This window comes from Eptesicus fuscus, chromosome 5 (assembly GCF_027574615.1).
Source record: "Eptesicus fuscus isolate TK198812 chromosome 5, DD_ASM_mEF_20220401, whole genome shotgun sequence".
Classification (NCBI taxonomy): Eukaryota; Metazoa; Chordata; class Mammalia; order Chiroptera; family Vespertilionidae; genus Eptesicus; species Eptesicus fuscus.
This window is the reverse complement of record NC_072477.1, coordinates 89,573,801-89,645,889: the sequence shown is the minus strand read 5'-3', so window position 1 is coordinate 89,645,889 and position 72,089 is coordinate 89,573,801. Positions and strand designations below refer to the sequence as shown.

At 39.6% G+C, this 72,089-nt stretch overlaps 1 protein-coding gene across 7 annotated transcripts; it reads left to right on the top strand.

The window, feature by feature from the left end:
* The first annotated feature begins 28,956 nt into the window (after window positions 1-28,956).
* MBIP (MAP3K12 binding inhibitory protein 1) lies at window positions 28,957-51,438 on the top strand. 7 transcript variants are annotated; one of them, XM_008150441.3, is made up of 9 exons: window positions 28,957-29,159; window positions 32,387-32,506; window positions 34,239-34,463; window positions 34,553-34,649; window positions 37,119-37,184; window positions 37,415-37,567; window positions 42,378-42,475; window positions 47,903-47,941; window positions 50,630-51,438. In XM_008150441.3, the coding sequence occupies exons 1-9, from the start codon at window positions 29,031-29,033 to the stop codon at window positions 50,732-50,734; spliced, it is 1,032 nt and encodes a 343-aa protein (XP_008148663.2). In that variant the 5' UTR covers window positions 28,957-29,030; the 3' UTR covers window positions 50,735-51,438. The 7 variants fall into 7 exon arrangements, with proteins under 7 accessions (XP_008148663.2, XP_008148662.2, XP_054572531.1 ...); XM_008150440.3 differs by having other exon boundaries at window positions 50,627-51,438; XM_054716556.1 differs by having other exon boundaries at window positions 37,415-37,563; window positions 50,627-50,664.
* The last annotated feature ends 20,651 nt before the right edge of the window (window positions 51,439-72,089 follow it).

The following is a 72,089-nucleotide window of genomic DNA, read 5'->3' as shown; positions in this document are numbered from 1 at the left end:
TAAGAGACTATATTAAGTTCTGAAATGTATTACTAAGTTAGAAGGTAGACACTTAACTGAAAGTATTCTAAAGTAGGGATGTCTCAGCTTTCTGTGAGGGTTAGATGTAGGATTAATATCTTTAAGTTCTTTAATTAAATTCTTTAAGCTCAATTATGATAGCTACAGCACTGTACTTGGAAAGCAGTTAAAGCCCAATAATATCTCCAAGCTCACTTACTACCCCTAATATTCTATTACATCAAAATATGCATTATTTTGCTATCAATGCAAAGCATAGAAATTAGTGGCTTCAATCTTTCTCTGGTTCTTATGAGTCTTCGTGGATTAGCCTGGGGGAGAATGAAGAGGCTTGGAATAATTATTACATAAATCATGGTAAGAATTGATGTACCAAAAGATCTCTAAACCACAGTGAAGGCCAATTGAAACTGGATGGCTTACATTAGAGGCAGTCCAAGACTAATGGCCTTTCACTCTTTATTTAAAGTCACAATATTAAAGGCATGGCACTAATTAATGCATAATACCTAATATTTCAATGTACATCAGCACTCTTAACATACATAATGTTTAATATATACCAGAGCTCTTCCCACATAAAGGTCTCAGTAATGGCCCCAGCGCCACGGATACTCCCACTGTGCTCCAGGCACTGCATGTTTACAGCTCGCTGTGCATAAATCCTGTTTTACTGAAATCTCATGACCACAGAAGCCACATGTTTTCTAATCAGAAAACAGCTGATCAATTTCCATGTTAGACAGATAGATCTTATTTTATTCACAATTTAGGATTTTAAACTAAACTCTTGACTTTTACTTTAAAGTCTTTCTACAATTAAAATCTCACTTAGATGGAAAGCCATAAAGAATTCATACTAAAAGATATTTTTATTCTCTATGAAAGTGTCTTAAAAATCTGTAGCTTTAATTAAAAATTGCATGTGTCCTTAGATCCAGCATTTCCACTACCAGGAATATGCAAATTATCATGAACTTAGAACAATATCTAGGTACAAGACTGTTCATTACAGTGTGGTTTATAGCAGAAAAAAAAAGTAAATAAGCTAAATGCACAATCGCAGTAAATTTAAAAATAAAGTATGGCATATCCATGCACTAGAATAGTATGTAGTCAGTAAAAATTATGTTGCGGAAGAATATGTAATAATGTAAAAAGATATTAATAAGATTTATTGTAAAAGATAAAAAGTTACAAAATAGTATAATCCTATTTTTAAAAATGTACATATCTATAATAATAAAGCATAATATGCTAATTAGACCAGACGTCCTTCCAGACATCTTTCTGGACAACCTTCCAGACAAAGCTGTGGCAGCGGGGGCTGAGGCAGAGATGGCCACCGTGGCGGGTGGGGGCCGAGGCAGCTGCCACAGTGTTGGGGGCCCATCCCCTTGCACAAATTTCGTGCATCAGGCCTCTAGTACAATACATATATATAAACGAAGAAAGGATGGAGAATAAACAGTATACGTAGCAAAATATTAATAATGTTGTCTAGTTAGGTAATAGAATTATGGATTTCTTTTTGTATCTTATATGTGTTTCTTAAACTTTTTTATAATAAAAAATATTTTATTTATGTAAGAAAAATAAGGCATAAAACTTATCCACAATTGAGGTTTTAGGTATTAAAAACACTTGAACATTATTGAGGACTCAATTGCCATTTGCAGATTATCTGTGCCCCCTTGGAGTGATTTCTCTGACTTTTCACAGAATTTCACAATCATGTCCTAAACTTTATCAAAATTCATAGACATGTCTGATCTAAATGAAAATGAACAAACATCTTCAAAAGAGCTATGAGGGACATTGCTTTTGTGAGCAGATGGCCAGCACAGTGAGGACAGACATGGTCCTCTTTCTGATCTAAGATTTCATTGCCTTAATAGTGCTTTGCTCCTACCAGTGCTCAAATGTCGATTAAATCAATGTTGAATGAATGTTAATCACCTTGAAGTCCTACCTAATTGCTGACAGCACCCTACAGGGTTTGCTGTGAGATACACATAAACTGTAACCTGCTAAAATGAGACCCCAAAACTGATTTGGGAATCATAATGAAGGACACTGCCTTTGCTTGGTTAGCTCTGAATTATACTTAAAATAAACAGTGCGGATCCCAGAGAGGAATGTGTGTAAAGAGGTCACATTTGCCATATCTCGGTTGGTATTTTGTGATGAGATTTTAATAGATTCTCTGTTTTGACCTCATCAGCTATGACCCACTGTGATGTCAATAGGTTGGCTAAACTGCAAATCTCCTGGAAGAATGGAGCAGTGTGGAATGACTATCGTGATTTTAAAGTGGCATGCCTTTTGCCTCGCCCATTGTCCAAATGTATTTCAACTGCAGACATATTTCCTAAATCCAACTTATTTTTATTTGTTATCCAACAGGAGTCCTCATCTCCAGGCAAGCTTTTGCCCTATCACTTTAGTAATTCGAATCACCCACACAAGTTCAAGGGAAGTACGGTGAGCAAAACAAGCCCTTGTCCAAGTCCAGTGCATTTTGTTCACCTAGTTTACTGCCTTACCATCTGCCTTTCACTTCTGGGGGACTTGCAATAGAGCAGGAGCCAAAGGAAATGCAGATACCCCACTACTATCTACTTAACTTTCACTAAGTGAGTTGGTGCAGTGCTCAGGCGCCTCCTCAAAACCAGCCCGTCATCTGAGAGCATTCACATAAGACTCTCTGCATTATATTCCGACCTCTGCAACGTTAGTATTAACTACTGACATCTGCCAAGTCTGACTGGTAAGTGCTTTACAGTATCAATTCATCCCAAGCAAAAAGCATTTCTGAGTGCTGCAGTGCTCTTGTTAATGCCAATAAGAAGTATCAAGGCTCATATGACACCTAGCAGAAATTAGTACCCACATTCAAAGAAAAGTCTTTGTTATTTCCCAGAGTATTATGTGGACTTTATTGAGATGACTGCATCTGACACCTGCTGTAATATAAAATGCAGCTATAATTAGCCAACTGATGCTCACTGCAGTTTAGGTCGAATCCCTTCTGTGGGAATTATGCTTTAAAATATTCAGGATTCCAAGTGGCTCTCATTACATTTAATTTTAACTTAGAATTAGGTGGTCTAGAAAAAAATTTAGGATTGTAATAGCCCCCTGCTGAATGCCACACAGCAACATGAAAACCCATAGGGTTTTTCCCCCTCTAAATTAAAAAAAAAAAATGAGAACAGCAGACTACACTAGAGCCTTCAATTGAAGTCTGGCTTTGCTTAATTGTACTTTTTGCACTCATCAGTCTCTCCTCTTCAGAGCAAGCTACAAAAATTGCCTGAATAGCCTAAGAAAAGTTTCCCACAGTCACTGGCCACAGAAAAACACTATTGTCCTTCCTCACAGTTTGATGGACAACATTTCTATAAATGGGTAGCCAGGCTGTCAATGGTACCCTTGCTGAAAAGGCAAAAGAAGAGAACAGATTCTGCCAATATCTGACAAAGCATGTTAACACATAATCAGGCATTCACTGGCCAGGCAGCTGCCCCTGGGACCTTCATCACACAGGTGCCTTTAAGCCATTTCCTATTCACAGATAAAGGAAACAGGCAGGAGATACCTGGGAAAGGAGCAGTCTATTATGGCTTGCCAAATGTCCATCTTCTGGGCTGTGTGTATAAAAGTAGAAAGAAGAAAAAGGAAAGTAGTTTCAACTGAAAAATTATAAAACAGCAGACCATTGACAAAACCTATCATTTAATCTGTGGTGTTTTTTCCTTTCCCTTTCTCTTTATTTTTTTTTTGGGGGGGTGGAGGGTGGGAGTTGTTTTTCTGTTTGTTTGTATGACATAGCAGCACTCATGTCTAATAACAAAGGTCTTTTTTCTCAGTGGCTTGTCAAATGTATTTGCCCCAAAGCCGATTCACACGCTGATGCTGAAATACTTACCTGGTCCAACTAAGTCACAAAACATTTATATTGTCACCATAAGTGATTTTTTACGCACACACTCACACACATACTCCATTTCAAGATCTGTGATCAGTAATACTTAAGTGGTAAATGATGCTCCAGTAAAGCAGAAGCTCTGGACCATCTCTTAAGGAACCACCTACATAAATACTCCAGGAGGATGATTACCATTGTTCATTTCTTCACAATTGCTTAGACTAAGATCATTAGTTCCACATTGTGCTGATCTACTCAGTTGAAAGAAATATCAGACCTCAAGACTCCATTAAGTCAATGGCCCCATTAGCACCTACATAGGACATTTTTAAATTAAAAATTAAAATTTATTAAGACATTTTCAAATTAAAATTTCATGATTACTACTTTGAGGGTGTTAAGTATGGATTTCTATTTAATTTTTTCATTTTCATTTTATTTACTACCATATTTTAAGATCTCTTCTACTCAAAGTATGGAGCAGATATAAGGAAAAAACCTTGAGAAGTGATTAAATCCCCCAGGAACTTAGATTGGCTAAATATGGTCCTTGTGATATGATTTGAAGACTGACGAACTAATGACCATAACTTTTCCTCTACAAGACCAGGTACTGTAAAAATACTGATAACAACAAAATCAACAGTGTAGAAGCCAAATGCCATGAGGTAAAGTGCTACTTTTTCAACTATCTTCTTGAGGGCTACTCATTTTGTATAGTTTCCTCATCTGTAAAGCATGACTGCATTTTTCACCACAAACGGTTTTGGGGAGCAGTCGCTGCTGAAAGTTTCCGCCCTTGGGTGGGAAGTCAGAACATCTGCTAAGTGGACCAAAACCAATCAAGGATCATGAACACTTTAGAAACATTAAACTGCATTCTCTGACTTAAATTTTACTTTATTTTTTATTACTTCTTTTTGTTTATTTCCTGAATAAAAAAATAAAATTTGAGGTTGATGTTAGTTAATAAATCTTTAGTAAATTAGAATCTATTAATTTTATAATCCTTACAAATATAAAGACATAATAATTTCCTTATATTTGGTTCAATTCAATAATATTTAGCAATTCCTTATATATAATCATTGCCATTATTGCCACCATCCCTATTATATGCTAAATAGTTTATATATGTTTTATCATTTAATCTTCAGAACTCTCTGAGATGGATACAATTATTATCACCATTTTACAGATGAGGAAACTGAGGTGCTGGAAGACAGAGTAGTTTAACCTTCTTTATTCCTCTACTAAATTACAGAGCTTGGATTTGAAACCAGATGTGTTGCCTTCTAAAAACCATGCTTTTCCTATGAAACCATGGTTCATGTTTTAACTAATACTGGTAGAGCAAAATAAATTTTACTTGCTCATGATTTGAAAATATAATATGCTCTTTTGTTAGGTAGCATATGTACATATTTATATTTTATTTGTGTGTGTTTTATCATTGTAACCTAAGTTAAGTCAACCTCTTATCTCTAGGTAAAATAACCAAGACTTTTTGGGTGGTGGAATCAGAGTTTTCTTTTTCATTACTATTTCTAGGGGAAAAGCTTTCACAGTGACCAAATTCATACTTGAAAAATTTAACCAAAGACTTCTTTTACTTCAAAGGCATGGTCTACCTTCCCAACCAGATTGAAACTCCTTAAGGTCTAAGAGGAACCCCATCTTCAGCTTTCTTAAGATTTTTTTTTGTGTGTGTGGTAAAAAATAACCTCTTAGGTTTTTCTCACTTAAGTGTATCCTCAAAATTCTTACAACTTAAAACATTCTTTTATTCTGGCTTTGGTTGAATTCACAGTTTCTCATTGTTGTCCATCAGATCAAACATAAATGTTTTAGCCTTATGTTCTAATTCATAGAAAACCAATCCTAATCTGCCTCTTCGACCTCTAATCTCACCCTTTACTCCAGCTGAGCAAATCTCATCTCTGCTTCTTCCTTGCTCGTTCCCATTTCTAAACTCTTAGTGATGTATTTCTTACTAAAAATATACTCTTTCATTTTTTCTATCAATTTAAACCTAATCTATATATATATAAGCCCGACCATTATGACCAAACGACTGGAGTGACCTGTTGATCAGTTGCTATGATGCACACTGACCACCATTGGGCAGACGCTCAATGCAGGAGCTGCCCCCTGGTGGTCAGTGCACTCCCACAGCCAACCTCCCGCGGCTGGCCCGTAGCTTTGGCATCAGCATCCTTTCCTTCTGTGCCCCGCTTGTTGCCTCCTCTCCCAACCCCACTGGGGCCTTTGGGCCCCAGGCTAAGATGGGGAACAGGGGGTGTGTAGAGGCAGATTTGGCCCCTTTCCTAGGGGGCCCAAGGGCCGGCTCCCTCCTCGGGGCCAATGGCCAACCTCCCATGCCCCATTTCTCCCCCATGGCCAGCAGGCCCCAATCGGCCTGCACTTCCTCCCCCCATTCCTCCCCCCGACTGACAGGCCCGATCAGTCCAGCCCTGATCAGCCCTGATCGCTGGCCAGGCCTAAGGGACCCTACCCGTGCACAATTTCTTGCACCAGGCCTCTAGTATTTCTAGTGGTATACCTTCTTCAAGGAAATTCTCTTAACTCACTCCACTCAACACTTTTCCCTCACTTAATTCTATCTGTCCTTATTACTTTATTATGTGGTCTATCACTATTCACTTGAATGATATGATAATCTGCATCACCTGCCAGTTGTTTCATGGAGCCCAGATCTATGTTTGCTACAAAACTATAGTCTCCATTGAGGCAAAAGAAGACCATAAATCTATAAGCAAATGAGTGAACAATAATACAGTTTATCCTAAATGTTCCATTTAATATCCTTTCACATTCAGTCTTTGAATAAAGTTTTCTATTGATGTCCTTCTAGTACTATAACTAGAAAAGGACTCCACACTCAAATTTGGCGTGAACAGAGAATGAATTAAAAGAGTTGCCATCTCCAATCTTTACTAGGTGGCTGTGGGACTCATTAGAGCACTAAATTTTCTGGCTCTTCTCCTTCTGAGCAAATGAGGGAATTACTGTTCTAGACCCCATTTGAAATTAGCATGCCCATATGATTTGCTTTAGTCAATTAACCTTTTGCACTCGGATGTCGAGTGTGACTCGACACGGTTAGCATTAGAATAAAGGAATCGAGAAAAAAAACAAGCGAGTGCAAAGGGTTAATGTTATCAGAAGTGACAAACAGCACTTCTAGGGAGAAGCTTTAATACTTTTGCCATTTTACTTTTTCCTTTCTGCAGTAATTGTGGAAGAATGGAGGTGGAGCCCCTTCCTCAGTCAGGGTTCTTAAAGGAAAATAATGTGCAGCAGAGTCCCCAGCCAACTCATGAGGGACATGTAATAGGAGCAAGAAAAAAACTCATTGGGGGATCCAAGATGGCAGCGGACAGGTTGGCAGTGAGGAGGACAGGGTGAGTGAGGGAGGGAGTGAAAGGGGAGTGCGTGGACATGTGGGGCATGTATGTATGTGTGAGTGAGGAACAGTTATATTCACAGGACTTTTGGGGGCTGGCAGACCAGGCTTCCCTAGCCGGGCAGCCTCTACTACCAGTGAAATCTCTCCCGGGGCTGCCAGCTCTGCCACAGAAACCACGCCATCTTGAAGGGGAGAGCGGCCGTGACTGGGAGCCCAGCCTCACCTCCACCCAGGGAGACCTTGGACAACACCCGGACCCTACAGCCACATAGGCCAGGGACCAGCTGCCTTGGCTGTGAATCCACGAACTCCCAGACTCCAGCCTCCCCGGCTGTGGGCTCCTAAAAAGTTTGTCCAGGGGAGACAAGGTGGCAGCCTAATGGCAGATGGGTCCTGTGCCTTCTCACAGAGCAGATAGAAGAAACAACCGAATCAAATAACATCCACCTGGAATTGATAAATTAAACACAGAGAAACGATGGATCACTGGGAACTTCAACACAGTGCTGACTCCGAATGAACTTCACTACTTCACTTTTTTATTTTTTTACCTTTTACTTAAGAAACTAAAAATATTTTTCTCCTTTATTTTTTTCTTTATTATTATTATTATTATTTCAATCTTTTATTTTTTATTTTTTTTTATTTTGGGGGGATTAGTGTTCCACATTCTATTTTTATTTTTTTATCATTATTTTACTCTCATTTTTTCCTTTATGCCAACCCTTTCTTCCTCACTTCTCCCTTTATCATCCTGTTTCTCTTCTCCTATTCCTGCTTTAGTTTTTTTTCTCTCCTTTCTTTTTACTCCTTGTTAAAAATTGATCTTCTTTATCTGCTTTATTGATGCATTACTATTATAGTAGTCTCTGTTGGCTTACTCATATATCTAATTTCCTCTCCCCTGCCCCAAGCCCATGCACCCTTCTCTCTTCTCTTTCTTCGCTAGCCAGTTTCTTTTCTTTTCTTTCTTTCTTATTGTTGTTTCTTTGATTGTTTGTTAGTTTGCTTTGTTGTTTTTGTTGTTATATTTTATGCTTTTGTTTTTTCTCTCCTCACTTGTTCTCTTCTTCTACTAATAGCTTAATTAGTTTCACTCACCAAACTCAGGCCTATTTGCTCTCTATTCTCCTTTTCCAAAGTAGATAAATATATAGATAGCTAGATTAAAGAAAGATTTTATGTAAAGATTTTGTAGCTAGATTTTATATATATAAATTTTATTATATATTGATATATATTAATTATCATTTCAATTATTATTACATATTATTTTTTTAATTGTATTTTGTTTTTTTTTTTTTTCTTATACACTCATTGTCTTTCTACCTCCTCTATACTGAATTGTGACCCACTTACCAATTTATTCAATTGTAATTTATTTATTCAAAAGCATCAACAGTAGGCTAGAAGAAGCTGAGGACTGCATCAGTGAGCTAGAAGAAAAGGTAGGAAAAAACACCCAAGCAGAGCAGCAACTGAAAAAAAAAACACAAAACTTAAACAACAGGAGGAGAGCCTAAGGGAGCTTTAGGACAACATGAAACAAAACAACATCCGCATAATAGGGGTACCAGAAGGAGAGGAAACTGAGCAAGGAATAGAAAACCTGTTTGAAGAAATAAAGACAGAAAACTTCTCTGATATTGGGAAGAAAAAACTCACACAAGTCCAAGAAGTTCACAGAGACCCAAACAAGATGAACCCAAAAAGATCGACACCAAGACACATCATAATTAAATTGGCAAACACCAACGACAAAGTAAGATCTTAAAGGCGTCCAGAGAGAGACAGAAAGTTACCTATAAGGGACCTCCCATTAGACTAGCAACTGATTTCTTAACAGAAACACATCAGGCCAGAAGGGAATGGAATGAAAAATACAATGTGAAGCAAAGTAAGGAACTGAACCCAAGAATAATATACCCAGCAAGGCTATCATTCAAAATGGAAGGTGAAATCAGGAGCTTCACAGACAAAAAAAAGGGTTAAGGGAGTTTATTACCACCAAACCAGTTAAAGGGTCTGCTGTAAAAAATAAAACTAGGAAGGGAAGAAGGAAAACAGGCATAAAGAATAAATATGGCAACAAACAAATACCTATCAATAATAACCTTAAATGTAAATGTATTAAATGCTCCAATAAAAAGACATAGGGTAGCTGAATGGATAAGAAAACATGAAACATATAGCAGCTGTCTACAAGAGATACATCTCAGAACAAAGGACTCACACAGACTGATGGTGAAGGGATGGAAAAATACTTTTCAGGCTAATGGAAATGATAAAAAGCTGGGGTAGCAATACTTATATGTGACAAATTAGACTTCAAAGTGAAGGCCATAACAAGAAATAAGGAAGGCCACTTCATAATACTAAAGGGAGCAATTTAGCAAGAGGATATAACTCTGGTAAACATATATGCACCCAACAGGAGCACCCAAATACATAAAAAAAACTTCTGGAAGATATCAAGGGAGAGATCGACAGCAATACAGTCATAGTAGGGGACTTTAATACCCCACTGACACCACAGGATAAATCCTCTAAACAAAAAATCAGCAAAGAAACATCAATCCTAAATGACTCACTAGATCAGATGGAATTAATTGACATCTTCAGAACATTTCACCTCAAAGCCACAGAATATACATTCTTCTCAAGTGAACATGGGTGATTTTCAAAGATAGACCACATATTGGGACACAGGTAAAGTCTCTTCAAATTCAAGAAGATAGAAATCATATCAAGCATCTTTTCATATCACAATGGCATAAAATTAGAAATCAACTACAATAAAAACAATGAAAAAAATCAAACACTTGGAGGCTAAATAGCATGCTATTAAACAATGATTGGGTTAATGAAAAGATCACAGAAGAAATAAAAAGCATCATGGCAACAAACGACAATGAAAACACAACAATCCAAAATCTATGGGACACAGGGAAAGCAGTCTTGAGAGGGAAGTTCATAGCTATTCAGGCCTACTTCAAAAAACAAGAAAAAATGGTAATAAATTATCTAACTTTACAACTCAAATAATTAGAAATAGAGCAACAAGAAAAGTCCAGAGTAAGCAGAAGGAAGGAAATAATAAAGATCAGGGTGGAAATTAATGACATAGAGAAAAAACAACAACAACAATATAAAAGATCAATAAAACCAAGAGCTGGTTAATTGAAAGGATAAACAAGAATGATGAACCTCTAGCCAAGCTCACAAAGAAACAAAAAGAGAGGACCCAAATAAACAAAATCAGAAATTAAAGAGATGAAGTAACAACTGACCCCACAGAAATACAAAGGATAATGAAAAAATACTATGAAAAACTCTATCCCAACAAACTGGACAACCTAGATGAAATGGACATATTCTTAGAAAAATATAAGCTTCCAAAACTCAATCAGGAAGAATAAAAAAACCTGAAAAGGCTGATAACTACCGAAGAAATTGAAGCAGTAATCAAAAATCTTCCAGCAAACAAAAGCCCTGGCCCAGACGTCTTTACAGGGGAGTTCTACCAAGCATTCAAGAAGAACTAAAACCTATCCTCCTCAGACTATTTCAAAAAATTCAAGATTAAGGTACACATCCAAGCTTTTTCTATGAAGCCAGCATTACCCTAATTCCAAAACCAGATAAAGACACCAAAGAGAAAGAGAACTACCGGCCAATATCCTTGATGAACATAGATGCTAAATTCCTCAACAAAATTCTAGCAAATTGGATCCAGCATTACATTAGAAAGATCATACACCATGATCAAGTGGGATTTATTCTGGGGATGCAAGGACGGTACAATATCTGCAAATCAATAAATGTGATACATCAAAGAAACAAATTGAGAGACAAAAATCACATAATCATATCAATCAATGCAGAAAAAGCATTTGACAAAATCCAACACCCTTTCTTGATAAAAACCCTCAGCAAAGTGGGAATAGAGGGATCATACCTCAACATAATAAAAGCCTTATATGACAAACCTACAGCCAACATCATACTCAATGGGCAAAAACTAAATCTATTTCCCCTAAGAACAGGAACAAGACAGAGATGCCCACTTTCACCACTCCTGTTCGACATAGTACTGGAAGTGTTAGCCATAGCGATCAGACAAAAAGAAGAAATAAAAGACATTCAAATTGGAAAAGAAGAAGTAAATCTGTTCTTATTCACAGATGACATGATACTGTACATAGAAAACCCCAAGGACTCCATAAAAAAACTACTAGACTTAATAAATGAACTCAGCAATGTAGCAGGATACAAAATTAACTCCCAGAAATCTATGGCTTTTTAAGAGAGTTAGAAACATCGATGAGAGAGAAACATTAATCAGCTACCTCCTGCACACCTCCTACCGGGGATGTGCCTGCAACCAAGGCACATGCCCTAGACCTGAATCGAACCTGGGACCTTTTAGTCTGCAGGCCGACGCTCTATCCACTGAGCCACACCGGTCAGGGCTCTATGGCTTTTTTTATACACCAATAATGAACTCACAGAAAGAGAAACTAAAAAAAAAACACACAAAAAAACAAAACCACAACCCCATTTGCCATTGCACCGAAAAAATTAAGATACCTAGGAATAAACTTAACTAAGGAGGTAAAAGACCTGTACTCGGAAAACTACAAGACATTGAAAAAAGAGATAGAGGAAGACATAAACAAATGGGAGAACAGAATAACATACTGTATTCATGGATTGGTAGAATCAACATTATTAAAATGTCCATACTACCCAAAGAAATTTATAAATTCAATGCAATCCCCATTAAAATACCAATGGCATATTTCACAGATCTAGAACAAACTCCAAAAATTCATCTGGAATAAAAAATCACCCCAAATAGACACTGCAATCCTGAGAAAGAAGAATGGATCACAATACCAGATATCAAGTTATATTACAAAGCCACGGTTCTCAAAACTGGCTGGTACTGGCACAAGAACAGACATATAGACCAAAGGAATAGAACAGAGAACCCAAAAGTCAACCCAATCCATTATGCTCAATTAATATTTGACAACGGAAGCAAGAGCATACAATGGAGTCAAGACAGTCTCTTCAATAAATGGTGCTGGGAAATTTGGTCAGATACATGCAAAAAAATGAAACTAGATCACCAACTTACACCACAGACAAAAACAAACTCAAACTGGTTAAAGGACTTAAATGTAAGATGGAAACCATAAAAATCTTAGAAGACTCCATAGGCAGTAAAATACCAGACATGTGTTGTAGCAATATCTTTACCAATATAGCTCCTAGGGCAATGGAAACTAAGGAGAAAATAAACAAATGGGACTACATCAAAATAAAAAGCTTCTGCACAGCAAAAGCAAAAAAACAAACAAACAAAAAAAAAAACCATCAACAAAACAACAAGAAAGCCCACTGCAGGGGAGAACATATTTACCAATGCTATTTCAGATAAGGGTTTAATCTCCAAAATTTACAGGGAACTCATACAATTTAACAAAAGGAAGATAAATGATCCAATCAAAACATGGGCAAAGGACTTAAATAGACCCTTTTCGGAAGAGGACATACAGAAGGTCGAGAGACATATGAAAACATGCTCAAAGTCACTAATCATCTGAGAAATGCAAATCAAAACAATAATGTGGTACCATCTCACATCTCTCATCAACAAATCAACAAATGACAAGTGTTGGAGAGAATGTGGAGAAAAAGGAACCCTCCTGCATTGCTGGTGGGAATGCAGACTGGTGCAGCCACTGTGAAAAACAGTATGGAGTTTCCTCAAAAAGTTAAAAATGTAACTCCCATTTGACCCAGTAATGTCACTTCTAGGAATATATCCCAAGAAACTAGAAACACCAATCAGAAAGGATATGTGCACCCCTATGTTCATAGCAGCACTGTTTAAAATAGCTAAGGTTTGGAAACAGCCTAAGTGCCCATCAGCAGATGAGTGGATTTAAAAACTGTGGTATATCTACACAATGGAATACTACCCTGCTATAAAAAAGAAGGAACTTTTACCATTTCCAACAGCATGAATGAAACTGGAGAGCATTTTGCTAAGTGAAATAAGCCAATTGGAGAAAGATAAATATCACATGATCTCACTCATATGTGGGTTATAATGATCAACATAAACTGATGCACAAAAATAGATCCAGAGACAAGGGGCCGGGGGGGCACGTTTAGAGATCAACCAAAGGACTTGTATGCATGCCTATTAGCATAACCAATGGACGCAGACACTGGGGCCGTGGGGGCTTGCCCTTGGGTGTGGGAGTGGTGGGGGGGGTCAATCATGGAAAAAGGAGACATATGTAATACTTTAAACAATAATATCCTATCTAATAAAAGAGTAACATGCAAATTGACCGTACCTCAGCTACACCCACAAGCCACGCCCACCAGCCAATCAGGAGCGAATATGCAAATAAACCCAACCAAGATGGCTGCAGCCACAGAAAGCAGGAGGGAGGCTTGGGTTTCCCTGGCAATGGAGGAAGCCAAGCTTTCCGCCTGCCCTTGCCGGCCCAGGCCTCCACTCAATGCTACAAAGTTTCAATGATAGAAGATAAAAAAATCCCAACAAAATGGTGGCAGCCACAGAGCTGGAGAGAGCAGGAGGCTTGAGTTGCCCCCGGCAATGGGGGAAGCTAAGCTTTCCATCTGCCCTGGCTGGCCCAGGCCTCCACTCGAGGCTACAAAGTTTCAATTATAGAAGATAAATAAATCCCAACAAAAATGGCTACAGGCACAGAGCGAGCAGGAGGCTTGGCTCCACTCAAGGCTACAAAGTTTCAATTATAGAAGATAAATAAATCCCAGATACCAGGACCTCCGCTTGGGTCACCGGGGTGTGTGGCCGGCCTGCAAACCACCACAGGCTACTCACCAGGCCACCTCATGCCCGAAGGGAACACCCACCCTGATCTGGGACACCCTTCAGGGCAAACCAGCTGGCCCCCACCCATGCACCAGGCCTCTATCCTATCTAATACAAGAGTAATATGCAGATTGACTTTCACTCCAACACACAAGATGGCTGCCCCCATGTGGACACAAGATGGCCACCACAAGATGGCCAGTAGGGGAGGGCAGTTGGGAGGGACCAGGCCTGCAAGGGAGGGCAGTTGGGGGCTATCAAGCCTGTAGGGGAGGGCAGTTAGGGGTGACCAGGCCGGCAGAGGAGGGAAGTTGGGGATGACCGGGCCTGCAGGGAAGGGCAGTTGGGGGGGACCCAGGCTGGGGGGCTGAGGATGGGTCTGGCTGCACTGTGCACCTGCCACCTCCCCAGCTGGGCTAAAAGGACTGGGACTCCAGCGGGGCTGAGGGGATTGGGCTTGGCCATCTTTGTGATGGCATGATGGTCAATTTGCATATTCCCTCTTTATTAGATAGGATCATTTGTGTCCTTGTAGATACAGCTGCAAATTTGGCATCATTTTGTTGTTGGTATTGTCCAGGGTATCAAAATAAAAAAATCACAGATCTGACTTTACTAACCTAATTAAGAGTTGCTTTTACCTAGTTATGTCATAAATACACATTATTTTAAATTGTATTTATTGCTTTATTTAGTTGTGGTGTAAATATGCATCTTAAAATTATATTTGTTCAAAAATAATATATATCTAAAGTTTCAAATGTGAACCCACTGAATATGCTTATTTTTACTTTTATTCTTTTTTTATAATCCAACTAGAGGCCCAGTGCATGAATTCTGCACAGATGGGGTCCTAAGGGGTGTTGGGGCAGCCTCTGTGGGGAGGGCTGGGACGCAATTGGCCCTCTGGGCAGGCAGTTGGGTGCCCTTGCTGGCCCGGGATCCAGATCCGTCTGCTGACATTCGTGCTGGTTGTCGGGAGCCACCTGGAGGCCGCTTTTATATTGTTTCTTCCTTGTGGAGTGTCTAGGGAGGGGAAGCAGCTGCCATGCCCGAGGCTGACTTCCAGGAGGGATTGTGCCAGTGGCTGTTGGGATCATGCCAGCTGTGCTGGTCCATTGGTGCCTGGCCCATTCTCTGGAGATTGGACCTGCAGGACTACTGAGGGAGGGAGTGGCCGCCGGCAGGCTGGTGGGCCGCCGGGATGGATCTCAGCTGAGCGGCACTCCCACTGTGGGAGTGCACTGACCACCAGGGGGCAGCTTCTACGTTGAGCGTCTGCCCCCTGGTGGTCAGTGCGCATCATAGCGACTGGTCGTTCTGATCATTCTGGTCGTCCCAGTCATTTGGTCACTTAGGCTTTTATATATATAGATGTGCTGATAGATACATTCCCTGTGACTACATTCTTCACCACATATAAGTAGTATATAGCTATGAATTATGAAATGATTAAAAAGCATAATGAAAGAACAGCACAACTGTTTTTTTATTTCTCACTCTTGAGGACTCATTGCAATATTTCCTGCCTCAAATTAAGTTTGAGGGCTTCTGAGAAGTATTCTTAGAATTCCAATCTTTTGGAAAGAATAATGATTCAATTAGAGTTTTATAATCAGGATGAATATTTTACAATAATGAGCTTATACGGTAAGATTTGCACTTACATTGCACTTAGATGTAGTATTTCATTTTAGCAAATTCCAAGAACCATTCATGACTTTATTATTGTACCTGATCTTTACAAGTTCTTTATCCAAGAACCTCTTCATTCTCAATTGAAATGGAGATGCCGTTTGATAAGTACAATGATAACCTGCACCATCTGAAAAACATGACAAGAGGAAGAATATCAGAACCATTTGAAAGTAAACCAGAAATCCCCATTTGTAATCTTAAGTAATCCACCTTAGAATTGATTCAGAAACCAGTCTTTCACAGGTGACCTGCAATTCCCTTGAAGTTTCACTGGAGAAATTGAGACTTTAGTAGCACATATGATATTAAGGCATTAGTATCCTTCCACAATAGAGGGAGGAACTAAGGTTATAGTTCTAATAATATGCTGCTAGCTAAAGATGGAAGCTAGCCAAGTTGCTGATAACTTCATTCATTCTAGAGGTAAGATACACTAGAAATAGCATTTCAAATGAATTATTCATTAGCGTGATTATAGGAAAAAAATATTTTGTAAGAAGATAACTTTAACCTTTTTTTGCCATTCTCACTTAAGGTATTCAATTTATCAACAATGTTAACTTGACCAATATTTATTGAACTGGACTGTGTTACGAGAGTGAAACCCATGGCACTGAATAGTAGTAGAAGGCAGGTTAGGCTGTATCTCACAGGAGCAGCACAGAATATGCTGGCTCTCCCAAGGAAGCTTTCAGTTGCCAGGCCAGAGAAGGCTTGGTGGCAGAGGTGAGTCTTACGCTGACTCTTAACAAATAGGTGAGATTTCAGTTGGTATAGATGAGAGTAATAAAACAGACAAAATGAATGCAAGGGGGCAATATGGGGGCGAGAAAATGAATATATTGTAGCAACTTCAGATCACTTATGCAAAAGGGAAGTATAAAAATAGGATGTTTTGAGTCAGCAGAGTCAGACATTTAGTTGTTGATGGTGGTGATAGTTTTTTTGGTGGGAGAGGGTGGATTTAAGTATAGTGAAGTTGGCCTCCTTTGATAGTCAAATCAAGTTGCACAGAGGAAAGCAGAAAGGAATGGTATGAAGAATTTAGCCTTGGTAATAAAAAAAACATCCTCCTTAGGGTTAGGAACCATTCCTTCTTCACTAAGAAAGAACATCTAAGGTTACAATAGCTATTGTGTGCTTCCTTACTTCCCCCTCCTCAACCTAAAGTATCTCAGCCTCTAGACCTATCTTTTCATGAATACATACATTCATTTCAGCATTTATTGAGCACCTACTATGTGCCAGGACCTGTGCTAGATGTGGTGTATACAAAGATCCATCAGCTATATCACTTTTGACATACCACTGCGCAAGCATGGTGCCTGGAACATGATTGATGCTCAATAAAAGTTTGCTGCTTTAAGGTAGAGATGAGGAAAAAATGAGAAAGCATTTTTAGCTACCTGTGAATTTCTCAGTAAAGTGGGATTGTTATTATCTGGTGAGAATGGGAAGGGTATGTAGTGAATTAGATGTGTGAGCAGAGAGACCTGAGTACCTGCTAAGGAAAGTGTGCTAAGGAATAAATGGGAGATCAATATCAAGATTGCAAAGCAGCAATGACAACCCTGGAGCAGGGTAGATTGATCTTGCAGTAGGCCATAGTACACACAGTGGTATGACTTTCTCCAAGAACACAATTTTAACAGAATTCTCAAGAGTGCAAGAAAAGGATCAGGGAAACACATAGGGGTAGACTGGCGATTGAAGGTGAGAACCGGCATGGCAGAAAGATGGGGTTTAATAAATGCAAAGTGGAGTTTCTCATTTTGCAAACAGCAAACCCTCTCTCCCCCAAATAACTGGGTGCTACATGACATTTACCCCATATTCTTAACCTATAAAAAATGGATTACTAAATTCCTGTCCTATTCTAACACCGCATTCCAACATGACTACTGAAATAGTTTTATCATTAATAAACCTGTTTTAGAATTGTTTGTATTAGAATGTCCACAGAAGGGTCCACTTATGATAAACTCCTGTCCTAAACTTTCATAAAACTACATAAAGGTAAAACGTAAGATGGTTATAAGTTAACATTAAATAAATAATAGTTACTTCTCCATTGTGCAATTCTGGAAATCCCATACTATAAACCCTATAAATTCTGTTTTTAAATAAATGGGAGACCCTTTCAGAGGACGACATTACATATATTCAAATTAAAGAACAGCCTCTTCTGATTTTGCCATCATCATGCTCATTTATGCTGTTTGTCTATTCAGAATTGACTTATCACATGTTTTTGCATATTTAAAACGACTATAAGAAAATATGGCAAAATGACATTAGTTTATTCAAGAATATGACTGAATACATCACAATGCTAAAACTCTATGACAGAGTTAGTAGCATTTATCTTAAATCAATTTTCTAACACCTAGATTTTCCTCACTTTAGATAGGTTCCTAGTCTTAAATGGGAAGAAGCTGACTACTCTGGTTATTCTCAGTTCCTCTACATAGTAGTCAGGAAAGTACCATTGAAGAGAGTAAGAACTGAAAAGCTCTTCAAGCGTATGGACTATCCTTTCCTTTGGGAACTCTAAATTTCTCTGGATAGGACTGATTTTACACCAGACACTCAGATACTCCTGTGACTAGACTCCATACAACCCAAGGATGGGTCTGTATCTGACTTATTTACATCAGGATTTCCATTGGTACCAAAGTGTCAGACACATATTGGTGTTGAGGAGGAAGGAAGCCAGGATGTCCAGAAGTAGTTACCTTCCATTGTAAGTAACGATTGTAGCATTCTCTTAGGCAGTATCTTGAAAGGGACAGGCCCTGGAAAAAACATCTGCACTTTAACAACTGTCTTAATAATAGCACATGTTATTAAACACCAAAGAACTTTTGGAACGACTCACATTAAAAAAATTTACAAAATTGCATTCAAATTATAGGTAATCTACATATGAAATCACTTGCAGTTAATGTGTTGCTTTAATAGGCATACATTTGTTCAGGTAAATTTTGGTATTTTCTCTGGCTTTGATTTAACTAACTCACATTTTAGAGAAAGTTGTTGTAAAACTGTATGTTAAATTTCAATAATTCTCTCTCTCTCTCTCTCTCTCTCTCTCTCTCTCTCTCTCTCTCTCTCTCTCTCTTAGGTAGATGCTGCTGCTGCCTGGGTATAAGGATAGGAGGTAAAAACAGATTAAAGGGTTTTGTTTATTGTAATAGTTCAAAGCAATAACAAAACAGATAATATAGTTTATTATCTTCAAAACACTTTCCAAGTGTTTGGGGACCCAATCTGTATTGACAAAAATAAATTAGATGAAATTGGCCTTAAAAAAAAAAAAAAAAGAGCTCTCCATATGAGAGTTCAAAAGATGAACTATATTACCCTTCAGTGATTGATAATAACAATAATTTACCTAACTACTTTGGTTTATAGTTTACAACATGCTTTCATATACTCTATCAATTGATTTGAACAATTTGTAAGTTAAGTCATGCAGCTAATACTAACTCATTGATTTTTTTTTTCTATTTCCTTGATCATTCAAGTAATTCACAGTCATTGTAGAAAAATTAAAATACAGGAAAATATACAGAACAAGATCACTCTAAACCAATCATAGATAATATTTTGGTAAATTTCCTTTCAGTCTTTTTTCTATAAAACTATTTCAGTATTTAACTTAACACTCTACAAGTGGTTCTCAACCTTTCTAATGCCGCGACCCTTTAATACAGTTCCTCATGTTGTGGTGACTCCCCAACCATAAAATTATTTTCGTTGCTACTTCATAACTGTAATTTTGCGACCCACAGGTTGAGAACCGCTAACAGGGTCGTCTAAGACCATCGGAAAACACAGATATTTACATCATGATTCATAACAGTAGCAAAATTACAGATCTTTGTTTTAAGATGTTTAGAGAAGTGGATTTGTAGCCTCTCTTTTAAATGGTGTTAAATCAAAATCAGGAAGTGAACTTTTCAGAACAGTAGAAAATGAGAGGTAGAGCCATTGTCAGGAACACCTGGGAACAGTCTGTGCTTTGCCCAACACCCTCTCCCTACCCTTATGAAACTGTAGCCATGCTGGTATGAAAATGTAGCCCTACTTGATTAGCAGGAATTTGGCTTTCTGAATTCTGGAGGATGTTACCTGTGGAGAGTGTCACAACCATTGCATGACCCATAAGGTAATCAAAAGTCCAAATAAACCTAGTAAAAGCAGTGATAGGCCTCTAGTTCTGACCAAGATAACTTACAGGGTCTAGATTTGTCCTCCCACTGGCAGGGGAGCGGGGGGAGCTGGGGAACGGGGATAAAGACAGCGAGAAGGAAAAAAACAAAAAAAGCAACTTTTGTTTCCAGGCATTGGACACAGGAAGCATAGGACTGTGATCCCTGAGAGAAAAGTAACAAATACACTGAGCCCTACAATTGCAGCACTTTATGGCCTACAGACAGTTTCCAGTCTGCAGTTCAAAAAGGTAGAAGGCAAATAAAGTCTGTTGAGGAGATGGTGATCACAGTTTGGGGAGGCAAAGCAGCTATAGTGTGTGGCATAGAGTATTGGGGAAAAGGGAGCTCTGCAGAGGAAGAACGTTCTGGAGATCTGCAGAGGGGCCCGCTTGAGTCTTTGGCTGAGCGTCGATCTGGATACATGTGAGAGGAAACTACCCAGGACCAGAAAGCAATAGGCAGAACAATTCCCAGTGCTCACACAGGGATGAAAATAGTTTGTGTTCTTACCAACAAGAGTGGAAAGCTCTTGCGATGCAAGGGGCGTTGATCAGAATACTCAGAATGGGTATTACCTCGGTTAGTTGTGGGTCTAAATGAGCCCTGGCCTAAGGCTGCTCGGGACATGCCAAGACAAAGCTTAAAAACAAGCCTCAAAAGCATTCAACTGATTACACATAACTTAACTGCATGCCAAAATAAAAACTTATTTAAATGAATACTTCACCCAGAAACCAATAGTGTAAAATTTATAATATCTGGCAATCCCCCAAATTAGAAAAATATGACTCATAACCATAAGAAAAATAATTCAGTAGAAACAGACTCAGAAATAAAATGGTGTAACTAACAGATAAGTTATTAAAATAGCTAACATAAATATACTCTTATGTTAAAAAAAATGAGGACCCATGTCCATGATGAGGACAGATATAGAAGATATAAATAAGATTCAAATGGAACCTTTAGTACATTACTAATATTGAAGTTCTCTAGGTGTCTTGGATCTGTGCTTTGAAGCTCTCATTATTTTTGAAAATTTCTCCTTCATCATCTCTTTGAATGTTTCTTCTGCCCCAATCTCTCTATTCTCCTTTAGGGATTCCAATTACATGTGTGTTAGACATTTGATGTTGTTCTATAGCTCCTGTATGCTCTATCTGCAGTCTTTTTAAAAAATATATATTTTATTGATTTTTTACAGAGAGGAAGGGAGAGGGATAGAGAGTTAGAAACATCGATGAGAGAGAAACACCGATCAGCTGCCTCCTGCACACCCCCTACTGGGGATGTGCCCGCAACCAAGGTACATGCCCTTGACTGGAATCGAACCTGGGACCCTTGAGTCTGTAGGCCAATGCTCTATCCACTGAGCCAAAACGGTCAGGGCAATCTGCAGTTTTAAGGCACTGGCCAAATTAGCTTCATCATGCCCCACTTAAGACACCACTGCCAGCTGAGCACCACCCTCTTCTCTGAGGGACTCCACAGAGATGTCCCTCTCAGCTCCCAAATTTTAATAATTCCAAATTCTTCCCTTAGTGCCCTCAGCCCTAGAGGGGTTAGCTGCTTCCTGAATTTGCTGACTCTGTGATATATTATTGTTCCTTGCTATCATTCAGTTAACAACTTACCTAATTAACAATTTTTATTTTTTTCTGTTAAAATAACAGTTACGGTTTCTGTCTCTTCATTAAATCTTGATTGATTAAAAATTTGGTACAGAGTCCCAATAAACAAATCCTTAAAGATGGAATTCTGAGATTGGTTTAATTGTCCTTGGACTCAATTATAGTACTGAGCTCTTTGTTAATAGAACATATAATGCTGTGATCTGTTGCATGACATGGCAACACAATTAGTCAATATTGCTTCAACCTACTTAATCATGGAAATTTTTGTGGGAAGAAGCTTTTTATAGGACTAGTATTTAGCAGAACAAACTGGAAAATGCTGGCTTAGCCACACTTCTCTGTTCAATATAATCTCCCTAAACACATAAATCATATTCAAATTACTGCTCATGTTGTACCAACATTAATTTTTTCTCATCATTTGAGCTTCAATCCTTGTTTTACCAGTGTTTAGATATTTTCCTTGACACAGAATCCAAACACCTCACAAAAGGAAATAATTGGTTGTATTGCTTTATACATCCCTCCAACATGATAATTGTCACATCCCATCTAATAAAAGAGTGATATGCAAATTGACCATCACTCCAACACACAAGACGGCCACCCCCATGTGGTCAAAGATGGCTGCCCCCATGTGGACACAAGATGGCTGCCACAAGATGGCCTGCAGGGGAGGGCAGTTGTGGGTGATCAGGCCAGCAGGGGAGGGCAATTGGGAGGGACCAGGCCTGCAGGGGAAGGCAGTTGGGGGGGACCAGGCCTGCAGGGGAGGGCAGTTGGGGAGGACCAGGCCTGCAGGGGAGGGCAGTTGGGGGGGACCAGGCCTGCAGGGGAGGGCAGTTGGGGAGGACCAGGCCTGAAGGGGAGGGCAGTTGGGGCCAACCAGGCCTGCAGGGTTAGACAGTTGGGGGGGACCCAGGCCTGCAGGGGAGGGCAGTTGGGGGGGAACAGGCCTGCAGGGGAAGACAGTTGGGGGGACCAGGCCTGCAGGGGAGGGCAGTTAGGGGCAATCAGGCTGGCAGGCAGAAGTGGTTAGGGGCAATCAGGCAGCCAGGCAGGTGAGCGGTTGGGAGCCAGCAGTCCTGGATTGTGAAAGGGATGTCTGACTGCCTGTTTAGGTGGGATCAGGCCTAAACAGGCAGTTGGACATCTCTCGAGGGGTCCCAGATTGGAGAGGGTGCAGGTTGGCCTGAGGAACACACCTCCCCCCATGCACAAATTTTGTGCACCAGGCCTCTAGTTATATCATAACTAGTGTCCCGGTGCATGGATTCATGCATGTTGAAAGGAAATTAATTAAAGAAAGATTCGTGTGGTAATTACGTTACTGCAAAAAATTACATGTCTAAATAGTATTTATAATATAATATTATAAAATTAAAATACAAAATATTTTAATATTGCTATTCACCCTTTCTCTATAATAGAAGCATCAGAGATGAAAGAAAATTAGTAAAATGTATATGAAAATAATATATAAATTAATTAATAAATGAACAATAACAACATGATATAATAACAACAAAAACATAATATAAAAACAACATTGATAAAAACAATGATTGATAAATTGATTAAACTTATTCTAATATATCCCTGTATACCACATTAAGAGTAAAAACACTTTCAGAGTGTTTGACTAATTTCCCTTGTGAGGAAGTATTTACAACTTTAACATCACATGTTCTTCAAACTCGAGAGAAAGCAACATGTAACTGACCATGTTTGAAAATGGGTTCAGGTAGGATTATTCATACCCTGTCTAGAATTTGTTCTTGTGATTTATTAATAGTCATTGCAAATGCTGGCATCACTGGAAACTGTTTTCAAATTAATTTAAATGAGAGGCCAGTTTATTTAAATGTGCGAGTCAACATTTATTTTTAAATTGCCAGTGCACATCATATGTACCGGCCGGTCAGTCGGTTGGACAGTCGGTCACTTAGCCATATATATATATATATATACTAGAGGCCCGGTGCACGAAATTCGTGCACGGAGGGGGGGTTGTCCCTCAGCCCAGCCTGTACCCTCTCCAATCTGGGACCCCTCGAGGGATGTCCGACTGCCAGGGATTGGGCCTAAACAGGCAGTCGGACATCCCTCTCACAATCCAGGACTGCTGGCTCCCAACTGCTTGCCTGCCTGCCTTCCTGATTGCCCCTAACTGCTTCTGCCTGCCAGCCTGATCACCCCCTAACCATTCCGCTGCCAGCCTGTTTGCCCCCAACTTCCCTCTTCTGCCGGCCTGGTCACTCCTAACTGCCCTCTCCTTCAGGGTTGATCACCTCTCAACTGCCCTCCCTTGCAGGCCTGGTCCCTCTCAACTGCCCTCCCTTGCAGGCCGGGTGCCTCCCAACTGCCCTCTCCTGCTGGCCATCTGTGGTGGCCATCTTGTGTCCACATGGGGGCAGGATCTTTGACCACATGGGGGCAGCTATATTGTGTGTTGCAGTGATGATCAATCTGCATATTACTCTTTTATTAGATAGGATAGAGGCCTGGTACAGGGGTGGGGGCCAGCTGGTTTGCCCTGAAGGGCATCCCGGATCAGGTGGGGGTTCCCTTGGGGTGTGGGGCGGCCTGAGCGAGGGGCCTGTGGTAGTTTTCAGGCCGGCCACGCCCCCTGGCAACCCAAGCAGAGGCCCTGGTATCTGGAATTTATTTTCCTTCTATAATTGAAACTTTGTAGCCTGGAGCAGGGCCAAGCCTGGGGCTCCCTCCGAGGCCCCCGTAGCCATTTGTGTTGGGGTTATAATTGAAACTTTGTTGCCTTAAGTGGGTGAGCCCGGTCAGGGTGTGCGGAAAGCTTTGCTTCCCCTGTTGCCAGCGGCAACCCTGGCCTGCTCTCTCAAGCTCCATTCTGCCGCCATTTGTTTGAATTTGTTTACCTTCTATAATTGAAACTTTGTAGCTTGAGTGGAGGCTTAGGCCTGGCAAGGGCAGGTGGAAAGCTTGGCTTCCTCTGTTACCTAGGAAACCTTGCTCTCTGTGGCTGTAGCCATCTTGGTTTGGGTTAATTTGCATACTTGCTCTGATTGGATGGTGGGCGTGGCTTGCGGGCGTGGCTTGTGGGTGTGTCGGAGGTATGGTCAATTTGCATATTTGTCTATTATTAGATAGGATATTGTTTGTTTACATATATGCCTAGCTCACTAGAATTGGAGCTCTCTGAGATTCTTTGTCCAATTCATCTTTGTACCTCCAATGCTGATCAGACTGGCATAGAGTAAGTATAACTAATTTGTATGCATATCATTCATTATAATCGTTACTAGTGGCCCTGTGCAGGGGGTTCCCTCAGCCCAGCCTGCACCTTCTCCAATCGGGGACCCCTTGGGGGATGTCCAACTGCCAGTTTAGGCCCGATCCCACAGAGAGCATTAACACAAATAGCTAATGAATAGTGAGATATTTAGATTTGCTGCATAGAGGTCCACAGGGATCGGGCCTAAACCAGCAGTTGGACATGCCTCTCACAATCTGGGACCACTGGCTCCTAACCACTCACCTGCCTGCCTGCCTGATCGCCCCTAACCTCTCTGCCTGCCTGCCTGATTGCCCCTAACTGCCTCTGCCTCAGCCCGCACCACCATGGCTTTGTCTAGAAGGAAGTCGGATATCCAGAAGATGGCAGGTCGACCCAGTCTAATTAACATATTACCCTTCTATTAGTATAGATGGAAGCCAGCTATATTTATTCACTAAGAAAAATGTGACCAGTTTTAATTTGGTATTCCAGAAGAGGAAAAACAGACATGCTTTATTATTTATAGCATCCTTACTATGTATTACAATTTCCCCTCAAGAGTAGAAACATGTTGTTGTTTTTTCTGTTTTACAAATCTGTTCACCTTAGATAGGCAAATAAGTTTAGCTCAACAAGCATATACTGAGAAATTACTCTGCCAGAAATTGCTAAGCCTTAAGTATACAAACATGATACATATAAATGTCCATAGTTAATGGGGAGACAGATTTGTAATCAAATAAATTTCAGTATCAATGTGATAAGTACAATAATGAAAGTATATATGAGTTGTAGAAGTAGTTTAGCAGAAAAGATAAAATCTTTATGAGAAGGAATATGAAGAAAGACTTCCGAGGAATAGGAGTTTTCCAAGCAGACAAAAGGCAAGGATATAAGTTTAAAAACATTCAGGCAAAAAATAGTAAATCTTTGAAGTAAAAACAGTTTCAGGAGTATTAAGCACCAGATGGTTTATGGTAGAAAATGAGGCTGGAAATTTAGGCAAAGGCTAAATCATGAGAAGAGCCTTAGTTGCCATTCTAAGGAACTTGGACTTACCCAACAGGTGACAAGGAGCCAGAGAAGGCAAATAACATTTATTTTTTGTTTTCTGCATTAGGAAAAATTTGTACTACCATAAATTGAACAAAAATCTTTTGAGCACATTTAATATCTCAGACATTATGCTAGACACTGGAGTGTCTAGTAGAGTTGTACTTTTAAAAAAAATCTTCACCCAAAGATATGTTTTTATTGATTTTAGAGAGAGAAGGAGAGGGAGAGTAAGAGAGAGAAACATCGATGTGAGAGAGAAACATTGATTGGTTGCCTCTTGCACGTGCCCCAACCAGGGCAACCTGGGTATGTGTCCTGACCAGGAATCAAACCCACAACTTTCAGTGTATCTGACCACACTCCAACCAGCTTAGCCACACTGGCTAGAGCTATAAGTTGTGCTTTTAAATCTCTTCATAAAGGACATTTTTATTGATAAGGTAGATAGCCTACATTTCAACTATTGTTTCTATCCTCTCAATAGCAAAAATTTGCAGGATAGTATTTCTAACTCTTGCAAATGCCAAGATCAATGAACACTTTGAATCACTTCTGCCAAGCAGATTTTTCAGTAACTCACTTTATAAACTGTAGTCTTCTAAAAAGGCAAATTATTTCCTTTCTAAATTTTACAGCTTTCATTATGTTTTTGCTATATATTACTATCTATATTACTATATTCAATGAAATCTACATCTTTTCAGTCTACAAACTCTTGTTTAAAATAAATAGAAGAAAATTTATTTTTTTCCAAACTGGAGTTAACAGGCATCAGGAAGGAGTCAGTAGTCCCTAGAAAGAAGAACTGTTGCATAAAAGAGTTAAATTCCAAGTATTATCTATGTTAAGTATTATTAATGCTAAGATATAAGTGGAAGCACAGAATTACTTTGTGCATCTGTTAGCAAGATGTGTCCTAAGGTATCAGAAAGCCTAAGAGAGCTAGTAAGGGTGTTATGCTTAGCGTAAAACTGGAGGTAATTAAGCATGTGTGGTATGATTTGATAGATTATTTTGGGGATCTGGGAATGCTCAAAAATATTTCCACATAAATTAATGGTAATTGCATCTTGGCTTTGCGCTATTTCGGCTTATGAAAGGTTTGATAAGAAAGCTCTACTGTTGGATATTGGGGAGACCTGTATATAAATCAAATTTCTGTCAATTAATTCTATATTAGGAGTTCAAGGAAACAAGAAAAATTTGAAATTTCAAAAAGAGTGATGGCACATGAAGAAATAAGCAGTACCTGATTTATTAAAGATTGTATTCTTGTATTATACAAAACATGTTCCAAATGTGTTTCATACCAGTATCCTAAATATTTTGGGGAAAACACACACACACACAAAAAGCCCCCACAAACCATCTTCATATCTAGATTAAAATGAATGACCTGAACTGGTTGTTAATTTGTTATATAATAAAAACGTCTAATTAACCCATTACAATTATTTTCTTCTTAACAAGAGAGCCACAGGCAAAGAAAATATGCTAACGTCCCAAAGAATCATGCCTTTCCGTTAGATAGGGGGACGAGTGGCTTGAATGAGAAGGTTGCTCAATATGGGATTATATATTGTGAAATCTTTTTCTGGATATCTCTAGATGTAGGCTGGATTGTAAATTGTATAGCTTGCTGTGAACAAGGGAACAGAAAAGATTTCTCAAGACCCTGTCAAGCCTGGCAATCTTTAGAAATGAAAGACTAATTAAGAGGCTCCCTAGGGACAGGTCAAAGGAATTTTTTTTATCCCTACTGCCCTTATCCCAGTTCCTTGATGCCTTATTCCTCCCCTTTCATTCAGCCTACTTTAAAATAAGAATACGCATTGTGCAAGTTTCACCTTTGCTTCCTCTACTGTAATTCATTAGACTATTAGAATTAAGAATTTAAAATTCTTCCTCCCTTATCTCTAAACTGTTATTTTTAAGTGTTTTTTTTTTAATAGAGCTTAACACTAAAAATTCTTCTAAAACTTGTGGGTTTTTTTCAATTGGACACCATTTAAAAATATTAGACTTTGACTATGAGATTACAAAGTCCTTCAAATATCTTTTAATAAAGCTATCTGATAAATAACACTTCTGTCAAATTTCAATTCGGATTTATATCTTCCTTTTAATTTCCAAGAATGTGCTGCAATGCAATGCTTGCGTTAAATTCCTGTTCGAATTATACTGACAGTGTTTCATTTCTTTTAAACAGTTTTAGGGTGAACGTCCCTACTGCATCCTCAGGGAACAGCAACTGATCCATGTTTTGAAACTTGACATAATTATTTCGCATACCGTTCCCTTGATAGTAAATGAGGCATACTAGAGCATTTTGTTGTTTCTACCCTCCTTTCCCTCGAATGAAAACTTGGTGACGTTCATTTGCGTAAATTTTAAACAACCACGTAGAGATGAAAACATTCTATCCAACTGGGGCGATTCTACTTTCCAACCTTTAGGAATATGTGTGGGCACCTGCATACCTGAGCGGCGACCTTTCCCCCAGACCACTCCACAGTGACATGTCAAAATGTCAACTTTTAACCTGGGACTAAAAATCTACCATTTAATCATAAGTGTCCTCTTATCAGCACTCATAAGCAACATCAGGGCCCTAGGGGGTCCAGAGACTTCCCCGCGCCAACCCCAAGCGGACCACACCTGCCGGCACCACCGCAGCCCCGCGGCCCGCCTCCGGCAGGTGGGCCGTTACCCACTCCCAGGCCGCGGCGTGGGTGATTCCGCACCTGATTGGTGCACGTGCTTGTCAGTCACAGACAAGGCCTGGGTCTTCAAAGCCCCGCTCTTCCCAAGACGCTGTGTTTTTACGTCATCGCCAGGCGACGAAAGCCGAAGAGAGGAGGGGTGGGGCGGTGAGCGCTCTTCTGCGGTTCGGGGGGCCTGCGAGGTGTCATGGCTGCTGCCGCTGAGCACAGACGCCCGGGCGTCGGTGACAGGAGCCTGGAGCCGAGCTGCAGCCCCAGCCTCTCCCAGGAGGTGCTCTTCGAAGTCTTCCGCTCCCTGCACACCCTGGCTGGGCAAGTGAGTGATGGCGGCCTGTGGGAGTCGGGGCTCGGAAACCGTCGGCCCCGCCTTTTGCTGCTAGCGGAGGCGGGGAGGGGCGCGGGGGCGGTGAAGTTGGGGGACCGCGGAGGCCTGCGGGGACCCGGCCGGAGTAGGTGAGGCGGGGGAGGAGCCCGCGCCCCGCCGCCCGCGGTCGCAGTGCGTGGCCGCGGGATGCAGCGCAGGGCCCGTTGCAGGCGACATTTCCTTGCAACTCTTCTCCCCGGGAGGGAGTGAGGTTCGTGAAACCCCGGCTCCGAGAGAAACAGGCTTGAGAGCAGCAAACCTCAGGGTTTGCAGACTCCTCGCGCTTAGGATCCCTTTTCCTCCAGCGAACTCATAGGTTAGGACGGCCTGAGATTTCTGCAAGAGCTCTCCGCCTTTTTTGTATAATTTGCTCTGAGCCACTGACTTTGTTTCTTTTTTTCCTTGTGTCCATTCATTGTGTGCATCAATGTCCCTTTCAAAGGGGGAGGAAAAATAAAAGGAATTAGTATGAAGTACTTCTAACAAAAAGTTGTATTAGTTATTTATGGTGGATACTGTTTGCAACAGGACCGTTTAATAACTAGTTTAAGTTGACTGTTAAGTAGCTTTTGCAGAAACGTCATCATAAAGTTGTGTTTGAATCAAAGTACTCCTTAGGCTCTTTCAGCAAGTCACTATTTCGTTTCCTGATGTAAAGTGCAAAGCAAATTTTAAATGAGAAATAACTTGAAAATAAGTTTGGCTGCTTCTAAAAAGGGAGTATCTTCTAGCTATAAAAGTTTGTGATGGGGCTGGTACTAGAGCCTGCAGGAGGCACAACAGGCGTTTGTGTTAAAGATAATGTTAACGTCCTTGATGAAGATAGAGCGTTTGTCTGATTTGTGAAGATTATTTTTTAAAGCCTTGGGTGGATGGAGAATCAATTTTTTAAACAATTATTTCAGTATTTTAAAAGGTCTAATCCGTTTATCGTGATTTACAGAGAGCATTGCTCTAAGTTAAACATTCAGTTTGGTGTAATGGAACAATTATTAATAGAATGTGCTAAAAGCTATAACTTTTAAACTCAGTTGTTTGCTATGGATTTATAAAAAGTATTTCAAATACTGGGGGACATTAATATTTCAGTCTTAAGACCCAAAACCTGTAAATGGTTTTAAAAGTTTGAGAACTTTTTCTGGCGTGGACATGGAACTTTTAAGTTTTGTGGGGGTTTTGTTTGTTTTAATGATGAGATTTTTCAAATGACATAAATAATTTTAACATGTCTTTTGAAATATTTGGCATACTGAATTTTTAAAACTCATTTAAAATTTTAACCATCCAGGTATTCTGTAAATACAAGTAGAGATGTGATTACAATTTTCTTATGTCACTTTTCAGAAATGTTTAGAGTAGTAATTTGGCAAATTTACTTGACACAGTGAAGTGTCCATCTATACAAGTGTTAAAAAATATGATAGTATCATCAATTAAATGTTAACCATTTTGATAATACTCTTTATATTTTGACATGTATTGCTTAAAGATAAGAATGGAAGTATAAGTACTATACTTATAAAAATTGCCCCTGGAGAAAACCACTATTTCTTTTTGCAACAACTTTAAAGTTGTTTTTAAATGTATGTTATAATATGTCTAAGTTCATTCTGTATAGTATCATAGTATTATTAGCACTCAAAAGGAAACAAAGTTGAATGTTAAAAAGTATTTTCTATTTCAGATTTCAAATTATAACTTTATTGATTGCCTCAGGATACCCCATTTTACCAAGCTGAAGAATTATTTATTTTTAACTTGGGTTTTCATGTTAATTTGACAAAGTTTTTACTGAAAATACATATTTAAATAGTTCATATTAATAGACTAATACTTTTTTTGACAAGTTCTATAGGGTAGAAATGCATGAAATTTATATTACTAATAGGGAATTTGTTGAATAAATAATTGGATGTATTTGGATAGTTTTAAAGTTGTGACATTTTTATATGGTCTTTTTAAATTATACTTCTTTAAGTGCACTTGAAGGTTTAGATAATTTTGCTGAATTGAAATGAGAATATGATCCAAAAATTATGACTTCTGTAAGTTATTTTCTCTAGAAAAGTTGATGCTTTGCTTTGGTTAAGGATTGCTTGCTTTATCTCCAAACTATTCATAAATTTGTATGGTTGACTGTATGTAAAACTATAGTAATCGTTTATTTCCATACATAAGTGTGGTCTAACAAAGTCTTTGTAGGCATTAAGTAACACAAGATGAATGTGGTAATCTTAATGTAAAACCTTAGTTAATTAATATAAACTATGGTAGTTCACTTTTATTCATTCAAAAGACTAGGGATGGAGGCTTTCCCTCTAAAATTTTTGCTGATTTTAATATTAATTTTACATTTAGGTTCTTGGTAGCTTTCCATATAAAATTTTATTCAAATGGGTCACACTTAGCTAACTTAGAAGAAGTTGTCATATAATGAACCCTCATAGTTTACTAGAAAAGACTATTTAGCAGAAGATCTGGTCATTCCATCCATTCTCTTACCATTTATTTCACTATTGTAGAAAGGCATTTGTTTTTCAATTTCAAATTTCTACAGCTGAATAATAGTTTAATTTTATTTGAAGTAGATAAACATGTTGCCATTTATCCCTAGACTTCTTAATATATGTGAATAATTTTTATTTAAAATTTTAAGAAATTCATTAAAGTTGAAAACAATAAAAATGTGTTTCAGAAGACATCAGAGTAATGATATATTTCAGTTATGTACTTGTGTATATATTTCAGAGGAAATGTGTATATGAGAACTTTCATTAATGTGCCTGCCCCCTCTGGTTAATGCTTGGAGCCAGGAGTAGTAGGATTCTGAATAGGGCAAGCCTATCTTGGCTTCCCATCAATAGATTTTTATACTGAAGTATCAGAAAAGCCTCTTCTTTTTATCTTTCTTGGATGGTTTCACCCCCAAGATGGTCCCATTACACAGACCCAAGAATAGAATTAGAATGAAATGTCATTCCACTTTTTAATGAAAATTGCACCTTGGCCTTTTAAAAATGATAACTAGATAGAGCACTTTAATGTATCATTAGAAACTTGATAACTTTGAGCTAAATAGGCATGTGACTCTATAGAAATCTTTTTTATGTGTGGCAATCCCATATATGTACAGTTTAATTGTGTAATTTTTGTGATGTTGCTGGTTTGCCCTTTTGAAGCTTAACCTCCGAGATGATGTGGTGAAAATTGCAATCGATTGGAACAAGCTCCAGAGCCTCTCGGCATTCCAGCCTGCTTTGCTCTTTAGTGCTCTTGAGCAACACGTTTTGTATTTACAGGTAAATTCTTGTTTAAAATGTTAACTCGATATAGGTATAATTGTAGTTAAACTATAAGCTGGAGTATTTGTCAGTTCTGTCTTCACACTGTATTAATAAAAGATTACTTCATCCATACTGGATCCAAGTCTGTCAGTTTACATAGTGATAAGGACAGTTACGGGAATATAGCCCAATAGGCCAATGTGGGTATGAAGATTGAATGAATGCAATTCTATTCAATTCTAGACTTGCACTGAAAATTCAATGCAGTTGCATCTATGGTGGGTTATAATTAAGCAATAAGACACGGCAGGTGTGTGTCATGCTATGATAATGATTCCATGCCTTGGGTGAGTTTGGAGGCTCATGGAGTGCTTTCAGTGGTTCAAGAAGTGGCATTATCCCAGCAGGACACATCCTGGAGTGTCTATTGCAATTAAACAGTTTCAGCATAGTTTTAAAAAAGAAAGTAATTTCTGTGGCATTAATGTCTCATCTTAGTGAGTATCCAGTCACTATTTTCTCTTTTCTTTTTCTTAATAGTTTGAAATAATTCATACTTTGTATTAGAAGTCAACATTGAATTATTTATAATAGTATTGCTATGTTATATAGTATATCAGTTCAATAACTGAACAGTATTATGATCTTGCTGGTTTCCAATTGAACATGTCTGCTATTATAATTGATGTAAGTTTGCAGTTTATCTCTAATCAAAATATAAAATATGAAGTGTTAAAAAGGTAACTAGAAGAACTGTTTGGATTGGTCAGTTTGCTGCTATTGAAATGTAAGATTTTCAGAAGAGTATTTGGTATATCAATGGAATCAAAATTGTAGGTACGAAAAAATAATTGAAATATTGGCAAGTGTTGGTGTGTTTTGATTAATGGAATAGACGTTAATTTTCAGCCCTCTGTTCAATGACTTTATGGAAACTTTTGACTCTATTTTATGTTAAAAGTAATAGTTAACCCTAGTTTTAAAGGGCAGCAGCAATGAGCTATAGAATTCAGTCGAGGCCTAATTGTGGTGGGAACATGAGCAGTGATATACAAGGGTATTCCCTTCCCCCCTCTAGTATAGAGATAGGCATCTATCTCTTTTCAGCTATGAATCTTGGTAGGTTTTTTTTTTTCTTTGTTCATTTTCTTTGTAAAAATTTGATTTCATGACCCAAGAAGATATCTTGCTATGTCAGGAAAGGCCTGGGTGTTCACTCAGCATAACACCTATGTATTTCATGTCTGTGCTCTCTCATTCACTTTGGCCAACTACAGTTTCAAGTGGAGAATCTCCCGTGATATAGTGATAATGCAGGGCTTTGCTGAGTGAGAGCACTGGCTCTCGTGTTAAGGAGGAAAAATACTAAGCCTAGTGTTCTGAGGAGGCATTTGAATGACATGTTAATTAAGTGGCATTGGTGCCAAAGGCTGAGGCTTTGATTTGGCACAAAATAAAAGATGAGTGACAGAGTGATTCCCTCAAAGAAAAATTTAAATTTCCTCAGGTTTTCTTTCTCTCTCTCTCTCTTTTTAAAAAAACAGATTTTTAATAAATGATAATGGTCACAATAGTAGAGAACAGCAAATATGGTCAGATCTATGTATTCTGATATGCCAACTTTTTATATTTAGCTAATTGATATTAAATATTGCATTTATGTAGCAGAAATTTATATAAATATATTAAATGTATAATTAGTTTTGATCAGTTTGAACCCCAGCAGATGGCATTGTGTTCTTCTCAGCCTTTTTTAGCAAAACTTCAGCCTCTGATTAAAGAGGAGAATACAACTGTTGTTGAAGAGATAGGAAAAGCAGAAACAAGGAACAAGAATGAAGTAGATGGCAAATTTCCCATTGGAGACCTACAGGAGGAAGAAAAGCACAAAGATTGTGATTTAGGAGATGTGAAAAAGGCACAGATCCATTTTGATCCAGAAGTAGTTCAAATAAAGGCTGGAAAAGCAGAAGTAAGAAGTTTTCTTTTTTTGGGGGGAGTATTATTTTTAAAATATTGTTATATTTGAATTGTTTAAACATGCATACTTATTGTTTGTAGATTGACAGACGAATATCTGCATTTATTGAAAGAAAGCAAGCTGAAATCAATGAAAACAACGTCAGGGAATTTTGCAATGTTATTGATTGTAATCAAGGTAACCACCTAGAGGAATAATTTTCATAGGAATTTAAGAACAGTTTTTACAGTTGCTCTGATCTTTCATTTGTTTTTAAAAATGAATAACATTACAAATGCAATTTATTTCAGCAGTTTATTTAGAAACTAAGGCAGCAGAATGTCCTTCTGTATAATAATAGACTATATTGCAAAATGGTTTCATTTACACAGAAGTCAAATAAATGCTAACGTAATAAAAGGCTAATGTTTACTACAGGTGAAATGTTTTAGGAAATGAAGATGAAGCATGGGTAACAGAGTTGCTTGCTCTCACTAGTAAGAAGGAACTAAGCTATATAAATTTCATGCCTGCAAATGTGCTTATGAAATTATGATGTGAACTTACATTAAGTGAACTTAGTAAAGTTAATAGTCCTCAAGAGGGAGCAGTTTTCTCACTATTTCTGAGCTTTTCAAAATGTTTTATATAATAATAAAACCAAGTTGTCCTTTTCTTTCATAGTGCATATATAAATTTGCTATTTTCATCAGATTCTCCTTTTCATCCCCAGTTGCTGCTATAATATATTTACAAGTCTGTAGATATGCTGCAGAATACAAAATACTGTAAAGCTCTGGCATAGATCACTCAGGCATCACAGTGATAATCAGACAAGTAGTCTTATAAAAATTATGGAGAAGAGTTCCTAATTGGAATGAACATTTTTCTTGTTGCCTCTAATATCGTGACTAATTATTATGAATATAGAATTGTCAGATGAACCTAGAATTGACTTTTATCACATTGGTACACTGATTCTCTTAATGAAATAATACAGTCTCAAATTGGGTCCTAAATTCAGCATTTTCTACTATTAACACTGTATGTTCATATCTCTAGGTTTGGTATATTTTCTTGTTAGTTTCTCAAAACAGGTGCAACAGTGGCAAAATCTCAGGTACTACAATTCAACTGCAAGCAACCCATAAGAAAGGGTTTGTTGAGGGAGCAAGCACATGTGTCACTAATGTTATTCCTCTCTTCTCCCTGCTAACTCTATTATTATAAACCACCAGGGGATAGAAATTGACAAGAATTGAAATGCTCAGCAGGATTCTTTGGCCCATTCAATTCCTTGCTGGCTCAAAATAGTGCTAGCAAGAATTACTGTGTAGAGTGACGAGCACTATCTTCACACCATGCTGAATTTCTGTCTGATGGGTCATTTAATCTATATATTTAGAATATAGCTCCAAAATGGATGATAGCTTCTTTTTTTAACCCTTAGCCCCATGAAATGGTAGAAAGGGAATGGAGAAGTGATGGCCCTTTAAACATATATTGAGGTGTCTCAAAATAAAAACAAAAAAGAAAGATAAACTATTTAGTACCTATATGTAAAAGGTAAGTGAATTTGGCATTTTATTCGCAGAGTTTGATTTATCAGCAGAACTATTAAGAAAACTTAGACTGAAAAAATACAAATGTATTATTATAATGTGTTAGTGTGACTTAGTTATATAATACTTCTCAGTTTGACTTAATTATATAAATAGTGATTATTTTTTTAAAAAATCAGATTCCATGGTGAAAAAGAATTTTCTTTCAGTATCTCTTTTACCATTCGTTTCATTATAAAATAAGGCAATTTTTTTTTCAGGGAATGTACTGCAGTGGATGGATTTACTTTATGTAATTTAAAACATTTTACAATTTTTGAAATGTTTACATATTATGCTAACATCTTTCCAGTAGTTTCCCTTGTTTTTTAATTTATTTCTTGATATCCAATTTGAAAGGAACTATACTCTTCACCTTAGAAAAAAATGAGAATAAATTTTGACAAGTTATATTTCCTAAAATTGTACTTTTTTGAAAGGGGCAGTCTGGAAAGAGGTAGATGGCTTTTGTGATAGGGGTTTTTTAAATGAACATTGGAAATCTAGGTTAAGTGGAAAAGTATGCATTAAGGTTTCAAGGTCTTTTTTGTGTGGAATTCCGAAATAAAAATGTGTTAAATGTATAATTAATCCTTTTTGTTAGGTGTTCACTGATTTAATCTGTAAGTAACATAAAAATACTGTATCTTTAAAAAACATTTCAGTAAAAATAATGAGTTCTATTTATTTTTATGTTGAAATAAAGTGAATAATGCCTCTTTGACTTAGAATTAAAATATTCTTTAGACTATATAACTTTTTTCCTTCAGGGGCTCAGATGGTTTTTAGGGATATTGGTATTCATTAAAAATATTATGCTACTGAATGTTGAGGACTTTTCTATGTATATAAATCTGAAAATTGGATAAGATTAGATATTATAAATTTTAGAGGGCAAAGATCACTAAATGTTATCCTGTATTTGATAGTAAATGAATTACTATTACTTAAAATGATATTTCTTATTATGAATAATATGTTAATTAATATGAATTATTTGAAGTTTGTCAAAATCTCCTACATTTGAAGTTAAGAGTATACTTATACTCATTTACATTCTCCTTAGAAAATAGTTGTGCAAGAACTGATGCCGTTTTTACCCCTTACCCTGGATTTAAAAGTCATGTAAAAGGTAAGTATCCACTACATATCTTTATCACTGAAAGAGGCTTATGGAATAAAAATCACTTTCCTATCTAAATTTTATTTTAAAACAACACAAAAAATCCTGCCTTTCTTCATACTTGGGTTTGTGATTAGATCGTCTTTATGAAAAAATATATTTATCAAGTACTGTCAGGGAGAAAGAATTTCTGATTTTTGAAATGGAATTGTAATAGGCTCAAAAGTTTCTTAACTTAGTTTCTAGAGTTGTGAATACATATGGACCACAGACTCGACCTGAAGGAATTCAAGGGTCAGGTCATAAACCAAGCAGCATGCTCCGAGATTGTGGTAATCAGGCTGTAGAAGAACGGCTACAAAATATTGAGGCTCATTTGCGATTGCAGGCAGGTAAGCAGAGTGCTGGGCATTGCCCCATAATGTACCTTTGCAAGTGGCTAAAGGAATTCCAGTTCATTTAGTCACCAAATTTTCACTGAGCACCTGTCAGGTACAAGATGTTGTTCTGGACCTTGCTGGTGTGGCTCATTTGGATGAGCGTCATCCTGTTCGATTCCTGGTCAAAGCACATGCCCAGGTTTCCAGTTTGATTCCCAATCGGGGTGCATGCAGGAGGCAAGTGATCGATATTGATGGTTTTCTCTCTGTGTCCTCTCCCTTTCTCTTTATCTGAAATCAGTAAAAACATTAACACCACCAAATCATTCTTCTGGTTGGTGCAAAAATGAAAAAACAAAAACAAAACATAGTCCCTGGTTTCAAGGAATTTATATAGTTCATGTGTTTTTGCTCTTCTCCCCCTTCCACTTCTCACCAATTTGAGAGTGTTTGTAGAATGGGAACAGGCTCCAAATATATCCTGACACTCTCAGTTTATTAAAATCAGAGATGAAAACTAATGTCTTTTTTCCTGCTGCCAAATTCATAACTTAACCGTGACCACTAATTCTTATCACACACTGTGCTAGGTACAAAGTATTGATAAGTGTAATTCTAGTCTTCAAGGAACTTCCAGTGAGGATAAGCATATCTATCTATCTATCTATCTATCTATCTATCTATCTATCTATCTATATATATAAAAGGCTAATATGCTAAGTGTCCCTCCAACCATCCAACCAGTTACTTTGACACTCACTGACCACCAGGGGGCAGACACTCAATGCAGGAGCTGTCATGACACGCACTGGCCATTTACAAAGAAAAGGCACCATGGACCTGGCACCAACAAAGCAACACTCGGCTCCCCCCAAGTAGGACACAGGCCCCACCACCACCCCAGAGTGATAGTCCACCAAATTGCATCCAACGCTGCCGAGACCCCGTGGCACAAAATGTGGCCCACAGGCCAGCCCAGAAACAGTCACTGTGGGCACTGGGTAATGACATCACATAGCAACGCCCGCCTTCCTCTCCCTAGCAACCAGCCTCGGAGTTTCTTCAGCCTAGGAACACAGCTTGCTTTCTAGCCAGGTGCAAACATTTTACACTTTAACCAAATGTCTGTGAAGTGTTTTCCCGTGCCTCATCTCATTTGATCCTCACAGAAGTCCTGGTATAGGTAGATAGGAGACTCAGTAGAATCCTATTTTCTTTTCATTAGCTGGAAAACGGAGATTTAGAAAATTTAGAAACTTGACCGCTGAAAAGAAGAAATGGTGGACCTTGAAAATGACTTCAGGTTTTCTCACTGTGCAGAATATAGTCAAACACTGCTGCAGTTAAATATTTTACCCTTTGTTCTCCCTGCGAGATCTATAATAATGATGTGCTTCATGTTGATATTTACTGCTGTGTTGCTGACAATTACCTGAAAGAGAAGTTGGGGTACTTCACTAGCCTGGAAAAAGTTTAGCTAAATCAGAAAGCAGGTCTAATTAAGCAAGTTTATTCTATATCTATAAAAGGCTAAGTTGACTTGCACATGCATGATACAGATAAAGCTCTCGCTGGCGCCAATCGCACGCGTGTGTTTCAATCTGTCATCAGTCGTGAGTTTGGTTGACACTTCTATTATAGAGAAAGGGCAAATAGCGGTATTAAAATAGTTCTTCTAATTAATTGCCTTTCAATGTACATGAATCCGTGCACCGGGCTACTAGTAAATAAATAAATGCCATAGAGAAAGTGAACTAACATTTAATGAGTAATACTAAGTGCCAGTCACTCTAAAAACATGCATATATCAACTTAATATTTAACAGTACTCTTGTGAGGTGTTGGTGCTGTTATTGTTGTTAGATAAATAAACTGAAGTTCAGCGAGTTCAAGCAGCATGCCCAAGATAGTAAGTGACAGCTGGAAATCAAACCTAGATCGGTTGCAAAGCCTGAGTCTTCCTCCTCATTTAGTTACCAGATTTTGTTGATTCTGTCTTCAGAATGTCTCTCAAATCTACCCCCTTCTATCTCCCCAGCTACTACTCTAGGAAGTCAGTATTCTTTGTCTTAGACTAGTGGAAGGATATTAACTGGTCGTTTTGCCATTAGACTTTCTCCTTGAGAACAATTTTCTCCCATATGGCCAATTGTTTTTTCTAAAGCTCAGATCTGATCTTGCTACTCCCCAACTAAAAATTCTTTAATGGTTTTCTTTTCTTTTTTTAAATATATTTTATTGATTTTTTTTTTTTTACAGAGAGGAAGGGAGAGGGATAGAGAGTTAGAAACATCAATGAGAGAGAAACACCGATCAGCTGCCTCCTTTACACCCCCTACTGGGGATGTGCCCACAACCAAGGTACATGCCCTTGACCGGAATCGAACCTGGGGCCCTTCAGTCTGCAGGCCGACGCTCTATCCACTGAGCCAAACCTGTTAGGGCTCTTTAATGGTTTTCTGTTGCCCATATATATATATATATATCTATCAAACTTAGTACTTATTCATTCATTCCACAAATAGCTATTAAGTTCCTACTATAAGTCAGGTACTGCTCTGGGCACTTAGAATACATGTGAACAAAAGTTCTAGTGTATAAATTATATGCTATACTAGGAGAGAAGGGCTATGGATAAAAGCAGCTGGACAAGAGAAGGGAAAGGAAATTCAGATGGGTGGGGGTAGTAATTTTAAATAGCATGAACTACATTTATAGTTTCAGCCACATTTCTGGGCTTCCCCTGCTTTCCAGTCATTTTGCTGTGCTAGGGCCATGGTCGGCAAACTGCGGCTCGCGAGCCACATGCGGCTCTTTGGCCCCTTGAGTGTGGCTCTTTCACAAAATACCATGGTCTGGGTGAGTCTATTTTGAAGAAGTGGCATTAGAAGAAGTTTAAGTTTAAAAAATTTGGCTCTCAAGAGAAATTTCTATCGTTGTACTGTTGATATTTGGCTCTGTTGACTAATGAGTTTGCCATCCACTGGGCTAGGGCTTTTACCCAGGCTTTTTCTTCTGCCCCTGCTTTTCCCTCCTGATCCCACTCTGGTGTGGATTACCCTTTATTGCAGCGGTCGCCAACCTTTTGGACCTCACGGATCACCAGTGGTCCGCGGACCACCAGTTGGCGACCGCTGCTTTATTGTATAGTCCAGGGGTCGGCAAACCGCAGCTCGCGAGCCACATGCGGCTCTTTGGCCCCTTGAGTTTGACTCGGCGTTAGAACCACTTCTTCAAAATAGACTCGCCCAGGCTGAAAACCGACTTCTGCGCATGGGCTACGAAGTTTCAATTGCACTGTATGTGCATGCCCGCCTGTGGCATTTTGTGGAAAAGCCACACTCAAGGGGCCAAAGAGCCGCATGTGGCTCACGAGCCGCAGTTTGCCGACCACTGGTATAGTCTCATAGCACCTGGTACTCCCTGTCTCTTCTGCTAGATAGTAAGGTCCCTGAGAGCAAACTGTTAATTAGGTTCATTGTTTACCTAGTGCAGTGTCTGACACAAAGCAAGCATTCAGGTGTTTGTTGAAGGAACGATTGTTCATTTTACCTTTTCAGATATGTGCAGTGTACAGTAGGGACACAAAGTTAGTGTTCAGCTCTCTCAGGGGAGGTCAAGGGATGGTATCCCTGGTAAAGGGACATTTGAACCCTTGAAGGGTTAGTAGGAATTTTTCAGCACTCAGGAGCAAAGGATTCCAAAAAGGAACAGCATCTGCAAAAAACGCTGAGGCACAAAATATGGTTCAGGGACTTTCTGAGTTCAGTCTAGCTGGAGTAGTTCCTGATGGAGTTAAGAGAGAAAGAGTGAATCTTCCAGGGTCAAAGAAGGCCTTAGGAATAAGGTCACTTGAGCCAAGACCTGAAGGTGGCGAGAGCAGGCTTTGTGAATATGGTGGTAGAGGGAACCACAGGTGCTGAAACAGAGAGAGTACTTGGCCTAGTTGAGTAACCAAAAAAAAAGAATCAAGTGACTGGAATGATATGCGTTTGGCGAGAATGTCCAAACTGGGTAGGACCTGTAGACTATTATAAAGGCTTTGGCTTTAATCTGAGTAAGATGTGAAGGTATGGAAGGTTTTGAGCAGAGAAGTGACACTATCTGACTTACATTTTTAAAGGATTACTGGCTGTGAAGGAAGGGTCTGTGAGAATAGACTGTGATGAGAATCGACTGTATGGGAGCAAGGCAGAAGCTAGTAGATCAGTTTGGATGGGTTAATGATGCAGGGAGAGATCGTGGCCATCTGAACCAGAATGGTTGCAGTGGAGGTGGTGAGAAATGAAAGGATTTGGGATAAAATCATAGCCTTGAAATTTGAGTAACATTACTTTACCAACCCCCACCTTAGAAAATTCATTAGTAAAGAAATATTATAAAGTTCTCTTTAGTTCAGTTCTAGGTTAAAGGAGAAAATATGGCATATAGAGAAAAATATAAATGGAAGAAAGTGATATGGAATATTGCAACCACTAAATTGAATTGTTAGTTTTAACTATGCATTTCAGAAATACAAATTGTTCTATACAGGAACTATTCAATATCTTGTAAAATGAATTTAACATAAAACAAAACTCCTAGTAATATAAAAAGCATAAATGGGGCTTGGGGAGAGGTATAGTATGATAATATATCCCATAGTGTATAATAGGAAAATGTGAGCTAAGAATTTCATTCTAATGTACTCTTGTTCATTTATTTTCTTAAGTTTAAATATTTCCCATTCCTATGCATAAGTATCTTTGCATGGTATTTTAAGAATAAAAATTGTAAGAAGAATTGTTCAATAGTATCTCAGAATGTCTTTAAATGTATTTAGGTGGTCCTGTGCCAAGAGACATTTATCAGAGAATTAAAAAACTTGAGGATAAAATCCTTGAATTGGAAGGCATCTCTCCTGAGTATTTTCAATCTGTAGTAAGTATAAGTATCTTTTAAAAATAACTAAGTGTTATTTTATTCTAGGATTCTTCATTATATAACAGTTTACTCATTGATCTCCTATTTATGAGATATTTAATAATTCAGAGATGAATAGAACATAGTTCTATGTAACAGATTACCTACATCTTTAAAAATTATTCCAATTAGTGTACTGTAGGCTCATAATTTTTTAAAGGGCTGCTTTTGTTGTACATTACCCAGTTTCTCAAATTGAAGCCATTTTCATAGTGTGATAAGTGAGCCTGGATAATAGTCCATCCTGTCACTCTGAATTTGCTGTCTTGTAAAACAAGGGCTTTTTCTGGGACCTGGCTCTGTCAGTTATCCCCTCTGTGTCTTCAGTCCTTCACCCTTTACAGACTCCTTCCCTCAGCTCACACGTGTTTACAGTTCTCCCCCATACTAAGCAAACAGGCACCTCGATCGGCCACCCTGCCTCTTTCTTTACATTAGCACTGGACTTTTTGAAAGACTAGTCTATATTGTCTAATTCTTCAACTCTAGCATTTATTCACTCATTCATTCTTATCTCTTTTCCAAGGAAAATATGAAATAGTGATGTGTTGATAAATGTCTTATTTGTCACATCATGTTTCAGACAAATGATCCTGAGCTCATTGTATTTCCCTCCATCTTCAGGGGTGATTATCCATAACACCTGCCTTTTTTGAGGGCTGGATGTTTTGTGTATGGTTTTTTAAAGTCGCGGCGTATTAGATAAAACCAAAATGTAAAAGTGAACAAAATTGCTAAGGTTATTAAATTTTTAGTAATATTTTTCTAAAACTTTCTGAAAAATTATATAAAATAACTCATATTATCATAGAGCGTAAGTCACTGGTGAAATTATATTAAAATTGTTTTAGATATAGCATCAAACTTTCCAAAGTCTTAAATTGGGTATTAGAGTGAGGAACAGAAAAGAAATTTTTCCAGATGAAGAATAAGACAATATTAGGTGTGAAGTGAGATCCTGTGCTACAGACATGAGAATGAGAATAGGAAAGAAGACGCAGGAGACAGTATAAAAGAGAAGTTGACAAATATTGATAATTAATATGTGGAGAGACAGAGCAAGAGTGAGTCCAGTTTCTGGTTGGGAAAAGGATACTACCATTGATAGAAATAAGAAAATCTGAAGGGGAGCATATTTTGGGGGGAAATGTGAATTTAAAGTCATAACAGGATATACAGCTAGAAATATCAGGTAAGCCTTCCAAGATGTAGGACTTAGACTTGCCACAACTGGAAAAGCCTGTGTGGAGGAGGTAGTTAAAACACAGAATGGGTAAGAACACTGAGACTGTCAGAGGCCTGAGGTCTGAAACTTGGTGACTACCTAACTTCAGGGCAGGAAGCATTATAAAAGTAATGTGATTAAAACTAGTGCTTTTAAAGAAGATCCCCCAATCTATTAAATAATACGTATTTGATTAGAAGGATCACTTCTGGATTATTATTGGAAACTAGAGGCCCGATGCATGAAATTCATGCTAGAGTAGGCCTTCCTTTTCCCGGCTGCTGGCACCAGCTTCCCTCTGGCACCTGGGACCTGGGCTTCCCTCGGCCGCCAGCAGGCACCCGGGACCCAGGCTTCCCTCATAGCCCCAGCTTCATCCAGAAGGCCGTCTGGTCTAATTAGCATATTACGCTTTTATTATTATAGATGACATATCCAAATTAATAGTGAGCTACAAGGAAGCACAAAACACTGAAAGGATTAAACATTCAGATTGACTTTTTCCCCAAGGCCTGTGTATGTATATGGCATAGGCCCCAAGCCCAAAGGGAAAAAAAGATTTTATACTCACCCTTCCTTACCAGAATGAATATGCCATCTCTAGGAGCCCCACTCCTCTCTTGGAATAGAACCAGCTCTAGAATAGTCCTCGCACATGAGAGTTGAACACACCCTACAGAGAGCATAGCACGTAATTTGCCATTCTTACCATCCTCATGCTGGGAGTACACACATGGCAATGCATAATTGTACATGTCCCTCAAAAGTGTACAGAAAGACTACAAGGGCAGCTCAGTCTTCTAGCTTCTAAAGTTAGAAAGTACGGGAAAGTTGAGCTCATTAAATTTCTTAAGGATTAAACTTTTGATAGAAATTGAAGTTCTAAACTCTGAAAAGATTTTAATTGAAATGTGTTTAATCCAGATTCACATGTAATGAATTCTAAACGCAGGGAAGCCTCTCGCTATTGAACAGAGATGTGTTATCATGGAAACATTGATGCATAGCACATGAAATGGGAAACATTACCAGGAAAAAAAGATATAAATTGCATTGGGTTTATAAAACAAAACTAGACCATGTAAAGTTCTGTTCATTTATGAAACAGACATAAAACTCTTTTTAAAAAGTTAACATATATATGCAGGAATTACCACAAAGATTAATATTTGTTGCCCCTTTAATGCAATCATTCTAAAGATCTTTACCCTTCACATCCAACATAGAAAGATATGAATGTGGTTATGTTTTTAAAAATTTAAGGGCATCGCTTAACAGACCATTTAAAGGATACAATGCTTGTGATTATTTCCAAAGTATTGCTTACTGATTTTAAATTATGACCCCTGAAAACAGTAAGTATAACATGCTTCACAAGTGTATTTCTATGACACTTTGTTCATTTGATAGCACTTATCACTTATAATTACATGTTTACACATCTGTTTTTCACACTGTGTTTTGAATCTCTGGAGGACGGGAATTGTCTTGTTCATCTTTAACACACAATGTAGTATGCATTGAATAAATGTGTGAATGAATGGATAGGCCTTGGCTGATAGTTAATTATTGAACTTTTGAAGGTGTGTAAACTTTGTTCCACAGCACTGACCAGGCGGAATCTTAATTCCGTTTTGTAATGGGAACTTCCGGTTCTCCGGGAAGTGTCTCGGAAGTGTCGGGATAGGGGAGGGCTAAAGGCCAAGTCAACTTCTTGCACACAGGCCATGCACGGTGGGCCTGAAGCATGAAGTGAACAACTGGATCCAGCTGGAAAATTAAATTGCAAACATTTTGGAGGGCCTTGAAGGTCACTGTAACTGGTTTGCAATTCCAGTGTCACTGAGGAAAACAAACACCTGTAATTTAGGTTCCTATCTGGTGGCTTATGAAGTGTGAGTTAGAGAAAGACTGGAGTCAAGGAAAGTAGTTTAGGAAACATCATTGTCCACACAAGGGAGAAATGAAGGTCTGAATTAGGGCAGTGGGAGTAGAAGGGAAGAAACATTTAAGACACTGCCCTGTAAAATCAGTAGTCAGAGAGGAGACTGACTTACCACTGAGTTTCCTTAGAGCCTGGGTTCCCCGGACCTGTGTGTGCGTAAGTGTAAGTATAAGTGTAATCACCTCTTCATCAGGACATGGGCATTGTAAATGTAGTTATAAATTACCTGGTAAGGTAAAATAATAGGAGGAAAGTGACATTTTAAAAAACTATGTCTGTCTAGCTCAGTGATGGCGAACCTATGACACGCGTGTCAGCACTGACACGCGTAGCCATTTCTGATGACACGTGGCCGCTGAGGCGGCCGTATGCCGAGGATGAAACATTTGCTGCTCCTGAGGATGAAACATTTGCGAAATAATGTTTTTTTCCTCAAAGTGACACACTACCCGAGTTATGCTCAGTTTTTTGGCGAAGTTTGACTCACCAAGCTCAAAAGGTTGCCTATCACTGGTCTAGCTGTTTATTTAGTGTGCTCTCAAATACTTCTCTCAGGTACCAAAACTTGTTAAAAATTTCCACCTTGTGCCTAAAAACAATACATTTTAAAGCTAGTCCAGTGTATTCACAATGTATGTGTTTCTAAGTGTTCTACTTGTCAAAATATTCTGCTCAGATCTAAGATAAGTCCCCAAAGACTACATTTTACTGTTTTTAAGTGATTGAACCACTGATGTCCTCATTTTCCTCATTCTGATACTTTTCACTTCAGTTTCATGATAATAATCTGATTGCTCAATGACATGGAAATTAGCAATACTTTATAGATTAAGCTCTTCAGAAAACAGGGGGGGAGTATATTTTCATCTGACGGGTAAAAAGCCACCTCTTGGGAGGGTAAGAGACTGAGCAATGACCAAGTTAAACATTAAGCCCTTACCCACAGGCCCCACAGAGGTATTCAGCTCAGTTTGGCAAAGGAAGGAGCGTGTTTATAGAAGCAGTTTTCCCCATATTTAATAATTCTAACACTTGAATGGGTTCCCACTTATAACTACTGCTAAGAGGCACACCTCAGTGTTCTTTGAAACAGCTTTTGACACAAAGGAAAATGTGACTTTTCACCTTCCCTCTGATCTCAGTGGTCAGAAATGTTCATGAGTAAAATTTATCTCCTACATTGACAGTTTCTTTTTCAAATGTACTAATTAATATACTAATTTACCTTTTGAAAGTATTAGGTAAATCATGATTGTCAAAGAATTGGGCTCGCCCTGGCCAGTATGGCTTAGTGGATGCAGACTGAAGGGTCCCAGGTTCAATTCCAGTCAAGGGCTCATGCCTGGCTTGCAGACTCAATCCCCAGTGTGGGGTGTGCAGGAGGCAGCCAATCATGATTCTCTCTCATCATTGATGTTTCTCTCTCTCTCTCTCTCCTTTCCCTTCCTCTCTGAAATCAATAAAAATATATATTAAAAAAAAAAAAAAATTGGGCTCATCCCCTGTGAGCTCTGCTTAGCGATGGCTTTTTCCTCAGGCAGATGGCAAGATGACTACAGCACTTTCTCCTGTCCAGGTGCAGTGGTATCCAGAAGTGAGGAAGTTTTTTTCAGAAGTTCTCCCCCTAATCCCCAGCAGACCCCTCCTTTCTCATTGGCCAGAATTGGGCCCATGCCCATGCCCGTCACAGATAAGACCAGTGGGGTGGGATCTGCATTCCCCAGAGTCACACAGAGGAGTAGTGGATAGGTGCTCACACAACCAGTGTCCCCTTGTAGTCAGTGTATATGTGTGTGTCTCACCCTTGGCCTGGTATTCCACATTCTCTTGTCCTGTCTATTGCTGCTGCCTTTGATCAGTATCCTGGGGTGGAAAGGTTATAAAAAAGGAAACTAACAAAATCCTCAGAGCACCTCTTTCTACAAACACTCAGCCTCATTAGAAGCTGGGAATTAATGGAAAGTGTGTATAGCCAGGGACAAGCTTGTTGCTGTGATGTTACTACTGTATACTTCCAATATCTTTGGAATGTAACTTCCAAAACACAAGAAAGTGTATGTTGGTTGCAGATAGTGCTTGGTGAGTTGTGGGCTTGTTTCTGCCAGTACTCTGTAATGGAAAATTGTTTGTTTCTTCAGTAATCTATAAAGGGAAATGTTTAGATTTTATAAGTATTGGTTATTTAAATTTTTTTTTTTTTTTACCTTTAATCTAGAACTTTTCTGGCAAAAGAAGAAAAGTTCAACCACCTCAGGTAAGTTATTTCATTTTCATTTTAGCTTCTGAAATAGTTTGATTAGTTTTATACCTTAAAAGTTTCTACTATGGTTGCTTTTTAGGTCATACCTTGGAACTTAGAACTAAAAAAGGGCAGCATAAATTAATGTATTTGAATTAGAGAAGTAATTTAATTTCAAGGGCGTAGGATAAGTCAGATGGGCCTAATAAACATAAAAGTCTGTATTCAGCTGTTAATAGTAGAAGGATATATCAGTTACAAAATGCTGAAAAATAGTAAATGCTTAAGTACTGTGATTTAAATCTCACCTCTCCCCCTTTTGAAGATGCCAATCATTAGCAGCATCTAAATCAAAGAAGAATGTTTGCCAGAGGCTGACTTAAGCCCAGCCCTGTCCACAGTACTTATATATGAACTAGAGGCCAGGTGCACGAAATTCGTTCATGCTTGGGGGGACGGGGGTTGCTCAGCTCAGCCTGCACCCTTGCAATCCAGGACCCCTTGGGTAGGGTCCCTAGGCCTGGCTGGCAATCACAGCCTATTGGGGCTTTCCTTCCCCCCACTGCTGGCAGCTGTCCTCTCCCCGCTGCTGCCACTGCTTGCCATCTGTGCCACGCTGGCCCTCCCTCCTCCGGCACCGGTCACCTCCCTCTGCGGGCAACAGGCGTGGGGTGTGATCGCTTGGCTGGCCTGGGCCTCCATCTGCGGGGCGATTGCTGGCCGGCCCCACACACCCGCCACAGTATCGCTGGCTGGTGCCTGGGCCTTCCTCTTTGGGGCAATAGATTGAAGAGTCCCCCACCCCCCGCCATCGATCGCCCTGCAGAGGGTGGCCTGGCCCTCCCTCTGCGGGGTGATCATGGAGCGATGGCGGGGCCCCCCAACCAATCTCATCGCACCCACCTTGGCTGGCCTGGCGCCAGTGCATGTCATAGCATGGTCATCTGGAAGGTCGTCCAGACAGTCATTCTGCTGTTCTTTGGTCGTTCGGTCAATTTGCATATTATGCTTTTATTATTATAGATTATTATAGACTAGAGGCCCGGTGCATGAAATTCGTGCCCGGGAGTGGGGGTGATGTCCCTCAGCCCAGCCTGCACCCTCTGCAATCTGGGACCCCTCGAGGGATGTCGCTCTCACAATCCAGGACTGCTGGCTCCCAACTGCTCGCCTGCCTGCCTTCCTGATTGCCCCTAACCGCTTCCACCTGCCAGCCTGATCACCCCCTAACCACTCTCCTGCCAGCCTGATTGATGCCTAACTGCTCCCCTGCCAGCCTGTTTGCCCCTAACTGCCCTCCCCTTCAGGCCTGGTCACCCATAACTGCCGTCCCCTGCAGGCTTGGTCCCCCACAACTGCCCTCCCCTGCTGGCCATCTTGTGGTGGCCATCTTGTGTCCACATGGGGGAAGCAATCTTGTGTGTTGGAGTGATGGTCAATCTGCATATTACCTCTTTATTAGATAGGATAGAGGCCTGGTGCATGGGTGGGGGCCAACTGGTTTGCCCTGAAGGGTGTCCTGGATCAGGGTGGGGGTTCCTTTGGGACGTGGGGCGGCCTGAGCGAGGGGCCTGTGGTGGTTTGCAGGCCGGCCACGCCCCCTGGCAACCCAAGCGGAGGCCCTGGTATCTGGGGTTTATTTACCTTCTACAATTGAAACTTTGTAGCCTGGAGCGGAGCCAAGCCTTCTGCTCACTCCGTGGATGCAGCCATTTCTGTTGGGACTTATGTATCTAATATAATTGAAACTTTGTAGCCTTAAGCGGAGGCCTAGGCCAGCCAGGGCTGCAGAAACTTTGCTTCCTCCATTGCCGGGCGCAACCCTTGCCTCCCGCTCTTTCCAGCTCAGTGGCTGCCGCCATTTCTGTTTGGATTTGTTTACCTTCTATAATTGAAACTTTGTAGCCTTGAGTGGAGGCCTAGGCCGGCAAGGGCAGGCGGAAAGCTTGTCTTCCTCTGTTGCCAGGGAAACCCAAGCCTCCCTCCTGCTCTCTGTGGCTGCAGCCATCTTGGTTGGGTTTATTTGCATATTTGCTCCTGATTTGCTGGTGGGCGTGACTTATGGGTGTAGCGAAGGTACGGTCAATTTGTATATTACTCTTTTATTAGGTAGGCTAGTTTAATCATAATTTGTAAGGTTTTGCTACCCTTCAATAGTGGTGATGTAAATTTAAAGTTGGGGAAAACTAAAAATTTGTTAGGTTGTTTTATTTTTCAAGAGTAGCATGTTACTTATTTTTTTTATTGTACAATTTTGAGTAATTTTTGAGAGCATCCATTTTTTCCAGGAGAGGTAGTTGATTGCAGTTGATCCATAAAAAAGAGAGTTTCTAGGTATTTTAAGCACTTAAGCTAATCCTAAACCTTAATTTTTTTCCTTACTGATTATTAATATAATCAGTAGTTTTAAAAAAGTTTTTATAATCCTTTCAAAGTATAAAAGGTCCAGGAGAGCTTTCATTAGGAAAGAGAAAGAAAAAATAAAGAGAAAGGAAGAATTTTAAGCCTTGTTATTATATACCTTAAAATTTATGATAGAGTCAACATATATGGTTCAATTTTAAAATTATTCTTAAAAGAGAAAAAGAGACATTTACCATGCTTTTGGATATTTTAAATATTTATAGTTCATTTATCACTTTATCTGCATTGAGATACTTCAGAGTCTTATTCAGCAATTTGTGTTCTTATTGTTTACAGCAGAACTATTCCCTGGCTGAGCTTGATGAGAAAATTAGTGCTCTCAAACAAGCCCTGCTTCGAAAATCAAGAGAAGCCGACTCCATGGCAACTCACCACCTCCCATGAAAAACTCATCTCATCTTTGTCATTTCACTTTTTATATACTTGTGTGTTACTTACACTGCAATTAATTAAATGGATACATATTGATCAATGTAGACATCCCTGTGAAGTCTAGGTTTATCTTCACACGAGTCCAGCTTGCAGCAAGTAATCTTCCAATATCCCAATGAATTATGAAATAGTTAATGCATTGAACATAGCATTGTCAGAATTTATTCCCTTCTGTTTTAAAGGAGGTATTTTGGAAATTAAGAAACCTAATTTGAAAATACATCTTTGTGTGTGTGTGTGTATGTCCCACAGAAAGATTTGTTTTGAATAGTGATATTTAAAAGCCATATTTATATTTGTAACACTGATGTTAACCAGTTTATTAGTTTAAATCAGTACTTTGTACATAATAGGCATTCAACAAAAATTAATTGACCAAAATGAATTTTAAATGAATGCATACTTTTTTTTTCTAATGTAAATTTTAATGTAAATAAACAGTAGATTCCACCTTTATTCCCTTATTGATTGATTGTTATGACCTTGAGTAAGTTATTTATCTCTCTTTGTGCCTTAATTTCCTTACCTGTAAAATGGGAGTGGTAATAATAGAGCCTGTTTGTCATGAAGAATAGGTGAAATCATGCATGTACAACTTTTGAAAGTGGCCCAAGGAAAGTACTCAATAAATGTTAGCTGTTATTGTTTAAAAACTACTTAAAACCAAGTCTGTCTTTGGTACGTTGTAAAATATTACAAATTATAGTCCTTCTTCCTTGAGAGCCTCCCTTTTTTTACAGTACCCGGTTGATGTTAGGTGGTACATATATTTCCATATTTGCAAAGTAAACACAAGATGCAGCTACAATCAAGGAGCAGATGTTTAAATCAAGAATTGTTTGGTTGTAAGAATCGGAAGTCTACCTAAAGTAGTTTGTAAAAGGGGAGTTGTTAAAAAATACACACAGAAATCTGGAACTTAATTGCAGAAGTACAGGTGAGTGTTGTGGTGTCTGGAAAGTCATTAGCAGTTTATCTCTGTGTCTCTAGCTGCCTCTGGCTCTGTTTCTTTCTTTGTCTAGTTCTGTCTCTGACCTCTACCCTCCTTGTTTTCTGCTCTGTCTCCCTCTTCCTCATTCTTTTTCTCTTACACAATAATCATCTATGCATCTGCTTTATTCTCTATGAACTGGTTTCTCTGAAGGCCTCTTCCTTCCTGCTTCCCCACTCAGGTGGCATGTTAGTCCTGTCTCCATAGCCTTGGCTTGCTCATGCCTTGCCCCTGCCATGGTGCAGACCCTGAACCCAGTACTGTAGAATCTCGCAACTGACCTCTGCTGATTACGTGTCTTTGAATCTCTTAGGGCTCTCAGTCAGTTGTGGACAGGATGGTGGGGCAGGAACCTCTAAGACTGCAGTGTGCACACCATATTGCACAACCATTGTGGAAGCCTTGAAAAATGGAGTCACCTGGTAAAAATGGGGTTTCGGAATCATTCTCAAGAAGTGAATGTGCTCTAGGTCAATACCACTGACTCTTACCACTGTACTTACTCTCTGTAGAGGAAACTCATTCTACAAGATAGTTTTGCTTAAAGTGCTCCAGTATTACAGGTACAGCTACAAATGCCTGCCCCTCAGTCTCCATCTGGTCCTTGTAATCACCATCCTGCCAGAATGACCCCCTCTGCGTTTTCTGGCACACTTTATTACCATCACATCACCAATGAAGTAGGGAAACCATCAATAAAAACAGTCACTTAGAAAAACAGGCTGACTTAGAGGTGGGCAAGAAACCTAGAAACCAGGATGATATACAGGTCACTAGTCTGACCCCACATGAATGCCATGAGTCTGTTTCTTGACTCCCTTGGCAGTAGACAAGTTCCTAAGTCCTGTCTGACAGTCCTAGGATCTGGCCATCAGAAGGATTTTCCTTGTTGCTATTGTCCTGCAGGCCTGCTCCTCTAAAGGACATTAGAGTCCTCTTTTCTACACTTCAGTGAATTTTGTCTGGTGCCAGCATCCTTTCCCCACTTGAGTCAGAGCCGCCAGAAGATTTGGTACAGGTGCCTGTTCAAGAGTAAGGTTCTGGTGATAGCTACTTCAGTTAGTGGCTTTCAATCATTGTCTTTCTTGAGTGCATCATTGACTGAAAGGCATATCAGGAATTTCTGTGGGAGTAAGCTTACTCCCTTAATCACCAGGCTACCTAATGACCACCCCTTCAGGATTTTTGTTCCTCGGCTCTTCTTAGACCCATTGTTCTTAATGGTCCTGTCCTCAAGAGAATCAAGGAGAAAAAGTGACTGGAAAGAGGTTTGCAGGACAGGAAGCACTTCCCTGTGGTCTCTCCCTAAAAAGTCCTACCCTCCACAGGTTACATTCCAATCTGGGGAAGTGTTTTACGAGGAGTTGGGGGTGGGGTAGCGTGGTGGGTAGTTAATAGGCGTCAACATGTTTATCCTGTGGAAAAGACCTGGGCTTCGTACACTTCTAGCTACTGCTGGATAGATGCCTTCTTGTCCATTGCTGGGCTCCTGAGCCCTGAGCTTTTCCAAATTCACAAGTGTTACCTAGACTTGGTTTTCAACAATCTCAGCAGAAAAGGGTTTCTCTTGATGAAACATAAATATGTGATTTCCTGTTTTTCCCTATCTGCTTTTAACCAGACAGCCTGGTACAGAAAACCCTCTTTGCCACTGAATTTTAATTATTTATAATAATAAAAGCATAATATGCAAATTGACAGAATGGCCGAACAGCAGAATGTCTGGACAACATTCCAGATGAAGCCGGGCATGCAAAGGCCGACTCTTGCACGAATTTTGTGCATCGGGCCTCTAGTTTCTAATACATTCCTACATTTCAACATTTGACAGAAGCTTTACCTTTAGTGACATGTGGTTTCTATCCTAAGAGATTTTAGACAATTGTTTAATTAGTTATTTTGCCTTTTCTTACCTCCATACTACCAGTTTTCCACGGAACGGGGAAATAAGGTTCTTCGGGTGATAACTGTCAGAATTTTAGTAGGCGCTGTCACCCCTGTCGTTACCTCATCCCCCTGCTTTGACTCCACAGCTAGTTGTACATTGTCACTCAGAGGCTGTTACTAGTTCATTCCTAGCTCAAAAAGCTAAAATTTTGTCCAATGGGCCTGGATGGTATGTTAATGGTTAATGATTTTCAGTTAAAGCCATGGGAAAAATAAGTTATTTCTGTTTTAGGGATTTATTTTCAAGAAACAGAAACCCAATTCTGACTTCGGTAAATGGGTTTTGTTAAAAAATGTGGATAATTCAAACTGCAGGAATTTCAGTCAGGTTTTGTCACCTTCTGCCCATCACTGGATTATGTTGTCCTGATTGTACACTCTTCACTCCATTTTAGCTTGGCGTCTCTGAAGATGTCTTCTTTCCTGCTTCTTTGCCATTTAGCTTTGCTCTAGGGTTTGGGCTCCGTGGTGCTGCTAGCTCTGACCCAGCTCTGGCTCCAGTGTCCCGTGTTTGTTTCTTATGATTCAAAATCTGGAAAAAGAGGAATTTGTATTCTCAACTTGGGTCAACTGTCCACTCCAGGACCAATTAATTATCTGTGGCTTGAGTGTTAGGATTTCCAAGAACACTTGCCCAGCCCTTTGTGGAAAGAGGGGCAATTCCAACAAAGAAAGAATGGACTGGGAACTCTGACCCTGTGAGCTAGACTGATGAACAGTTGGTCCTGATAAATTTATGATTCTTTAACCATAGACATACCATCCAGATCCATTGGACAAAATTTTAGGTTTTTGAGCAGTTCTACCTATAAGAATTGATATTTAATGATTTTTAATCATTACTAATATTGTCCAAAGGATAAAGAGAAAGTTTACTTTTTAAAAATAGAATAAAACTCATATTTTTCAATTCCTATCTAGGTCCATTGGATCCTTGTATAATTCTAAAGTACATTATGGGATCTTAGTAATATAATTTTTTCTACATCTTTTTAAATATTTTGCTATTTAATCATCACTAATCAGTTATTCCCAAATGGAACAATGATAGAATCACCAGAAGAGGAACATAATAGTAAAATAAATTGTCACTATTGCATAATCCTTTAGTTTTCATATAGCATTGCCCAAAGTATTGCATCATCTTTCAAGAAGATATAAGTCTGGAGAGACAGCACCTGTAAAGGCTTTCAATGAATATAGTTGAGAGTTTATAATTTTTCATTTTAGTCATAATGGCAAATAGAAGAAAATAATTTTCACACTTATTAAAGGAATCACAAGGTGAATGCAAAGAGACAACCATACTTTAAATTTAATGATACTGATGAAATTGATCAGTTAAGCAAAATCTCAGACCATGACTCTAGATGCATATTTTAAATGAGTTTTCTCAAACTGAAGAAAAGATGAATGAGCCATATTATTTCTAAGGACAACAAGGAAGTACAATATTCTCATCCACTTATTTGACAGGAAGGGCTTCATCATGTAATATTTTACGAGAAGCCAGACCATCTAATTTTGCTAAATGGATGACATGGCAGTATTCTTTCACCTTTATTGATGTTTATCCACCAAAATCTACTTGATATACATAATTCCTAAGTTGAAACATTCTGAAGACAGTTTTCTATACAAAGGTGATTAAAAGGAAATAAGTGTTGAAGAAATGAAAAAAAATGGACTGGTCATTCTAATTGACATTTATAAATCCAAAAATTAAAATGTTTTTTTAATCACTACCCTTCTTCAACAAATCATGTCATCAAAGTTTTTAAAAAGCATTGCATTTTGGTGATGCAAGTGCAAGAAGAAACAGAAGTAATGATAAGCTAGAACCTAATCTTACCTTATAATAGACAAATATGCAAATTGACCGCACCTTTGCTACGCCCAAGCCACGCCCACCAACCAAGCCACGCCCACCAGGAAACCGTTGTAGGGACGTTGGGGTGTGGCGGAGCCCAAGGCTGGGAAAGCCGCCCGAGGCTTTCCCGGCCTTGGGCACCAGCAGGGTGCCTGCGCCGATCACAGGAGACCACTGGGGGTCGGCTCCTGCGATCGGGTAGCAGGGACGCTGGGTGCAGCTGAGCCCAAGGCCACCGCCCGGGGCCAAGCCCGGACCCTGAAAGAAGGCAGAAGGCGGTGGCCACAGCCAAGGCCTGGGTCCCCGGTGCCAGCAGAAAACTGGTGCAGGCAGCCAGGTGAATGAAGGTCTATTGCACGAATCTTCGTGCAAATGGGCTACTAGTAGAAATATATTTGAAATCTGGAGTCACTATTTACAAGATGAGTATGTACCAAATTCATGCACAACAGAAGATGTTACATTCAACCAACATTGCCCATTTCAAGTATATAAAACTTCAAAGTCTAAAAAAATCCTATATAATAAAAGCCTAGGTGGTGTTGTGCGATGTCATCACAAGATGGCTGCCACAAGATGGCTGGCAGGGGAGGGCAGTTGTGGGCAATCAGGCCAGCAGGGGAGGGATGTTGGGGGTGACCAGGCCTGCAGGGCAGGGCAGTTGGGGGCGATCAGGCCTGCAGGGCAGGGCAGTTGGGGGCCATTGGGCCAGCAGGGGAGGGCAGTTGGGTATGACCAGGCCTGCAGGGCAGGGCAGTTGGGGGCGATCAGGCTGTTATGGGAGGGCAGTTGGGGGCAATCGGGCCAGCAGGAGAGGGCAGTTGGGGGCAATCGGGATGGCAGGGGAGGGCAGTTGGGGGTGAACTGGCCAGCAGGGGAGCAGTTAGGCGTCAATCAGGCCATCAAGGGAGCAGTTAGGGGGTGATCAGGCCAGCAGGGGAGTGGTTAGGGGGTGATCAGGCTGGCAGGCAGAAGTGGTTAGGGGCAATCAGGCAGGCAGGCAGGCGAGCAATTAGGAGCCAGCGTCCTGAATTATGAGAGGGATCGGGCCTAAACCAGCAGTCAGACATCCCCCAAGGAGTCCCAGATTGGAGAGGGTGCAGGCTGGGCTGAGGGACACCCGCCCTGTGCATGAATTTTGTGCACCAGGCCTCTAGTCTATATATATATATGGCTAAGCGACTATCACATCCGAAACAACTGAAGAACAGGCTGTGTGGGGCTACCAGGCTCACAGGAGGGCAGTTGGGGGCCACCAGACTGGCAGGGGGGGGGCAGTGAGGGGCGACCAGGTTGTCGGGGGGGCAGTTAGGGGCAACCACACTGGCAGAGGGTGCAGTAAGGGGTGACCAGGCTGGCAGGGGGGCACTAAGGGGTGACCAGGCCGGTGGGGGGGGGGAGCAGTTGGAGGTGACTATGCCTGCAGGGGGGGCAGTTGGGGGTGACCAGGTCAGCAGGGGGGGCAGTTAGGTGTGATCAGACAGGCAGGCAAGTGAGCAGTTAGGAGCCAGTGGTCCCGGATTGTGAGAGGGATGTCCAGACTGGGGGCGGGGGGGGGGGGGGGGCAGTTGGACATCCCCTGAGGGGTCCCGGATTGGAGGGGGTGCAGGCTGGGCTGAGGGGACCACCCCTGAGCAAAAATTTCATGCACCGGGCCTCTAGTATAAAATAAAAATTGTTTACTATGCTTAAATTCTTATTACAGTTTCTAATTAAACTATCTCCTCATACTTCTGTAAATTTTTCATAAAATTACTTAAATATATATATTTTTTAATTTTTAAAACTTATTGGACTCAGATGGTAAATGATGACTTTTTCCTAATATATTAAGCATTGATATATTTTAATATCTTAAATATAGATAAAATCATTTTCAAAGGTTTATTTTTTTTAATGGTTTTAAGAATTTAAAGACATGTTAGATTACTTTCTCAGGAAGCTTTAGTCAAGAGGAATGAATAAAACTGAGAAAAACCTTGGAATACAAAATGTTCACATTTCTGCTTTTTAAAAACCCTAAATGTTTAAGTAGCTGGCAGAGTGCTTTCTCTATGTAAAAAGTTGGGATACTTTCAAAAATGACCTATCTTTATAAGACAAAATACTGCAAGTGATCTTACTTATTTCTTATAACTTGTAGCTATTGGTAAGCACAGAACTGTCTGAGAAATTTGATTTATTATAAGTACTACTAGAGGCCCGGTGCATGAAATTCATGCACATGGAGGAGGGGGGGTCCCTCAGCCCAACCTGTACCCTCTCGCAATCTGGGTCCCCTTGGGAGATGTCTGACTGCCGGTTTAGGCCCGATCCCACCGGGATTGGGCCTAAACCGGCAGTCAGACATCCCTCTCACAATCCGGGACCGCTGGCTCCTAACCACTCACCTGCCTGCCTGCCTCATTACCCCTAACCACTCACCTGACTGCCTGATCGCCCCTAACCACCTCTGCCTGCCTGCCTGATTGCCCTAACTGTTCACCTGCCTGTCTGATTGCCCCTAACCACTCTGCTTGCCTGCCTGATCACCCCTAACCACTCTGCCTGCCTGCCTGATCACCCCTAACCACCTCTGCCTGACCCCCGCCGCAGTGGCTTTGTTCAGAAGGATGTCCGGAATGACATCCAGAAGGTCTTTTGGCTGTCCAGTCTAATTAGCATATTACATTATAATATTTTATTATTATAGATTTTCTTGTCTTTATATGGCCTTTCTAGGATGACCTTTATCTATACTACTATAAGTCACTAGGGAATAAAATTTTCCCCAGGTTATCTTAAAATTAAAAATTTAAATATTGATATAAGTTTAGACTGTCAAACAGAAGGAGTTAATAATAGATTTTTGCCATTATAGAATTGTGAAATTAGTTCTTTTAAAAAAGAAGTAAGAACTATTTTAAACACAGGAAAGTACTGACAATATGTATATCAGGCAACCATGTCTCACCACCCAGCTTTAACAAATGTTAACATTTGCTATATTTACTTTTTAAGTTTTTATTTCAAAAGAAATAGACCAAGCACAGACATAGCAAAAATCAATTCTTCCGCTTCCCCGCAAGGGAACCACAATTCTGAGGTTGGTATGCATCATTCTCATGCATTTTTAAAGTATTATTTTGCTTTTAATGTGTTATATTAATTGTATCATATTTAAAACTTGCTACTTTTCACTGACTGTTTTGAGTTTTAAGCATATTGATTTATGTAGGTCTACTTTACCTATTTTAACTGCTATTTAATATTTCAAATGTATGAAATATTGGTTCAGTTCCCAAATGAGGGAACCTTAAGTTGTTCCCACTCTTTATTTCTTGGATGGTACCCTCAACTATGTGTGGTCGCCGCTGGAATAGGTAGCTTGCAAGCACATAGCTTCCAACAATGGCAAGCAAGCTATTCCAGAGATTTACTGAAATGTAATTTTAAAACAGGGATGCACATTATCAAGTTATTTATTTATTTGTTATGGATAGAACCAGATATATTAGTGGTAGATAGAAAAGTATAACTAAATAAATGTATGTTCATTTTTTAACTGTGACAATTATGTTTCTTTCCTGTATCATCTCAGTTGATTTAAACGTTTGCAGTTTAAAAGCATTGAAAGTATGCTTTGAAATTCACTTTTGCTAAAGAACTCCAGCCTTCATGTGGCAGCCTATTAAATAGGTGCTATTCACTGTTTTTTTTTTCCTTCTTGCTCTTGGAATCCTGATCTCATTTTTCTGTCTCAATAGAAAGACAAGCATAGATGAACTCTCATGCCAATTAACAAATCTAGAGGGGAAAAAAAATATGCCTGATGCCTAAAAAGTCATGGCCTCTGAACATTATTTGCCATTATAGGGTAAAATCAGAAAAAGGAAATTGAAAGGGCATTCTGTTAACCTTAGTCTACTGCCTGAAAAGGTGCCATTATGATAAAAAAAAAAAAAGAGGGAATTATGGAAAGTTAATTTATTCATTTAACATTTATTGAATACCAAGCACTATAATAGGGCTGGGTACATACTGACACATATATAGAATCTCTGCACTCAGAATGCTTAATCTCTGTGTGTCCTTATCCACAGCATTGACAACAACCCAGTTGCTTCTTTTCAAGAAAACTAGTGGGATCTGAAAATGCCCAGGAAGCATAGCTAACATGATCAAATGAATATATGAATGAAAATAACCAGAAAGCTAAACATTATTAGGGTTTTTAAATCACATTGTATACAAATTATAGAAAAATCCCACTCAACTGGCTTAAATATGAGAAGGTTTATTATTATACAAAGTGTTACTGGTGAGAGTGGGGGTCCTCCTCCCCACTGGTTGCTCGTGTGAGTGGGCTTCTTGTGATATCCTGAGAAAGGGAATTTTCTGAGACTCGAATTTTCTGAGCTTTTACTTCCATGGAACCACACCCCTGGGTTTCCCCCCCCCTCAGTCCTGCCGTAGAAGAATTGTAGCTGTGGCTTTACCAGGGCTAGAATCAGAACTGTTGTCCAGTTTCCTTCTCATGTCTTCTCAGTTCAGTTCAGCACCAGGCTAGCTGTAGTCCATCAGTCCATTGCGTGCGGGGTTGCCGTGGCCATGGGCATATGGGCAAATGCATGGAAGCCAAGAGTCACAGGGGCAACGAGAGCCAACTCCTTTGTTTAGGGGATTATGAATCCCCACATTTCCCAGGCTTGCATCGGCTCTGCCCATTCTGGCCAATCCTTGACTGACAGGAAAGTACCTTCCCTAGTCACCCCAACTCTGCATGTGCATCTATCTCCTCTTCCTCCTTTCCTATTTCTAATAACTAGCTAATTATAACAGTATCAATAGGATAAGTCCACGGTTGGTTAATTAATTAGTTCATCATTACTGAAGACCCAGTTCTCCCCAGCTTTCTGCTTTATCACCTTAGGCTTCCATGGCAGCAAGATGCTGCCACACTTCCAGGTGTCACATCCAGGTAAAACAATGTAGGACAGTCTATTTAATATCTCGTGTGTCTTTTTTTTTTTTTTATGAGACATACTCTTACATCTCTTTGGCCAGAACTACAGTTATATCACATGCACTTTCTTAAAGCAATCACTGGCAAGGGAATTACATTTCCATGATTGGCTTAGACTACTTTAGCTCAGTTTAAAATATTAAGCAACTATAACCAATGGACGCAAAACTCTGGGGGGGGTGAGGGCATATATGGGAGTGGGGTGGGGGGGCAATGGTAAGATATGTACACATATAATACCTTAATAAATAAAAATGAAAAAAATAAAATAAAATATTAAGCAACCACACACCAAATGTTCTCTACTATGAACTGAAAACAACAAATACAAACAAACTCCAAATTTAGTGCAAAGCTCAGGGATATACAGACAATGGTATAGATGGGAAATTACACTAGCTATCTACAATAGGGAGACAAGATCAACACTGGGAAGTGCCTATTCCGCCATAAAGTCTTCCTGATAATTTCTGGCTCTCAGCAAAATAATTACAAATCTGAAACTTCAAGTGGGAAATAAAATAGAAATTAGGCATTATTCAATATTTAAACTGTTGCCCAGCTGGTGTGGCTCAGTGGTTGAGCATCAGCCTATGCGCCAGGATGTCTGTGGTTCCATTCCTGGTTAGGGCACATGCCTGGGTTGCAAACTCGATACCCAGGAGGGGAATGCAAGAGGCAGCTGATCGATTTTGATGTTTCTCATCAATGCTTCTATCTCTCTCTCTCCCTTTCTCTCTAAATATCAATAAAAATTTTTTAAAAAATTAAACTGTTGTTCATTTCATCAGTGAAATACCATCACTGAAAGAAAACTCTTCTTTCAAGAAATAAAAGTATGTCCCTGACTCTAATATTTTGCTAATAAGCCAATTTTGTCTTATGTCAATGACAATGAGAAATTCTCAAATTAAATAATACTGCTGACAATAGGGAAATAATCCCTTGAATTTGTAGAATATGTTATGTTTTTAAAGTGCTTTCTGATACATTAATCTGAATTATATCTCATTCTTACTCTAGGAAGGGATAAACAGCTGCATTGATTCCTTATTTTTTAGATATGAAACCTGGGACGTGTCAAAAGTTAAAAGATTTGGAAGAAGATGTAGAGGAGATAAATGGTAATGGGAAAAATAAAATAACATTTAAAAAGTTAAAGGATTTGCCCAAAGATTACATGGCTTAGTAGTTAAAGAATGTGGATTAAAACCAAATTACTTCATTCTTAATCCAATGCTTCGGAGCTATTTAACAGTTTCATGTAACTTAAAATTATTTGACATTTTAAAATCCTGTTTAAAAATCTAAAAAAAAAATAAATCAGAATCTCTCCTGTGAATAAATTAAAATACAATGTCTTCTTTTAGATCTTACCTTCTCCAAGCTAGCCCCAGCTTTTAGGGCCCTAAAATCTAAGCCCCTTAGATAAATATGAGGTTCAAAATGTTTGTTTTCCAAATGTTCCTATCACCTTCCCTATTAGGAATGCTACATATTCCATATAAACTCAGAACTCAGCTGCCTTTAATATCCTATTTATGTTCTGCTTGTTAAAGAGCCAAAAGTCACATTTTAAAGAACAATATTACCTAAAATGGAACTCTCAAGGACAAAGTTGAGAAAAATCTTCCCACTTTCCTGAATTTCAGGAGGGTAAATAAGTGAAGATATGTTTTAAATGTCACCCCTCATCCCTATCTTTCAAAAGTGATAGGAAATTAAACAACGCAATAGGTTCAAAGAAAGATAATTTCTAAGTAAAATTAGAAAGATGGAGTAAAAATTTCTTTAAGGGGATTGTGGTAAGCCATTTCTCTTGGGGAATGCTGATCTAAATGGAGATTATAGAGAGTGCAAAATCTCCATCTTCTGCCAGGACCAGACTCCTGGATCAAGTGGCCCACTTAAAGTCACTGCTTAGACATCTTGAGTCATATCAAACTCAGCACTTGGGATCTTTTTCTCTGTTGCTCCCGTCACATCTTTAACATCTCAGTGGATGGCAATTCTCTTCTTTCCAGGCCCTCAGATCAAAAATACACCTTCGATTCCTGTCTTAAACTCCTATCTTTCTTTCACACCCCACATTCAATTTGTCAGAAAATTATGTAGTTCTCTTCAAAAGAGATTCAAAACCCAACCATTGCTCTTGGCTTCACTGCCACCACCCCAATTTGAGTCACCATCACACTAAGCTCCTGGGGTCCCCCTGCCTCTGCCCTTGCCCCTCTGTTCTCCACTTTAAACACGGCAACCAGAGTGAGCCCTTAAAATCAGAAGTCAGTTCACATCATCTCTGCTGAAAACCCTGCAATGGATTCTTAGTTCACTCAAGAGAGAAAACACATCCTTCCTAAGGCCAACCGGCCCTACATTATGTGCCGGTCCCCTTCCTTCTCTGACAATCACTTCTTTACTCCTCTGCCCCCGCCATCCTGGCGTCCTTGTCACCTGGAATGCACCTGCTATGCTCCAGCTCTCAGCCTGGATTACTCCTCCCCTAGCTTACTGTCACACATCCCCTTCCTGTCTGCACTCAGAGCTCTCTCAATGCTGTCAGAGGTGCCAGAAAAAATACAAGGCACCAGTTAAATTTGGATTTCAGATAAACGATGAATAGCGTCATAGTGTAAGTATGTCCCAAATACTGTGTGGGACATACGTATACTAAATACTTAATCATTGTTTATTTGAAATTCACATTTAACTGTGCATCCTGCTGTTTTGGTTTGGTTTTTATCTAAATTTGGCAACCCCTCAATGGGTTCAACCCAACAAGTACATCTGGCTTTCCCTCCACCCTCAGGCTCCAGCTTCCTCTCCCCAGCTCTATTTTTTTTCCCCTTGTAACACTCAGTTTCTTCTAACAAACTATATAATTTGCTTAAACATGAAATTTATTATCTGTCTTCCTCCTCTGTAAAATCATCTTCAGATGAACAATTCCAGCATGGCTTACTAGTATTTGATGCTTAAAGAATTTTATTTTTTAGCATATTCCTTTTCCACTGTTTGTTGGAAGTTTTTCATAAAAACACTTGGGGAAACAGAGGCACTTCTATCTCTCCACTCTTACTTTTCTTACACATCTATACATATGCACATATCTATGTATATATAAGCCTAATTTGCAAATTATCCCCATGGGAGTTCAACTGGGAGACCAATCTTTGCTATGACATACGCTGACCACCAGGGGGTGGAGCGGAAGGAAGGTCCCAGCTGGCAGCCGGAAGGCCCTGATTGGCCATGATCACTGGCCAGGCCTAGGGATCCTACCCATTCACAAATTTCGTGCACTGGGCCTCTAGTATTAATATAATTGCTTTCCCTCCAAAACTAGCCATTTGCTGTAAACTATAAAAAAGAAGTTTGCCTTCCAAAAAATACACCAGACACATAACTCACAAAATAGAACATTATCATGGGGAAAAAAATACCTCAAAAAAATCCTAACACTGATTGAATTTTCCAATTATGACTTTTCTTTGATAGCAGCCAAATACAGATATATACAGGGTGGGGCAAAAGCAGGTTTACAGTTGTGAGTATGTGAAACACAAGTTTATTCTTGTATTATTATTTATTAATTACTGTATTACTTTCCATATGAACAACTGTAAACCTACTATTGCCCTACCCTATATTTAAATTAATAAGTGAACTTTTTTCTGCACAGCAGGGAGGCCATCTGTGGAGTTTTGGAGTTCAATACAAGGTATGGAATATGTAGCCACCTTATTCTGTTTTTATTCATTTATGTATTTACTAGAGGCACGGTGCACAAAGATTGTGCATGGGGGTGGGGGAGGGGTGTCCCTCAGCCCGGCCTGCACCTTCTCCAATCAGGGACCCCTTGGGGGATGTCCGACTGATGTCCCTGGGGGATCAGACCTAAACCAGCAGTTGGACATCCCTCTCGCAATCCAGGACCTCTGGCTCCTAGCCGCTCACCTGCGTGCCTGCCTGATCATACCCTAACTTCTCCCCTGCAGCCTGGTTGCCCCCCTACTGCCCCCCTGCCAACCTGGCCGCCCCCCAACTGCCCCCCTGATGACCTGGTCGCCCCCCAACTGCCCCTCTGCTGGCCTGGCCGCCCCCTGCTGGCCAGCCTGGTCACCCCGCAACTGCCCCCCTGCTGGCCTGCCTGGTCACCCCCCCAACTGCCCCCCTGCCAGCCTGGTCACCCCTGTCTGAAAGGAAGTCAGACATCCAGAAGATGTCTGGTCACCCAGTCTAATTAGCATATTACCCTCTTATTAGTACAGATTCATTCAACACATTGTCTAGCTGTTGAATGCCCAGCACTATGTCAGGTGTTGGGGTGGGGAGTGTGGGAGAGGTACCCCTGAGAGGCAAGTGGGCTCAGGTCCAAAGGGTCTTGGAAATCAGTTTAAGGGGCAGTGGGAGGAGCAGGAGAAGGCAGGAAAATTACTCAAGAGGCAGGAAAATTACTCTGGCTTCTGGCTACAGTGGGAACAGATTACTATGCTTAGGTACATTATAGTTGATTAAAAAATTATTATAAACAGATTCTTAATCTTAAATACTAGGCCTCAAAGTAAAAATTTCAAAAAGGGGCTATTTTGAAGAAACCACAATAGATCTGTTTTAAATACCTTATTATGGTCTATTTCAATGTTGTTTTAAAAGTCATTATCTGTATAGCAAACATCTGTAATTTTATTCAATTCTGTGAATTTCTACTTGCTCTAATTCTAAACCTAACCTTAACTTTCTAACCATAACCTGAGCTCTAATCCTAACCCTAACCCTATCCCTAACACTAACCTAACTTCTAACCCTATCACTAACCATATTCTAAAACTATCACTGTAAGGTGGAGGTAAGAATTTAAAATGGAGAAAAAGAAGAAAAAACTGGCAGGAACTAACAATTAAGAATACTCTCACTCAAACCAGAAGAATGATGAAGCCTTCTCATGCATTAACTCATTTAATCCTTACAATAAGCAAAGAGGTTATTGTACTATTATTCCTTTTGCAGATAAGGAGTTTGAGATTCAGAAAGCTGAGACCTGCCCTCTATAAGGGGCAGCATTGGTTAGCCTGTCCTCACCAACCTTCTTAGGAGCTCATGTTCTTGCCTCTACAAAAAGCTGCAAATACAGTTATAGTACAGCTTATTTAGGCAGCAGATGGGGAGGGGAAAGGCCAAGGTAACATTGAATAAAAACAGAACAAAGGAGAGAAATGATCAGCTAGAGGAAAAGGGAAAATTAATTTAAAAGACAAAATTATGAGGAATTACCCTTTTCATAGGTGCAAAAAAGGTGATTCACTTCTTAAATGAAAAGATATGGAGCTTGGAGATGATCAACTTTGAATTTTTTTTGTAATACCACAAGTGCAACCAAACATGGTTTCTATCTCTATATATAAAAGCCTAAGCAACCAAACGACCAAACGACTGGTCAACTGGTTGCTGTGATGCACACTGACCACCAGGGGGCAGACGCTCAATGCAGGAGCTGCCCCCTAGTGGTCAGTGCACTCCCACAGCCAACCTCCCCCAGCTGGCCAACCTCCCATGTTCCCTTCCCCCAGCTGGCCAACCTCCTGTGGCCTCCTCTTCCCAGCCCAGATCAGAACCTCCCATGGCCCCACCCTCTGGCCAGCCAACCTCCTGTGGCCCCTCCCCCCAGCTGGCCAGCCCCAATGCCCCCAATTGGGCCAGCCAGCCAACCTCCTGCAGCCCCTGCCCCTGTCAACCAACTTCCCGTGGCCCCCATCGGCCCCAATTGCCAGCCAGGCCAAGGAAGCCCACCCATGCACAAATTCGTGCACCGGGCCTCTAGTTGAACTGTAAAATTCAATAGATGGCCTTCTTGCTGAGGTACTAATGTTGAAGATAAAATGTTTCAGAAAAGAAGTCTACCTATTAACTTATTACAGCCCCTCTCATATAGCCTGGTACTTGTCATTGGGCAAGGAGGCTTGATGAGCATTCAAATCCTCTGAAGGCCAGGTGCTTTTAGTAGACTTGGCTGCCTGGCAAGGTAACTTTTCTCGCTACAGAGATCAGTGGGCCTCCCTCCCCAAAAGCAATGTTTTTTATTCTAGTATACAGGCTCTCTTTGGAGGGAGATCCAGTTACCCTGAAGGATCACTTCATATCAAAGATACAGTCTAACCAAGGGCCAGTGGGCAGCCAATGGTCACCCACACATTGTGATTTGACCGGCACAGGAAATAGCTTCTTGAAACCAGCCTCCCTACTACCTGGTAGAGAGCTCAAAGGAATATGCCTGGTTGCATCATTACCTGACACATCTCATTAAATGGCTCATCTGCTACCAAAAACTTCAGGGAACAGAGCACAGAGTTGGTGAGCTTTGACATGAGGGGTGAAAGGGGAGAATGCTGGCCCTCAGAGAAGGCCAGCCAGCCAAGGAGCAGGTGAATCTATTTAGATAATGAGAACGAGGGCTTATAGCCAACATCCACAGAGTATTGTGTATGTACGTTGTCAGTGCTCAGTGTTTCTTGAATAATTGTTGAGGTGTTATAAGAAGTAGGGATTAGGAGTCAGCCTTTAAACAAATGCTTATTTAACAGGTTTTCACTGGCTGTATCTGAATAAGCAAAAAATTGCTTAGTTGAGCAAAGTGATGGTAAAGTGAAAGTATATATATATATCCTCTCCATGGGACATGGTATGAGCCATGTGTGATCTTTTCTCTTCTAAATATGGGTCAACGTTTTTGTGCCCTTTTTCTTATTAACAAAACAGCAAAGAAAAAAGATAGAAGAGAAGAAAGGGGAGAGCGCGAAAACCAAATTTAGTAATTCTCTCAGCCCCATCTGGCCTCTTTGGCCGGCTGGCCAACTGTTAAGTCAGTACACCAAGGTAGCCTTTGCTGAGGAATATATTTGCTGAAAGACTTACAATCTCACTGGCACTAGCTAGTGGAAATGGATGTGTGGGGAGTCTTTGAAAACTCCAGTGCAATAACCCAGCAGCCAGTACAGTAGACGGGAACAGGAGGGAAGAGAAACATTCCCGCTGCCAGAGCATTTTGCAGATAATTAAAGCAAAGACTTTAATTTGCAGCAGGATGATTTCTAACGTACCTGACACAGGCCTGGACTAGAGCTCTCTCAATGTCTCTTCCGGAGCAGTTATGCTATTAGCTTTCAGAATATCATACATGGGGGGAAACACTTTTCTCCAAGCTATTCCATTTTTCAATTATTAAAGAGCTTTGAGTGTAAAAGTTCACCAAGAAACCCATCATGCTCCCATCTCGGACATACCCCTTGTCGAATGGGTAGTAGCAAGGTCACTCTTTCAGACACTACAGCCCACATTACTTAAATATCCAGACACCCTGTTTCACACTTGGAACAGGCTGTGCAATAAACCTACTTGATCTTATTTTATTGTGTGCCTCAGGAATGTATACAGAATTTTCTCCTTTGCTATAGGAACAGATTTCTTCTTTGCAGAGCAGGAAGTGATTCAGCTCTAGGAGGCTAATTTCTTATAGTTGAGTGCAGGATCTTAATAAATAAACCAAAAAGTGAAGTGCTATTTTGAACAGCCCTCACACCAGCAGGAGGAATTGGTGAATGAGGAACCATGGAAGACTATTCACTACATACCCATTTACTCCAAAATATTATTTGGATCAGCATTGGATATTTTTAAATAAATTATAAGTGATTCTTCTATCTGTATTAATTAAGAGCATACACTACTCCTCAAGTGTTTTAACTCCCCCAGTGCCAAGCTTAAGTCCTCCGGATTAATTCTGATGCATAAAGAGCTTTAAAAACATAACAATGGTAAGCAACAACTCAGAGTGATTAAGAAATCAAGATGTGTGCAGGTGCTAGTAAAAAAAAAAATGCAGAAAGATGACAAATGGAAATTAGAAAGATTGCCCAGACATACTGTCAGAATAAGCTAAAAATTGAAGGCTTCGAATAGGCTAGATTTATATCACATCTCGCTTTAGAAGACACTGTGGGAGGAGGCGGGTATGAAGATTATGAAATAGGCAAAACTTTTAGCAGAGGGCCTAGCAGAGAGTAAGCACTCACAAAAAAATAGTATGAAACAAATGAAAAGCAGTAACAAAAGACAGGGGTGGAAAGAACATTTTTCTGTGGTCATTTTAAGTAGATTTGCAGCACAGAAAGGGGACTAAGGCATCTCTTGTCTACGTCGGTAGCATCTGATGAGATCCCTAGTTATTACTCAGGGATCTCCAGAGAAACAGCCATTAGGATGGATGAATAAATAGACAGAGACTTATTATGAGGGTTTGGCTCACATAATTATGGAGACTGAAGTTCAGTGATTGCAAGCTAGAGACCTAAGAAAGCCGGTGATGTAGTTCTAGTCCAAACCCAAAGGCCTGAGAACAGGGGCACCAATGTCCCAGGGCAGGAGAAGACAGATGTCCTAGCTCAACAGAGAACACATTTGCCCTTTGCCCACCTTTTTGTTCTATTCAGGCCTTCAACAGATAGGATGACATCAACCCTCGATGGTGAAGGTGATCTTCTTTATGAGTAAATGCTAATCTACTGATTCAAATGTTAATCTGTCTGAAAATACCCTCACAGACACCCCCCAAAATAATGCTTTACCAGCTATTTGAACATCCCTTAGCCCAGTCAAGTTGACACATACTTGTAAAATTAACGATCATAATATAACTATCAACTTACAAAACCTATTTCAGTTCAATCAGCCAAATCATTCTCTCTATGCCAGCATAATACTCTCTTTCTGTAATACAAGCCTGTTTGTTTCTTCATGCACAGGTTTTTCTCATTTTGGAGTACCTGGGGCCATTTTGGAGTACCTCCAAAGCCATTCTGAGAGGAGGCCACTGGAATTTCCAGCCCAGGCTCTCTAAATTGGAGGCTTCCCTGACAGGGGAGAAAATAACCAACATTTAGCGATATTGAAATGTCTTGTTTTATCAGAAATAGAGAACCAGGACCCGAAACCCATGCCTCGGGGCTCCCTAGTAATGATCTCCCCCACAGTCTCAGGGCTAGAAAAGTCATCTCAGTAATTCTGACTTTTATCAGAGAAGAATAGCTCCAGGCTGAAACCGGTTTGGCTCAGTGGATAGAGCATCAGCCTGCGGACTGAAAGGTCCCAGGTTCGATTCCGGTCAAGGGCATGTACCTTGGTTGCGGGCACATCCCCAGTAGGGGGTGTGCAGGAGGCAGCTGGTCGATGTTTCTCTCTTATCGATGTTTCTGGCTCTCTGTCCCTCTCCCTTCCTCTCTGTAAAAAATCAATAAAATATATTAAAAAAAAAAAGAATAGCTTCAGAAAAGCTGGATTTTCAGATTTTGCTTAACTTTATCCTAACATGCAAGTTTTCTTTGTAGGTTTTTCTGTGACAGTAATAAATAAGTTTCTTGACAAATGCCCAACAGAAAGCTTAAGCAGTGTTTCCTTTGGCTTCTCTCAAGGTAAGCCCCTGACCACAAATTCAGGCTGGTTTTAGTTAAACTAAATACATACTTACTTTATTCCTAGGATAGTCAATGTTTGCTTCTGCCCAAACATAACCAAGCAATTGGATTTTTTAGTGAAAAACAAATGCAAGCTAATTTTATGGAATAATCTCTAGGAGGAAACAACCCATATGAAAACAATTCTCTTTGTAGATCTTCAATTAAACTATGCTGTGTTGTGGGCAAAATACTCATCATAACTGGGAATAGAAAGGTATTGTTTCAAACCTATTATGTACAAATCATCTAATTTTTCAAGGTTAATGAGTGTAATTTACCCATCTTTGGTTACTAAAGGGGTTATATATGATGAACAAAACTTAAGAGTTCATCCATTTCATTTTGTTGTTGATTCACCCACATTTGTTTGGCTTTTATGTTCATGTAATTGATTTGTATAATTCTGTCCAAAGCAGATGGGCAACTGCTCATGACCACTTGCAAACCATTTAGATTATTATTATACTGATGTTTATTCAAGGACAAATGGAGAGAACATAAAAGGTGTGATGTTCAACTTAGCATAATAATATCATGAAAAATCTATTTGGTCTCAGCAGTAAAATAGATTCTCTCTACCAATCAGCTTCATAAGTGCAAGTGAATTGCTTCTGTCCATGTGGCTGGATTAGCTACCCACATTAATTATGGCACAGTGTTCTAGTTCCACTGTATACTGCAAGCTCTCTAAAAGCATGATAGAACAGTCATCTCCAGTGATACTTGATGTTAAATTTCACATTGAAGACATACTTCTCACACTTTTACCAGAGGATAAAAAAATTATAATCATCTGTTAAAAATAAGTTATAGAGATATATGTTTGATAATCCAGAGAGCCAAAGTCTATTCAAATAGTTCACAGATAGCACTGATCCTAATTTTCTTCAATGAGTAAATTTTTCTATTTTAGTAATATGTAATATACTATGTTAAACCTCACACCTTTATAGTCTTGCTTTGAATTATAATTAGTACCACTGAAATAATACAATATCTATATAGGACCTTTCAGTTTTCTTTTATGAAAAGTTACTATACAAATTTATATAATTTTTCTATGTTTAGATATAACATTTTCATAAATCTAAACAAGTTTAAGGGCCAGTGTTTATTATGTAAATAGCAGGACATTCTTCTCTTTATGCCACCAGAAGCTAATTAAAGCAATTTCCCTAAAATCCAGATCAGTTAAAAATGCTTTGGAAGGACTGGAGGGGTGTTTTAATTTTTCTCATCAAGTGCTAATTAATGATAAACTTAATCTACAATGCAGACCAGAGATGTCAAGAAGATACTTAAGATGTGTGCAGAAGAAGGCCAAGCTCAGAAATGTGTATACCTAAGTGATTGGAGGGAAAAGCTAATGATCTGTAATTGTTTGCTAAAGATCACTGTGGCTGAGATCTGTTAGAGATTCACTGATACCATTTTCTTTCTCTGGGCATGAGGGAAGTCTGCATTTCTCAGACCCTTTGCAGCTAGATAGGGACCTTGCAACTGAGTTTCTGGCCAATGGAACATGAGTGGAAGTGATCTAAGCCATGGGCATGATGCAAGCCATCTTCTGGTTTGGCCGTAATATCTCTAGTCTCTTCTTACCCGATTTTCTTTGAGGTAAGTTCAAGTATACATGGGGAAACTTAGGTCTACTTTAAAATTTAGATAGAAATTTAGGTGATTAGGGTAAAACTCTCTAAACCAGAAAGCTTTGGAATGCTTCAAGAATGAAAGTTGTTTAAACCATTCTACTAAAAGTTATGATCATCACAATAGCTTCATTTCTTAAAGACTATGTGTACACACATTACCGAGAGTCAAGGATTAAGATACAATAAAATAGAGAGTTTTTTAAAAACTCAACCAGACATTATGTAATCTTTGTTGATGACTGTGCAGACAAGTCAGAATTCCAGATGCTTCATGTTCACCATTCTGAACATGAGTGTTCCTTTAACAGTATAGTTGATGCAGAATGCAAGGTT

Bases quoted from the DNA above. Each gene is read 5' to 3' on its own strand.
- MBIP (XM_008150440.3), top strand. From the start codon at position 29,031: ATGGCTGCTGCCGCTGAGCACAGACGCCCGGGCGTCGGTGACAGGAGC. The intron at 37,568-42,377 runs GTAAGCAGAGTG...AAATGTATTTAG, and splicing joins TCATTTGCGATTGCAGGCAG to GTGGTCCTGTGCCAAGAGAC. The intron at 42,476-47,902 runs GTAAGTATAAGT...CCTTTAATCTAG, and splicing joins CTGAGTATTTTCAATCTGTA to AACTTTTCTGGCAAAAGAAG.